Genomic DNA, 72,089 nt, shown 5'->3' with positions numbered 1-72,089 from the left:
CTGACACTCTACAGTTATTAAACGAGATGAAAATCATGCCGGTCCTCTCCTGCCTACAAGACAGAACCGATTTCAGATGCCCCTGGAAGAAAGGCCATATAACCAAAGGAAAGCAGAGAGAAGAAGCCACCTGTTGCTACTCTGAGATGCTCAGGCAGGTTCTCCAGCTCTTCAGGCCACAGGCCACAAGAGATGCCTGGCCAGAGAGGACTCTCGGGCGGCTTCTCACCAGCCTGTTGAGTGGCCTGGAGGCTCTGGAGGGGACAGCGGAGCAAACACCTCCCTGTCTGACCACTTTGGCCATGGCCATCCGCACCTACTTCTTAGGAATCTCACGCTATCTGGAGAAAAAGGGATACAGCCCTTGCTCCTGGGAGATTGTCAGAGCAGAAATGCAAGTGGCCCTTTCCACATTCCCGGTGCCTGCAGAGAGAACCTCCAGGAAGAGAAGAAGCTCCATGCAGGAATCCCCTCTGAGGTGACAGCATGTTCAGGGCCTCAGGTCAGAGCACACACTACACCAGATGCAAGAAGACTTAATCGAAAGAGTTGGTGACATCATACACCGTTTGAAAAGGGTCTCGTACATCATGCTCTTAGAGTAAAAGAATGGAAGGGTGTGTGTGCCGTATCCTATCTGACCACTAATAAACTGATGATTCCAAACTGTCTGGACAGGTTTCAATTCCTGGGGGGACTTAGACAAGGGCCACGGGTGCGGTAAGAGGAACCATTGTGGGGAAAGTATTTTCCCAGGTGGCAGGAATTGAAGCCATTTCTTGATGGGTGTGAGAGTTCTAACTTCCTTCTGTTAACTAAGAACTCAAGACTCTCAGTCTGGAATCAGAAGGCTACCTCATCCTTGGGCATGGAAAGGGCCCTAGGAAGGGATGGCTAAGGACTTGGATGAATGCCGCCAGGGCCCTCCCTCAAGTCCCTGGCCTTCCTTGTCTCCGTGACTTTGCACACAAGACATCAACTGTGTCCCCACTGTGGGCAAGATGGGTGGCCATCTGTTGCAGAGGATCGAGCATCCTGTGATTCACCAAGGATGGTGCACCATGACCATGTGACCGGTCTCTCCCAAGACTACAGGAGACCACCATCAACGCTGCTCGGTTTAGGCAGCCTGCAACTGCTCTCACAGGACAGTGCCTTGCTCTAACCAGCTCAAAGCAAGCCACTGAGGGACACGAGGCAGGAAGAGTCACGTGTCAGCAGAAAGACCCTCCCTGGTGACCTCATTGTGGCCTTGCTACTTTGCATGGTGATCAGCCATAGCTCTTGTGTCTTCCCTTCCAATTATCCGTTTATCTTGTGGACACCCTCAGAGTACAGGAAACATCAACCTGGGCCTACTTTGAACATTGAGAGTTACACGACATGTCACCTATTCATGTTCACAGTCTCTCGGTGACTTTCAAGAACTAGTGTAATGGACAGACCAAGGAAGGGTCACAGTGTAGAGTAGGACACATTGGGAGAGACAGACAGGGAGAGAGAGAGAGAGAGAGAGAGAGAGAGAGAGAGGTGAAGTGTGTGTGTGTGTATTTTGTGTGTGTGTTGTGTGTTTGTGGTGGAAGGTACTCCTGACAGGCTGGTGGGGAAGAACTGATTTCCGGTTTCTCTAGAGTGCTTCACAAAAAACATCCATCAAACTCAGCAGGCTCCAGAAAGTGAAAGAGCATAGAAACAGCAGTATGTGGAGCTAAACACCAGTATGAGGAGCCAAACGCTACCATTTGGAAGTCATTTAGACAGCAGACTAAAAGTTTCAAAATACAATGAGAGTAGAAATGCATGTAGCATAGAGAGAAAAAAAAAACCAACCTTGAAAAGCATAGATTTCCGGTAAAAGCAACAGTCGGTGAAAGCATAATAATCCTTGGAGTGGGAGAACCTTGCCTTTAGTTCCAGAGGCTCAGAGGATCTAACAAGTCCCAGAGAAGGGGCACCACAGTGAAGCACTCTGAAGCAGAACAAGAGGATTTCCGACAGGAAATGCCATTGCCATGAGTGTGGGGTTGAAGCAAAGAAAGACAGGATTGCCATCCTCCTGGTTGAAGTCGCACTTGGTGCCCTTCAGCAGAGTTCCCCCGCGCAGGGGTCAAGCCTCTACATCTGTCCTCTCTGAGCAGCACTTGCTGTCTGGGGCCAGCCGTTCTGGTCTGTCCAGCTTCTCCTTCCTTTTTCCAATTCCTGCCCTCCCAAGGCCAACTAGAAGGCTACTGCAACCAACACACACCACTCTGAGATTCAGACCAGAGGAAAACATACCAAAGTATAGCTCTCTGGATTTGGTGCGCCCACATTCTCCCTGCAATGGGTCCTCTGTCCAATCAAGTCTGTCTAGACCTAGGTTCCAGGCGGCGGTCGGTCGAATCGGCCGGCAGAGCGCAGGCAGAACCAGGTCGGCCTTCTGGCTCTTTCCTGGGTGGCGCATGCTCTCAGGGAAAGGACTCAGTCAGAGTGAGCCCTGGCCCCAGTGCAGTCAATCAGCTCCCTGAGCCTGCTGAGAAGAAGTGCCCTATTAAAGTGGCAAAATCATCTGGCTCAATGGGTCTGAATCCTTGCTTCACGCGCGCGCCCTCTGCCGGCCAGCTCCAGAATATTACGTTTCGACGTGGTGCCTGTGCTTCTGCTTTTGATGGGGGTGATGCTGGGCTGCAGCACAGCTTGCTAACTTGACTGGGGTGCATCTTGGAGAATCGATTCGCAGCGCGATAACTTAACTCTACAGTCGCTACGAGAGATAAAATTCAAGCCGGGTCTCTCGTGCCTGCAAGACAGAACCAGAGCAAGAGGATTTCCCGACAGGAAATGCCATTGCCATGAGTGTGGGGTTGAAGCAAAGACAGGATGGCCATCCTCCTGGTTGAAGTCCCACTTAATGCTGTTGGTTGAGCACGGCCACCGCGCAGGGGGGTCAAGCCTCGACACATGTCCTCTCTGGGCTCCTCTTCCTCTCTGTGGCCAGCAGCTCTGGTCTTTCCAGCTTCTACTTCCCCATTTCCCATTCCAGCCCGCCCAAGGCGAGCTAGAAGGCTACCGCGCCCCACACACACCATCAGAGTCGGATAGAGGAAAACATGCTAAAGTATAGCTCTCTGGATTTGGAGCCCCCACATTCTCCCTGCCATGGATCCTCTGTCCAATCAAGTCTGTCTAGACTTAGGTTCCAGGCAGCAGTCGACCAATTCGGCAGAGCACAGGCAGAACCAGGCCGGCAATAAGCACTCCTGGGTGGAGTGCACTCTCAGCAAAAGGCCTCAGAGTGAGCCCAGACCCTAGTATAGCCAACCAGCTCCCTGAGCCTGCTCAGAAGAGCACTACTTTTTTATTTATTTTTTTTATTGCTTTATAAAGAAGACCATTTCAAATGCCCACTTTCTCATTTCCCTCCCGATGAGTCACTTTCCCTCGCCTCCTCCCCCTGCAGTCCTAAGGGAGCGCACTGGAATTTTTCTCTACTACATTGTGACTTGCTTCTAGGACAATTAGTAGATTTTGGGGGTATTACTAAGGAGCTATTTTGAAACTCTGAAACTTACTACTCCGTTAAGGAGGTATTATTACTAGTTTATCCTTCGGTAGCGAGAGTATTTTAAAAAGCACAACATTTTGGTTCAAGTTCACTCACTATTAAAGCAGCAGCAAATCTCCTGGCTCAATGAGTCTAAAGCCTTGCTTTAAGTGTGAGCTCTCTTTGGACATCTCTGTAATCGTTACATTTTAGGATGGTGCCTGTGCTTCTGCTCTTGATGAGCATAAACCTGGGCTGCAGCACAGCTTGCTCACTTGACTGGAGTGCATTTTGGAGAATCAATTCCCAGCGCACTGACACTCTACAGTTATTAAACGAGATGAAAATCATGCCGGTCCTCTCCTGCCTACAAGACAGAACCGATTTCAGATGCCCCTGGAAGAAAGGCCATATAACCAAAGGAAAGCAGAGAGAAGAAGCCACCTGTTGCTACTCTGAGATGCTCAGGCAGGTTCTCCAGCTCTTCAGGCCACAGGCCACAAGAGATGCCTGGCCAGAGAGGACTCTCGGGCGGCTTCTCACCAGCCTGTTGAGTGGCCTGGAGGCTCTGGAGGGGACAGCGGAGCAAACACCTCCCTGTCTGACCACTTTGGCCATGGCCATCCGCACCTACTTCTTAGGAATCTCACGCTATCTGGAGAAAAAGGAATACAGCCCTTGCTCCTGGGAGATTGTCAGAGCAGAAATGCAAGTGGCCCTTTCCACATTCCCGGTGCCTGCAGAGAGAACCTCCAGGAAGAGAAGAAGCTCCATGCAGGAATCCCCTCTGAGGTGACAGCATGTTCAGGGCCTCAGGTCAGAGCACACACTACACCAGATGCAAGAAGACTTAATCGAAAGAGTTGGTGACATCATACACCGTTTGAAAAGGGTCTCGTACATCATGCTCTTAGAGTAAAAGAATGGAAGGGTGTGTGTGCCGTATCCTATCTGACCACTAAAAAATTGATGATTCCAAACTGTCTGGACAGGTTTCAATTCCTGGGGGGACTTAGACAAGGGCCACGGGTGCGGTAAGAGGAACCATTGTGGGGAAAGTATTTTCCCAGGTGGCAGGAATTGAAGCCATTTCTTGATGGGTGTGAGGGTTCTAACTTCCTTCTGTTAACTAGGATCTCAAGACTCTCAGTCTGGAATCAGAAGGCTACCTCATCCTTGGGCATGGAAAGGGCCCTAGGAAGGGATGGCTAAGGACTTGGATGAATGCCGCCAGGGCCCTCCCGCAAGTCCCTGGCCTTCCTTGTCTCCGTGACTTTGCACACAAGACATCAACTGTGTCCCCACTGTGGGCAAGATGGGTGGCCATCTGTTGCAGAGGATCGAGCATCCTGTGATTCACCAAGGATGGTGCACCATGACCATGTGACCGGTCTCTCCCAAGACTACAGGAGACCACCATCAACGCTGCTCGGTTTAGGCAGCCTGCAACTGCTCTCACAGGACAGTGCCTTGCTCTAACCAGCTCAAAGCAAGCCACTGAGGGACACGAGGCAGGAAGAGTCACGTGTCAGCAGAAAGACCCTCCCTGGTGACCTCATTGTGGCCTTGCTACTTTGCACGGTGATCAGCCATAGCTCTTGTGTCTTCCCTTCCAATTATCCGTTTTTCTTGTGGACACCCTCAGAGTACGGGAAACATCAACCTGGGCCTACTTTCAACATTGAGAGTTACACGACATGTCACCTATTCATGTTCACAGTCTCTCGGTGACTTTCAAGAACTAGTGTAATGGACAGACCAAGGAAGGGTCACAGTGTAGAGTAGAACACATTGGGAGAGACAGACAGGGAGAGAGAGAGAGAGAGAGAGAGAGAGAGAGAGAGAGAGAGAGGTGAAGTGTGTGTGTGTGTGTATTTTGTGTGTGTGTTGTGTGTTTGTGGTGGAAGGTACTCCTGACAGGCTGGTGGGGAAGAACTGATTTCCGGTTTCTCTAGAGTGCTTCACAAAAAACATCCATCAAACTCAGCAGGCTCCAGAAAGTGAAAGAGCATAGAAACAGCAGTATGTGGAGCTAAACACCAGTATGAGGAGCCAAACGCTACCATTTGGAAGTCATTTAGACAGCAGACTAAAAGTTTCAAAATACAATGAGAGTAGAAATGCATGTAGCATAGAGAGAAAAAAAAAAAACAACCTTGAAAAGCATAGATTTCCGGTAAAAGCAACAGTCGGTGAAAGCATAATAATCCTTGGAGTGGGAGAACCTTGCCTTTAGTTCCAGAGGCTCAGAGGATCTAACAAGTCCCAGAGAAGGGGCACCACAGTGAAGCACTCTGAAGCAGAACAAGAGGATTTCCGACAGGAAATGCCATTGCCATGAGTGTGGGGTTGAAGCAAAGAAAGACAGGATTGCCATCCTCCTGGTTGAAGTCGCACTTGGTGCCCTTCAGCAGAGTTCCCCCGCGCAGGGGTCAAGCCTCTACATCTGTCCTCTCTGAGCAGCACTTGCTGTCTGGGGCCAGCCGTTCTGGTCTGTCCAGCTTCTCCTTCCTTTTTCCAATTCCTGCCCTCCCAAGGCCAACTAGAAGGCTACTGCAACCAACACACACCACTCTGAGATTCAGACCAGAGGAAAACATACCAAAGTATAGCTCTCTGGATTTGGTGCGCCCACATTCTCCCTGCAATGGGTCCTCTGTCCAATCAAGTCTGTCTAGACCTAGGTTCCAGGCGGCGGTCGGTCGAATCGGCCGGCAGAGCGCAGGCAGAACCAGGTCGGCCTTCTGGCTCTTTCCTGGGTGGCGCATGCTCTCAGGGAAAGGACTCAGTCAGAGTGAGCCCTGGCCCCAGTGCAGTCAATCAGCTCCCTGAGCCTGCTGAGAAGAAGTGCCCTATTAAAGTGGCAAAATCATCTGGCTCAATGGGTCTGAATCCTTGCTTCACGCGCGCGCCCTCTGCCGGCCAGCTCCAGAATATTACGTTTCGACGTGGTGCCTGTGCTTCTGCTTTTGATGGGGGTGATGCTGGGCTGCAGCACAGCTTGCTAACTTGACTGGGGTGCATCTTGGAGAATCGATTCGCAGCGCGATAACTTAACTCTACAGTCGCTACGAGAGATAAAATTCAAGCCGGGTCTCTCGTGCCTGCAAGACAGAACCAGAGCAAGAGGATTTCCCGACAGGAAATGCCATTGCCATGAGTGTGGGGTTGAAGCAAAGACAGGATGGCCATCCTCCTGGTTGAAGTCCCACTTAATGCTGTTGGTTGAGCACGGCCACCGCGCAGGGGGGTCAAGCCTCGACACATGTCCTCTCTGGGCTCCTCTTCCTCTCTGTGGCCAGCAGCTCTGGTCTTTCCAGCTTCTACTTCCCCATTTCCCATTCCAGCCCGCCCAAGGCGAGCTAGAAGGCTACCGCGCCCCACACACACCATCAGAGTCGGATAGAGGAAAACATGCTAAAGTATAGCTCTCTGGATTTGGAGCCCCCACATTCTCCCTGCCATGGATCCTCTGTCCAATCAAGTCTGTCTAGACTTAGGTTCCAGGCAGCAGTCGACCAATTCGGCAGAGCACAGGCAGAACCAGGCCGGCAATAAGCACTCCTGGGTGGAGTGCACTCTCAGCAAAAGGCCTCAGAGTGAGCCCAGACCCTAGTATAGCCAACCAGCTCCCTGAGCCTGCTCAGAAGAGCACTACTTTTTTATTTATTTTTTTTATTGCTTTATAAAGAAGACCATTTCAAATGCCCACTTTCTCATTTCCCTCCCGATGAGTCACTTTCCCTCGCCTCCTCCCCCTGCAGTCCTAAGGGAGCGCACTGGAATTTTTCTCTACTACATTGTGACTTGCTTCTAGGACAATTAGTAGATTTTGGGGGTATTACTAAGGAGCTATTTTGAAACTCTGAAACTTACTACTCCGTTAAGGAGGTATTATTACTAGTTTATCCTTCGGTAGCGAGAGTATTTTAAAAAGCACAACATTTTGGTTCAAGTTCACTCACTATTAAAGCAGCAGCAAATCTCCTGGCTCAATGAGTCTAAAGCCTTGCTTTAAGTGTGAGCTCTCTTTGGACATCTCTGTAATCGTTACATTTTAGGATGGTGCCTGTGCTTCTGCTCTTGATGAGCATAAACCTGGGCTGCAGCACAGCTTGCTCACTTGACTGGAGTGCATTTTGGAGAATCAATTCCCAGCGCACTGACACTCTACAGTTATTAAACGAGATGAAAATCATGCCGGTCCTCTCCTGCCTACAAGACAGAACCGATTTCAGATGCCCCTGGAAGAAAGGCCATATAACCAAAGGAAAGCAGAGAGAAGAAGCCACCTGTTGCTACTCTGAGATGCTCAGGCAGGTTCTCCAGCTCTTCAGGCCACAGGCCACAAGAGATGCCTGGCCAGAGAGGACTCTCGGGCGGCTTCTCACCAGCCTGTTGAGTGGCCTGGAGGCTCTGGAGGGGACAGCGGAGCAAACACCTCCCTGTCTGACCACTTTGGCCATGGCCATCCGCACCTACTTCTTAGGAATCTCACGCTATCTGGAGAAAAAGGAATACAGCCCTTGCTCCTGGGAGATTGTCAGAGCAGAAATGCAAGTGGCCCTTTCCACATTCCCGGTGCCTGCAGAGAGAACCTCCAGGAAGAGAAGAAGCTCCATGCAGGAATCCCCTCTGAGGTGACAGCATGTTCAGGGCCTCAGGTCAGAGCACACACTACACCAGATGCAAGAAGACTTAATCGAAAGAGTTGGTGACATCATACACCGTTTGAAAAGGGTCTCGTACATCATGCTCTTAGAGTAAAAGAATGGAAGGGTGTGTGTGCCGTATCCTATCTGACCACTAAAAAATTGATGATTCCAAACTGTCTGGACAGGTTTCAATTCCTGGGGGGACTTAGACAAGGGCCACGGGTGCGGTAAGAGGAACCATTGTGGGGAAAGTATTTTCCCAGGTGGCAGGAATTGAAGCCATTTCTTGATGGGTGTGAGGGTTCTAACTTCCTTCTGTTAACTAGGATCTCAAGACTCTCAGTCTGGAATCAGAAGGCTACCTCATCCTTGGGCATGGAAAGGGCCCTAGGAAGGGATGGCTAAGGACTTGGATGAATGCCGCCAGGGCCCTCCCGCAAGTCCCTGGCCTTCCTTGTCTCCGTGACTTTGCACACAAGACATCAACTGTGTCCCCACTGTGGGCAAGATGGGTGGCCATCTGTTGCAGAGGATCGAGCATCCTGTGATTCACCAAGGATGGTGCACCATGACCATGTGACCGGTCTCTCCCAAGACTACAGGAGACCACCATCAACGCTGCTCGGTTTAGGCAGCCTGCAACTGCTCTCACAGGACAGTGCCTTGCTCTAACCAGCTCAAAGCAAGCCACTGAGGGACACGAGGCAGGAAGAGTCACGTGTCAGCAGAAAGACCCTCCCTGGTGACCTCATTGTGGCCTTGCTACTTTGCACGGTGATCAGCCATAGCTCTTGTGTCTTCCCTTCCAATTATCCGTTTTTCTTGTGGACACCCTCAGAGTACGGGAAACATCAACCTGGGCCTACTTTCAACATTGAGAGTTACACGACATGTCACCTATTCATGTTCACAGTCTCTCGGTGACTTTCAAGAACTAGTGTAATGGACAGACCAAGGAAGGGTCACAGTGTAGAGTAGAACACATTGGGAGAGACAGACAGGGAGAGAGAGAGAGAGAGAGAGAGAGAGAGAGAGAGAGGTGAAGTGTGTGTGTGTGTGTATTTTGTGTGTGTGTTGTGTGTTTGTGGTGGAAGGTACTCCTGACAGGCTGGTGGGGAAGAACTGATTTCCGGTTTCTCTAGAGTGCTTCACAAAAAACATCCATCAAACTCAGCAGGCTCCAGAAAGTGAAAGAGCATAGAAACAGCAGTATGTGGAGCTAAACACCAGTATGAGGAGCCAAACGCTACCATTTGGAAGTCATTTAGACAGCAGACTAAAAGTTTCAAAATACAATGAGAGTAGAAATGCATGTAGCATAGAGAGAAAAAAAAAAAACAACCTTGAAAAGCATAGATTTCCGGTAAAAGCAACAGTCGGTGAAAGCATAATAATCCTTGGAGTGGGAGAACCTTGCCTTTAGTTCCAGAGGCTCAGAGGATCTAACAAGTCCCAGAGAAGGGGCACCACAGTGAAGCACTCTGAAGCAGAACAAGAGGATTTCCGACAGGAAATGCCATTGCCATGAGTGTGGGGTTGAAGCAAAGAAAGACAGGATTGCCATCCTCCTGGTTGAAGTCGCACTTGGTGCCCTTCAGCAGAGTTCCCCCGCGCAGGGGTCAAGCCTCTACATCTGTCCTCTCTGAGCAGCACTTGCTGTCTGGGGCCAGCCGTTCTGGTCTGTCCAGCTTCTCCTTCCTTTTTCCAATTCCTGCCCTCCCAAGGCCAACTAGAAGGCTACTGCAACCAACACACACCACTCTGAGATTCAGACCAGAGGAAAACATACCAAAGTATAGCTCTCTGGATTTGGTGCGCCCACATTCTCCCTGCAATGGGTCCTCTGTCCAATCAAGTCTGTCTAGACCTAGGTTCCAGGCGGCGGTCGGTCGAATCGGCCGGCAGAGCGCAGGCAGAACCAGGTCGGCCTTCTGGCTCTTTCCTGGGTGGCGCATGCTCTCAGGGAAAGGACTCAGTCAGAGTGAGCCCTGGCCCCAGTGCAGTCAATCAGCTCCCTGAGCCTGCTGAGAAGAAGTGCCCTATTAAAGTGGCAAAATCATCTGGCTCAATGGGTCTGAATCCTTGCTTCACGCGCGCGCCCTCTGCCGGCCAGCTCCAGAATATTACGTTTCGACGTGGTGCCTGTGCTTCTGCTTTTGATGGGGGTGATGCTGGGCTGCAGCACAGCTTGCTAACTTGACTGGGGTGCATCTTGGAGAATCGATTCGCAGCGCGATAACTTAACTCTACAGTCGCTACGAGAGATAAAATTCAAGCCGGGTCTCTCGTGCCTGCAAGACAGAACCAGAGCAAGAGGATTTCCCGACAGGAAATGCCATTGCCATGAGTGTGGGGTTGAAGCAAAGACAGGATGGCCATCCTCCTGGTTGAAGTCCCACTTAATGCTGTTGGTTGAGCACGGCCACCGCGCAGGGGGGTCAAGCCTCGACACATGTCCTCTCTGGGCTCCTCTTCCTCTCTGTGGCCAGCAGCTCTGGTCTTTCCAGCTTCTACTTCCCCATTTCCCATTCCAGCCCGCCCAAGGCGAGCTAGAAGGCTACCGCGCCCCCCACACACCATCAGAGTTGGATAGAGGAAAACATGCTAAAGTATAACTCTCTGGATTTGGAGCCCCCACATTCTCCCTGCCATGGATCCTCTGTCCAATCAAGTCTGTCTAGACTTAGGTTCCAGGCAGCAGTCGACCAAATCGGCAGAGCACAGGCAGAACCAGGCCGGCAATAAGGCTCCTTCCTGGGTGGAGTGCACTCTCAGCAAAAGGCCTCAGAGTGAGCCCAGACCCTAGTATAGCCAACCAGCTCCCTGAGCCTGCTCAGAAGAGCACTGCTTTTTTATTTATTTTTTTATTGCTTTATAAAGAAGACCATTTCAAATGCCCACTTTCTCATTTCCCTCCCGATGAGTCACTTTCCCTCGCCTCCTCCCCCTGCAGTCCTAAGGGAGCGCACTGGAATTTTTCTCTACTACATTGTGACTTGCTTCTGGGACAATTAGTAGATTTTGGGGGTATTACTAAGGAGCTATTTTGAAACTCTGAAACTTACTACTCCGTTAAGGAGGTATTATTACTAGTTTATCCTTCGGTAGCGAGAGTATTTTAAAAAGCACAACATTTTGGTCCAAGTTCACTCACTATTAAAGCAGCAGCAAATCTCCTGGCTCAATGAGTCTAAAGCCTTGCTTTAAGTGTGAGCTCTCTTTGGACATCTCTGTAATCGTTACATTTTAGGATGGTGCCTGTGCTTCTGCTCTTGATGAGCATAAACCTGGGCTGCAGCACAGCTTGCTCACTTGACTGGAGTGCATTTTGGAGAATCAATTCCCAGCGCACTGACACTCTACAGTTATTAAACGAGATGAAAATCATGCCGGTCCTCTCCTGCCTACAAGACAGAACCGATTTCAGATGCCCCTGGAAGAAAGGCCATATAACCAAAGGAAAGCAGAGAGAAGAAGCCACCTGTTGCTACTCTGAGATGCTCAGGCAGGTTCTCCAGCTCTTCAGGCCACAGGCTACAAGAGATGCCTGGCCAGAGAGGACTCTCGGGCGGCTTCTCACCAGCCTGTTGAGTGGCCTGGAGGCTCTGGAGGGGACAGCGGAGCAAACACCTCCCTGTCTGACCACTTTGGCCATGGCCATCCGCACCTACTTCTTAGGAATCTCACGCTATCTGGAGAAAAAGGGATACAGCCCTTGCTCCTGGGAGATTGTCAGAGCAGAAATGCAAGTGGCCCTTTCCACATTCCCGGTGCCTGCAGAGAGAACCTCCAGGAAGAGAAGAAGCTCCATGCAGGAATCCCCTCTGAGGTGACAGCATGTTCAGGGCCTCAGGTCAGAGCACACACTACACCAGATGCAAGAAGACTTAATCGAAAGAGTTGGTGACATCATACACCGTTTGAAAAGGGTCTCGTACATCATGCTCTTAGAGTAAAAGAATGGAAGGGTGTGTGTGCCGTATCCTATCTGACCACTAATAAACTGATGATTCCAAACTGTCTGGACAGGTTTCAATTCCTGGGGGGACTTAGACAAGGGCCACGGGTGCGGTAAGAGGAACCATTGTGGGGAAAGTATTTTCCCAGGTGGCAGGAATTGAAGCCATTTCTTGATGGGTGTGAGGGTTCTAACTTCCTTCTGTTAACTAGGATCTCAAGACTCTCAGTCTGGAATCAGAAGGCTACCTCATCCTTGGGCATGGAAAGGGCCCTAGGAAGGGATGGCTAAGGACTTGGATGAATGCCGCCAGGGCCCTCCCGCAAGTCCCTGGCCTTCCTTGTCTCCGTGACTTTGCACACAAGACATCAACTGTGTCCCCACTGTGGGCAAGATGGGTGGCCATCTGTTGCAGAGGATCGAGCATCCTGTGATTCACCAAGGATGGTGCACCATGACCATGTGACCGGACTCTCCCAAGACTACAGGAGACCAACATCAACGCTGCTCTGTTCAGGCAGCCTGCACCTGCTCTCACAGGACAGTGCCTTGCTCTAACCAGCCCAAAGCAAGACACTGAGGGACACGAGGCAGGAAGAGTCACGTGTCAGCAGAAAGACCCTCCCTGGTGACCTCATTGTGGCCTTGCTACTTTGCATGGTGATCAGCCATAGCTCTTGTGTCTTCCCTTCCAATTATCCGTTTATCTTGTGGACACCCTCAGAGTACGGGAAACATCAACCTGGGCCTACTTTCAACATTGAGAGTTACACGACATGTCACCTATTCATGTTCACAGTCTCTCGGTGACTTTCAAGAACTAGTGTAATGGACAGACCAAGGAAGGGTCACAGTGTAGAGTAGAACACATTGGGAGAGACAGACAGGGAGAGAGAGAGAGAGAGAGAGAGAGAGAGAGAGAGAGAGAGGTGAAGTGTGTGTGTGTGTGTGTATTTTGTGTGTGTGTTGTGTGTTTGTGGTGGAAGGTACTCCTGACAGGCTGGTGGGGAAGAACTGATTTCCGGTTTCTCTAGAGTGCTTCACAAAAAACATCCATCAAACTCAGCAGGCTCCAGAAAGTGAAAGAGCATAGAAACAGCAGTATGTGGAGCTAAACACCAGTATGAGGAGCCAAACGCTACCATTTGGAAGTCATTTAGACAGCAGACTAAAAGTTTCAAAATACAATGAGAGTAGAAATGCATGTAGCATAGAGAGAAAAAAAACCAACCTTGAAAAGCATAGATTTCCGGTAAAAGCAACAGTTGGTGAAAGCATAATAATCCTTGGAGTGGGAGAACCTTGCCTTTAGTTCCAGAGGCTCAGAGGATCTAACAAGTCCCAGAGAAGGGGCACCACAGTGAAGCACTCTGAAGCAGAACAAGAGGATTTCCGACAGGAAATGCCATTGCCATGAGTGTGGGGTTGAAGCAAAGAAAGACAGGATTGCCATCCTCCTGGTTGAAGTCGCACTTGGTGCCCTTCAGCAGAGTTCCCCCGCGCAGGGGTCAAGCCTCTACATCTGTCCTCTCTGAGCAGCACTTGCTGTCTGGGGCCAGCCGTTCTGGTCTGTCCAGCTTCTCCTTCCTTTTTCCAATTCCTGCCCTCCCAAGGCCAACTAGAAGGCTACTGCAACCAACACACACCACTCTGAGATTCAGACCAGAGGAAAACATACCAAAGTATAGCTCTCTGGATTTGGTGCGCCCACATTCTCCCTGCAATGGGTCCTCTGTCCAATCAAGTCTGTCTAGACCTAGGTTCCAGGCGGCGGTCGGTCGAATCGGCCGGCAGAGCGCAGGCAGAACCAGGTCGGCCTTCTGGCTCTTTCCTGGGTGGCGCATGCTCTCAGGGAAAGGACTCAGTCAGAGTGAGCCCTGGCCCCAGTGCAGTCAATCAGCTCCCTGAGCCTGCTGAGAAGAAGTGCCCTATTAAAGTGGCAAAATCATCTGGCTCAATGGGTCTGAATCCTTGCTTCACGCGCGCGCCCTCTGCCGGCCAGCTCCAGAATATTACGTTTCGACGTGGTGCCTGTGCTTCTGCTTTTGATGGGGGTGATGCTGGGCTGCAGCACAGCTTGCTAACTTGACTGGGGTGCATCTTGGAGAATCGATTCGCAGCGCGATAACTTAACTCTACAGTCGCTACGAGAGATAAAATTCAAGCCGGGTCTCTCGTGCCTGCAAGACAGAACCAGAGCAAGAGGATTTCCCGACAGGAAATGCCATTGCCATGAGTGTGGGGTTGAAGCAAAGACAGGATGGCCATCCTCCTGGTTGAAGTCCCACTTAATGCTGTTGGTTGAGCACGGCCACCGCGCAGGGGGGTCAAGCCTCGACACATGTCCTCTCTGGGCTCCTCTTCCTCTCTGTGGCCAGCAGCTCTGGTCTTTCCAGCTTCTACTTCCCCATTTCCCATTCCAGCCCGCCCAAGGCGAGCTAGAAGGCTACCGCGCCCCCCACACACCATCAGAGTTGGATAGAGGAAAACATGCTAAAGTATAACTCTCTGGATTTGGAGCCCCCACATTCTCCCTGCCATGGATCCTCTGTCCAATCAAGTCTGTCTAGACTTAGGTTCCAGGCAGCAGTCGACCAAATCGGCAGAGCACAGGCAGAACCAGGCCGGCAATAAGGCTCCTTCCTGGGTGGAGTGCACTCTCAGCAAAAGGCCTCAGAGTGAGCCCAGACCCTAGTATAGCCAACCAGCTCCCTGAGCCTGCTCAGAAGAGCACTGCTTTTTTATTTATTTTTTTATTGCTTTATAAAGAAGACCATTTCAAATGCCCACTTTCTCATTTCCCTCCCGATGAGTCACTTTCCCTCGCCTCCTCCCCCTGCAGTCCTAAGGGAGCGCACTGGAATTTTTCTCTACTACATTGTGACTTGCTTCTGGGACAATTAGTAGATTTTGGGGGTATTACTAAGGAGCTATTTTGAAACTCTGAAACTTACTACTCCGTTAAGGAGGTATTATTACTAGTTTATCCTTCGGTAGCGAGAGTATTTTAAAAAGCACAACATTTTGGTCCAAGTTCACTCACTATTAAAGCAGCAGCAAATCTCCTGGCTCAATGAGTCTAAAGCCTTGCTTTAAGTGTGAGCTCTCTTTGGACATCTCTGTAATCGTTACATTTTAGGATGGTGCCTGTGCTTCTGCTCTTGATGAGCATAAACCTGGGCTGCAGCACAGCTTGCTCACTTGACTGGAGTGCATTTTGGAGAATCAATTCCCAGCGCACTGACACTCTACAGTTATTAAACGAGATGAAAATCATGCCGGTCCTCTCCTGCCTACAAGACAGAACCGATTTCAGATGCCCCTGGAAGAAAGGCCATATAACCAAAGGAAAGCAGAGAGAAGAAGCCACCTGTTGCTACTCTGAGATGCTCAGGCAGGTTCTCCAGCTCTTCAGGCCACAGGCTACAAGAGATGCCTGGCCAGAGAGGACTCTCGGGCGGCTTCTCACCAGCCTGTTGAGTGGCCTGGAGGCTCTGGAGGGGACAGCGGAGCAAACACCTCCCTGTCTGACCACTTTGGCCATGGCCATCCGCACCTACTTCTTAGGAATCTCACGCTATCTGGAGAAAAAGGGATACAGCCCTTGCTCCTGGGAGATTGTCAGAGCAGAAATGCAAGTGGCCCTTTCCACATTCCCGGTGCCTGCAGAGAGAACCTCCAGGAAGAGAAGAAGCTCCATGCAGGAATCCCCTCTGAGGTGACAGCATGTTCAGGGCCTCAGGTCAGAGCACACACTACACCAGATGCAAGAAGACTTAATCGAAAGAGTTGGTGACATCATACACCGTTTGAAAAGGGTCTCGTACATCATGCTCTTAGAGTAAAAGAATGGAAGGGTGTGTGTGCCGTATCCTATCTGACCACTAATAAACTGATGATTCCAAACTGTCTGGACAGGTTTCAATTCCTGGGGGGACTTAGACAAGGGCCACGGGTGCGGTAAGAGGAACCATTGTGGGGAAAGTATTTTCCCAGGTGGCAGGAATTGAAGCCATTTCTTGATGGGTGTGAGGGTTCTAACTTCCTTCTGTTAACTAGGATCTCAAGACTCTCAGTCTGGAATCAGAAGGCTACCTCATCCTTGGGCATGGAAAGGGCCCTAGGAAGGGATGGCTAAGGACTTGGATGAATGCCGCCAGGGCCCTCCCGCAAGTCCCTGGCCTTCCTTGTCTCCGTGACTTTGCACACAAGACATCAACTGTGTCCCCACTGTGGGCAAGATGGGTGGCCATCTGTTGCAGAGGATCGAGCATCCTGTGATTCACCAAGGATGGTGCACCATGACCATGTGACCGGACTCTCCCAAGACTACAGGAGACCAACATCAACGCTGCTCTGTTCAGGCAGCCTGCACCTGCTCTCACAGGACAGTGCCTTGCTCTAACCAGCCCAAAGCAAGACACTGAGGGACACGAGGCAGGAAGAGTCACGTGTCAGCAGAAAGACCCTCCCTGGTGACCTCATTGTGGCCTTGCTACTTTGCATGGTGATCAGCCATAGCTCTTGTGTCTTCCCTTCCAATTATCCGTTTATCTTGTGGACACCCTCAGAGTACGGGAAACATCAACCTGGGCCTACTTTCAACATTGAGAGTTACACGACATGTCACCTATTCATGTTCACAGTCTCTCGGTGACTTTCAAGAACTAGTGTAATGGACAGACCAAGGAAGGGTCACAGTGTAGAGTAGAACACATTGGGAGAGACAGACAGGGAGAGAGAGAGAGAGAGAGAGAGAGAGAGAGAGAGAGAGAGGTGAAGTGTGTGTGTGTGTGTGTATTTTGTGTGTGTGTTGTGTGTTTGTGGTGGAAGGTACTCCTGACAGGCTGGTGGGGAAGAACTGATTTCCGGTTTCTCTAGAGTGCTTCACAAAAAACATCCATCAAACTCAGCAGGCTCCAGAAAGTGAAAGAGCATAGAAACAGCAGTATGTGGAGCTAAACACCAGTATGAGGAGCCAAACGCTACCATTTGGAAGTCATTTAGACAGCAGACTAAAAGTTTCAAAATACAATGAGAGTAGAAATGCATGTAGCATAGAGAGAAAAAAAACCAACCTTGAAAAGCATAGATTTCCGGTAAAAGCAACAGTTGGTGAAAGCATAATAATCCTTGGAGTGGGAGAACCTTGCCTTTAGTTCCAGAGGCTCAGAGGATCTAACAAGTCCCAGAGAAGGGGCACCACAGTGAAGCACTCTGAAGCAGAACAAGAGGATTTCCGACAGGAAATGCCATTGCCATGAGTGTGGGGTTGAAGCAAAGAAAGACAGGATTGCCATCCTCCTGGTTGAAGTCGCACTTGGTGCCCTTCAGCAGAGTTCCCCCGCGCAGGGGTCAAGCCTCTACATCTGTCCTCTCTGAGCAGCACTTGCTGTCTGGGGCCAGCCGTTCTGGTCTGTCCAGCTTCTCCTTCCTTTTTCCAATTCCTGCCCTCCCAAGGCCAACTAGAAGGCTACTGCAACCAACACACACCACTCTGAGATTCAGACCAGAGGAAAACATACCAAAGTATAGCTCTCTGGATTTGGTGCGCCCACATTCTCCCTGCAATGGGTCCTCTGTCCAATCAAGTCTGTCTAGACCTAGGTTCCAGGCGGCGGTCGGTCGAATCGGCCGGCAGAGCGCAGGCAGAACCAGGTCGGCCTTCTGGCTCTTTCCTGGGTGGCGCATGCTCTCAGGGAAAGGACTCAGTCAGAGTGAGCCCTGGCCCCAGTGCAGTCAATCAGCTCCCTGAGCCTGCTGAGAAGAAGTGCCCTATTAAAGTGGCAAAATCATCTGGCTCAATGGGTCTGAATCCTTGCTTCACGCGCGCGCCCTCTGCCGGCCAGCTCCAGAATATTACGTTTCGACGTGGTGCCTGTGCTTCTGCTTTTGATGGGGGTGATGCTGGGCTGCAGCACAGCTTGCTAACTTGACTGGGGTGCATCTTGGAGAATCGATTCGCAGCGCGATAACTTAACTCTACAGTCGCTACGAGAGATAAAATTCAAGCCGGGTCTCTCGTGCCTGCAAGACAGAACCAGAGCAAGAGGATTTCCCGACAGGAAATGCCATTGCCATGAGTGTGGGGTTGAAGCAAAGACAGGATGGCCATCCTCCTGGTTGAAGTCCCACTTAATGCTGTTGGTTGAGCACGGCCACCGCGCAGGGGGGTCAAGCCTCGACACATGTCCTCTCTGGGCTCCTCTTCCTCTCTGTGGCCAGCAGCTCTGGTCTTTCCAGCTTCTACTTCCCCATTTCCCATTCCAGCCCGCCCAAGGCGAGCTAGAAGGCTACCGCGCCCCCCACACACCATCAGAGTTGGATAGAGGAAAACATGCTAAAGTATAACTCTCTGGATTTGGAGCCCCCACATTCTCCCTGCCATGGATCCTCTGTCCAATCAAGTCTGTCTAGACTTAGGTTCCAGGCAGCAGTCGACCAAATCGGCAGAGCACAGGCAGAACCAGGCCGGCAATAAGGCTCCTTCCTGGGTGGAGTGCACTCTCAGCAAAAGGCCTCAGAGTGAGCCCAGACCCTAGTATAGCCAACCAGCTCCCTGAGCCTGCTCAGAAGAGCACTGCTTTTTTATTTATTTTTTTATTGCTTTATAAAGAAGACCATTTCAAATGCCCACTTTCTCATTTCCCTCCCGATGAGTCACTTTCCCTCGCCTCCTCCCCCTGCAGTCCTAAGGGAGCGCACTGGAATTTTTCTCTACTACATTGTGACTTGCTTCTGGGACAATTAGTAGATTTTGGGGGTATTACTAAGGAGCTATTTTGAAACTCTGAAACTTACTACTCCGTTAAGGAGGTATTATTACTAGTTTATCCTTCGGTAGCGAGAGTATTTTAAAAAGCACAACATTTTGGTCCAAGTTCACTCACTATTAAAGCAGCAGCAAATCTCCTGGCTCAATGAGTCTAAAGCCTTGCTTTAAGTGTGAGCTCTCTTTGGACATCTCTGTAATCGTTACATTTTAGGATGGTGCCTGTGCTTCTGCTCTTGATGAGCATAAACCTGGGCTGCAGCACAGCTTGCTCACTTGACTGGAGTGCATTTTGGAGAATCAATTCCCAGCGCACTGACACTCTACAGTTATTAAACGAGATGAAAATCATGCCGGTCCTCTCCTGCCTACAAGACAGAACCGATTTCAGATGCCCCTGGAAGAAAGGCCATATAACCAAAGGAAAGCAGAGAGAAGAAGCCACCTGTTGCTACTCTGAGATGCTCAGGCAGGTTCTCCAGCTCTTCAGGCCACAGGCTACAAGAGATGCCTGGCCAGAGAGGACTCTCGGGCGGCTTCTCACCAGCCTGTTGAGTGGCCTGGAGGCTCTGGAGGGGACAGCGGAGCAAACACCTCCCTGTCTGACCACTTTGGCCATGGCCATCCGCACCTACTTCTTAGGAATCTCACGCTATCTGGAGAAAAAGGGATACAGCCCTTGCTCCTGGGAGATTGTCAGAGCAGAAATGCAAGTGGCCCTTTCCACATTCCCGGTGCCTGCAGAGAGAACCTCCAGGAAGAGAAGAAGCTCCATGCAGGAATCCCCTCTGAGGTGACAGCATGTTCAGGGCCTCAGGTCAGAGCACACACTACACCAGATGCAAGAAGACTTAATCGAAAGAGTTGGTGACATCATACACCGTTTGAAAAGGGTCTCGTACATCATGCTCTTAGAGTAAAAGAATGGAAGGGTGTGTGTGCCGTATCCTATCTGACCACTAATAAACTGATGATTCCAAACTGTCTGGACAGGTTTCAATTCCTGGGGGGACTTAGACAAGGGCCACGGGTGCGGTAAGAGGAACCATTGTGGGGAAAGTATTTTCCCAGGTGGCAGGAATTGAAGCCATTTCTTGATGGGTGTGAGGGTTCTAACTTCCTTCTGTTAACTAGGATCTCAAGACTCTCAGTCTGGAATCAGAAGGCTACCTCATCCTTGGGCATGGAAAGGGCCCTAGGAAGGGATGGCTAAGGACTTGGATGAATGCCGCCAGGGCCCTCCCGCAAGTCCCTGGCCTTCCTTGTCTCCGTGACTTTGCACACAAGACATCAACTGTGTCCCCACTGTGGGCAAGATGGGTGGCCATCTGTTGCAGAGGATCGAGCATCCTGTGATTCACCAAGGATGGTGCACCATGACCATGTGACCGGACTCTCCCAAGACTACAGGAGACCAACATCAACGCTGCTCTGTTCAGGCAGCCTGCACCTGCTCTCACAGGACAGTGCCTTGCTCTAACCAGCCCAAAGCAAGACACTGAGGGACACGAGGCAGGAAGAGTCACGTGTCAGCAGAAAGACCCTCCCTGGTGACCTCATTGTGGCCTTGCTACTTTGCATGGTGATCAGCCATAGCTCTTGTGTCTTCCCTTCCAATTATCCGTTTATCTTGTGGACACCCTCAGAGTACGGGAAACATCAACCTGGGCCTACTTTCAACATTGAGAGTTACACGACATGTCACCTATTCATGTTCACAGTCTCTCGGTGACTTTCAAGAACTAGTGTAATGGACAGACCAAGGAAGGGTCACAGTGTAGAGTAGAACACATTGGGAGAGACAGACAGGGAGAGAGAGAGAGAGAGAGAGAGAGAGAGAGAGAAAGAGGTGAAGTGTGTGTGTGTGTGTGTATTTTGTGTGTGTGTTGTGTGTTTGTGGTGGAAGGTACTCCTGACAGGCTGGTGGGGAAGAACTGATTTCCGGTTTCTCTAGAGTGCTTCACAAAAAACATCCATCAAACTCAGCAGGCTCCAGAAAGTGAAAGAGCATAGAAACAGCAGTATGTGGAGCTAAACACCAGTATGAGGAGCCAAACGCTACCATTTGGAAGTCATTTAGACAGCAGACTAAAAGTTTCAAAATACAATGAGAGTAGAAATGCATGTAGCATAGAGAGAAAAAAAACCAACCTTGAAAAGCATAGATTTCCGGTAAAAGCAACAGTTGGTGAAAGCATAATAATCCTTGGAGTGGGAGAACCTTGCCTTTAGTTCCAGAGGCTCAGAGGATCTAACAAGTCCCAGAGAAGGGGCACCACAGTGAAGCACTCTGAAGCAGAACAAGAGGATTTCCGACAGGAAATGCCATTGCCATGAGTGTGGGGTTGAAGCAAAGAAAGACAGGATTGCCATCCTCCTGGTTGAAGTCGCACTTGGTGCCCTTCAGCAGAGTTCCCCCGCGCAGGGGTCAAGCCTCTACATCTGTCCTCTCTGAGCAGCACTTGCTGTCTGGGGCCAGCCGTTCTGGTCTGTCCAGCTTCTCCTTCCTTTTTCCAATTCCTGCCCTCCCAAGGCCAACTAGAAGGCTACTGCAACCAACACACACCACTCTGAGATTCAGACCAGAGGAAAACATACCAAAGTATAGCTCTCTGGATTTGGTGCGCCCACATTCTCCCTGCAATGGGTCCTCTGTCCAATCAAGTCTGTCTAGACCTAGGTTCCAGGCGGCGGTCGGTCGAATCGGCCGGCAGAGCGCAGGCAGAACCAGGTCGGCCTTCTGGCTCTTTCCTGGGTGGCGCATGCTCTCAGGGAAAGGACTCAGTCAGAGTGAGCCCTGGCCCCAGTGCAGTCAATCAGCTCCCTGAGCCTGCTGAGAAGAAGTGCCCTATTAAAGTGGCAAAATCATCTGGCTCAATGGGTCTGAATCCTTGCTTCACGCGCGCGCCCTCTGCCGGCCAGCTCCAGAATATTACGTTTCGACGTGGTGCCTGTGCTTCTGCTTTTGATGGGGGTGATGCTGGGCTGCAGCACAGCTTGCTAACTTGACTGGGGTGCATCTTGGAGAATCGATTCGCAGCGCGATAACTTAACTCTACAGTCGCTACGAGAGATAAAATTCAAGCCGGGTCTCTCGTGCCTGCAAGACAGAACCAGAGCAAGAGGATTTCCCGACAGGAAATGCCATTGCCATGAGTGTGGGGTTGAAGCAAAGACAGGATGGCCATCCTCCTGGTTGAAGTCCCACTTAATGCTGTTGGTTGAGCACGGCCACCGCGCAGGGGGGTCAAGCCTCGACACATGTCCTCTCTGGGCTCCTCTTCCTCTCTGTGGCCAGCAGCTCTGGTCTTTCCAGCTTCTACTTCCCCATTTCCCATTCCAGCCCGCCCAAGGCGAGCTAGAAGGCTACCGCGCCCCCCACACACCATCAGAGTTGGATAGAGGAAAACATGCTAAAGTATAACTCTCTGGATTTGGAGCCCCCACATTCTCCCTGCCATGGATCCTCTGTCCAATCAAGTCTGTCTAGACTTAGGTTCCAGGCAGCAGTCGACCAAATCGGCAGAGCACAGGCAGAACCAGGCCGGCAATAAGGCTCCTTCCTGGGTGGAGTGCACTCTCAGCAAAAGGCCTCAGAGTGAGCCCAGACCCTAGTATAGCCAACCAGCTCCCTGAGCCTGCTCAGAAGAGCACTGCTTTTTTATTTATTTTTTTATTGCTTTATAAAGAAGACCATTTCAAATGCCCACTTTCTCATTTCCCTCCCGATGAGTCACTTTCCCTCGCCTCCTCCCCCTGCAGTCCTAAGGGAGCGCACTGGAATTTTTCTCTACTACATTGTGACTTGCTTCTGGGACAATTAGTAGATTTTGGGGGTATTACTAAGGAGCTATTTTGAAACTCTGAAACTTACTACTCCGTTAAGGAGGTATTATTACTAGTTTATCCTTCGGTAGCGAGAGTATTTTAAAAAGCACAACATTTTGGTCCAAGTTCACTCACTATTAAAGCAGCAGCAAATCTCCTGGCTCAATGAGTCTAAAGCCTTGCTTTAAGTGTGAGCTCTCTTTGGACATCTCTGTAATCGTTACATTTTAGGATGGTGCCTGTGCTTCTGCTCTTGATGAGCATAAACCTGGGCTGCAGCACAGCTTGCTCACTTGACTGGAGTGCATTTTGGAGAATCAATTCCCAGCGCACTGACACTCTACAGTTATTAAACGAGATGAAAATCATGCCGGTCCTCTCCTGCCTACAAGACAGAACCGATTTCAGATGCCCCTGGAAGAAAGGCCATATAACCAAAGGAAAGCAGAGAGAAGAAGCCACCTGTTGCTACTCTGAGATGCTCAGGCAGGTTCTCCAGCTCTTCAGGCCACAGGCTACAAGAGATGCCTGGCCAGAGAGGACTCTCGGGCGGCTTCTCACCAGCCTGTTGAGTGGCCTGGAGGCTCTGGAGGGGACAGCGGAGCAAACACCTCCCTGTCTGACCACTTTGGCCATGGCCATCCGCACCTACTTCTTAGGAATCTCACGCTATCTGGAGAAAAAGGGATACAGCCCTTGCTCCTGGGAGATTGTCAGAGCAGAAATGCAAGTGGCCCTTTCCACATTCCCGGTGCCTGCAGAGAGAACCTCCAGGAAGAGAAGAAGCTCCATGCAGGAATCCCCTCTGAGGTGACAGCATGTTCAGGGCCTCAGGTCAGAGCACACACTACACCAGATGCAAGAAGACTTAATCGAAAGAGTTGGTGACATCATACACCGTTTGAAAAGGGTCTCGTACATCATGCTCTTAGAGTAAAAGAATGGAAGGGTGTGTGTGCCGTATCCTATCTGACCACTAATAAACTGATGATTCCAAACTGTCTGGACAGGTTTCAATTCCTGGGGGGACTTAGACAAGGGCCACGGGTGCGGTAAGAGGAACCATTGTGGGGAAAGTATTTTCCCAGGTGGCAGGAATTGAAGCCATTTCTTGATGGGTGTGAGGGTTCTAACTTCCTTCTGTTAACTAGGATCTCAAGACTCTCAGTCTGGAATCAGAAGGCTACCTCATCCTTGGGCATGGAAAGGGCCCTAGGAAGGGATGGCTAAGGACTTGGATGAATGCCGCCAGGGCCCTCCCGCAAGTCCCTGGCCTTCCTTGTCTCCGTGACTTTGCACACAAGACATCAACTGTGTCCCCACTGTGGGCAAGATGGGTGGCCATCTGTTGCAGAGGATCGAGCATCCTGTGATTCACCAAGGATGGTGCACCATGACCATGTGACCGGACTCTCCCAAGACTACAGGAGACCAACATCAACGCTGCTCTGTTCAGGCAGCCTGCACCTGCTCTCACAGGACAGTGCCTTGCTCTAACCAGCCCAAAGCAAGACACTGAGGGACACGAGGCAGGAAGAGTCACGTGTCAGCAGAAAGACCCTCCCTGGTGACCTCATTGTGGCCTTGCTACTTTGCATGGTGATCAGCCATAGCTCTTGTGTCTTCCCTTCCAATTATCCGTTTATCTTGTGGACACCCTCAGAGTACGGGAAACATCAACCTGGGCCTACTTTCAACATTGAGAGTTACACGACATGTCACCTATTCATGTTCACAGTCTCTCGGTGACTTTCAAGAACTAGTGTAATGGACAGACCAAGGAAGGGTCACAGTGTAGAGTAGAACACATTGGGAGAGACAGACAGGGAGAGAGAGAGAGAGAGAGAGAGAGAGAGAGAGGTGAAGTGTGTGTGTGTGTGTGTATTTTGTGTGTGTGTTGTGTGTTTGTGGTGGAAGGTACTCCTGACAGGCTGGTGGGGAAGAACTGATTTCCGGTTTCTCTAGAGTGCTTCACAAAAAACATCCATCAAACTCAGCAGGCTCCAGAAAGTGAAAGAGCATAGAAACAGCAGTATGTGGAGCTAAACACCAGTATGAGGAGCCAAACGCTACCATTTGGAAGTCATTTAGACAGCAGACTAAAAGTTTCAAAATACAATGAGAGTAGAAATGCATGTAGCATAGAGAGAAAAAAAACCAACCTTGAAAAGCATAGATTTCCGGTAAAAGCAACAGTTGGTGAAAGCATAATAATCCTTGGAGTGGGAGAACCTTGCCTTTAGTTCCAGAGGCTCAGAGGATCTAACAAGTCCCAGAGAAGGGGCACCACAGTGAAGCACTCTGAAGCAGAACAAGAGGATTTCCGACAGGAAATGCCATTGCCATGAGTGTGGGGTTGAAGCAAAGAAAGACAGGATTGCCATCCTCCTGGTTGAAGTCGCACTTGGTGCCCTTCAGCAGAGTTCCCCCGCGCAGGGGTCAAGCCTCTACATCTGTCCTCTCTGAGCAGCACTTGCTGTCTGGGGCCAGCCGTTCTGGTCTGTCCAGCTTCTCCTTCCTTTTTCCAATTCCTGCCCTCCCAAGGCCAACTAGAAGGCTACTGCAACCAACACACACCACTCTGAGATTCAGACCAGAGGAAAACATACCAAAGTATAGCTCTCTGGATTTGGTGCGCCCACATTCTCCCTGCAATGGGTCCTCTGTCCAATCAAGTCTGTCTAGACCTAGGTTCCAGGCGGCGGTCGGTCGAATCGGCCGGCAGAGCGCAGGCAGAACCAGGTCGGCCTTCTGGCTCTTTCCTGGGTGGCGCATGCTCTCAGGGAAAGGACTCAGTCAGAGTGAGCCCTGGCCCCAGTGCAGTCAATCAGCTCCCTGAGCCTGCTGAGAAGAAGTGCCCTATTAAAGTGGCAAAATCATCTGGCTCAATGGGTCTGAATCCTTGCTTCACGCGCGCGCCCTCTGCCGGCCAACTCCAGAATATTACGTTTCGACGTGGTGCCTGTGCTTCTGCTTTTGATGGGGGTGATGCTGGGCTGCAGCACAGCTTGCTAACTTGACTGGGGTGCATCTTGGAGAATCGATTCGCAGCGCGATAACTTAACTCTACAGTCGCTACGAGAGATAAAATTCAAGCCGGGTCTCTCGTGCCTGCAAGACAGAACCAGAGCAAGAGGATTTCCCGACAGGAAATGCCATTGCCATGAGTGTGGGGTTGAAGCAAAGACAGGATGGCCATCCTCCTGGTTGAAGTCCCACTTAATGCTGTTGGTTGAGCACGGCCACCGCGCAGGGGGGTCAAGCCTCGACACATGTCCTCTCTGGGCTCCTCTTCCTCTCTGTGGCCAGCAGCTCTGGTCTTTCCAGCTTCTACTTCCCCTTTTCCCATTCCAGCCCGCCCAAGGCGAGCTAGAAGGCTACCGCGCCCCCCACACACCATCAGAGTCGGATAGAGGAAAACATGCTAAAGTATAGCTCTCTGGATTTGGAGCCCCCACATTCTCCCTGCCATGGATCCTCTGTCCAATCAAGTCTGTCTAGACTTAGGTTCCAGGCAGCAGTCGACCAATTCGGCAGAGCACAGGCAGAACCAGGCCGGCAATAAGGCTCCTTCCTGGGTGGAGTGCACTCTCAGCAAAAGGCCTCAGAGTGAGCCCAGACCCTAGTATAGCCAACCAGCTCCCTGAGCCTGCTCAGAAGAGCACTGCTTTTTTATTTATTTTTTTATTGCTTTATAAAGAAGACCATTTCAAATGCCCACTTTCTCATTTCCCTCCCGATGAGTCACTTTCCCTCGCCTCCTCCCCCTGCAGTCCTAAGGGAGCGCACTGGAATTTTTCTCTACTACATTGTGACTTGCTTCTGGGACAATTAGTAGATTTTGGGGGTATTACTAAGGAGCTATTTTGAAACTCTGAAACTTACTACTCCGTTAAGGAGGTATTATTACTAGTTTATCCTTCGGTAGCGAGAGTATTTTAAAAAGCACAACATTTTGGTCCAAGTTCACTCACTATTAAAGCAGCAGCAAATCTCCTGGCTCAATGAGTCTAAAGCCTTGCTTTAAGTGTGAGCTCTCTTTGGACATCTCTGTAATCGTTACATTTTAGGATGGTGCCTGTGCTTCTGCTCTTGATGAGCATAAACCTGGGCTGCAGCACAGCTTGCTCACTTGACTGGAGTGCATTTTGGAGAATCAATTCCCAGCGCACTGACACTCTACAGTTATTAAACGAGATGAAAATCATGCCGGTCCTCTCCTGCCTACAAGACAGAACCGATTTCAGATGCCCCTGGAAGAAAGGCCATATAACCAAAGGAAAGCAGAGAGAAGAAGCCACCTGTTGCTACTCTGAGATGCTCAGGCAGGTTCTCCAGCTCTTCAGGCCACAGGCTACAAGAGATGCCTGGCCAGAGAGGACTCTCGGGCGGCTTCTCACCAGCCTGTTGAGTGGCCTGGAGGCTCTGGAGGGGACAGCGGAGCAAACACCTCCCTGTCTGACCACTTTGGCCATGGCCATCCGCACCTACTTCTTAGGAATCTCACGCTATCTGGAGAAAAAGGGATACAGCCCTTGCTCCTGGGAGATTGTCAGAGCAGAAATGCAAGTGGCCCTTTCCACATTCCCGGTGCCTGCAGAGAGAACCTCCAGGAAGAGAAGAAGCTCCATGCAGGAATCCCCTCTGAGGTGACAGCATGTTCAGGGCCTCAGGTCAGAGCACACACTACACCAGATGCAAGAAGACTTAATCGAAAGAGTTGGTGACATCATACACCGTTTGAAAAGGGTCTCGTACATCATGCTCTTAGAGTAAAAGAATGGAAGGGTGTGTGTGCCGTATCCTATCTGACCACTAATAAACTGATGATTCCAAACTGTCTGGACAGGTTTCAATTCCTGGGGGGACTTAGACAAGGGCCACGGGTGCGGTAAGAGGAACCATTGTGGGGAAAGTATTTTCCCAGGTGGCAGGAATTGAAGCCATTTCTTGATGGGTGTGAGGGTTCTAACTTCCTTCTGTTAACTAGGATCTCAAGACTCTCAGTCTGGAATCAGAAGGCTACCTCATCCTTGGGCATGGAAAGGGCCCTAGGAAGGGATGGCTAAGGACTTGGATGAATGCCGCCAGGGCCCTCCCGCAAGTCCCTGGCCTTCCTTGTCTCCGTGACTTTGCACACAAGACATCAACTGTGTCCCCACTGTGGGCAAGATGGGTGGCCATCTGTTGCAGAGGATCGAGCATCCTGTGATTCACCAAGGATGGTGCACCATGACCATGTGACCGGACTCTCCCAAGACTACAGGAGACCAACATCAACGCTGCTCTGTTCAGGCAGCCTGCACCTGCTCTCACAGGACAGTGCCTTGCTCTAACCAGCCCAAAGCAAGACACTGAGGGACACGAGGCAGGAAGAGTCACGTGTCAGCAGAAAGACCCTCCCTGGTGACCTCATTGTGGCCTTGCTACTTTGCACGGTGATCAGCCATAGCTCTTGTGTCTTCCCTTCCAATTATCCGTTTATCTTGTGGACACCCTCAGAGTACGGGAAACATCAACCTGGGCCTACTTTCAACATTGAGAGTTACACGACATGTCACCTATTCATGTTCACAGTCTCTCGGTGACTTTCAAGAACTAGTGTAATGGACAGACCAAGGAAGGGTCACAGTGTAGAGTAGAACACATTGGGAGAGACAGACAGGGAGAGAGAGAGAGAGAGAGAGAGAGAGAGAGAGGTGAAGTGTGTGTGTGTGTGTGTATTTTGTGTGTGTGTTGTGTGTTTGTGGTGGAAGGTACTCCTGACAGGCTGGTGGGGAAGAACTGATTTCCGGTTTCTCTAGAGTGCTTCACAAAAAACATCCATCAAACTCAGCAGGCTCCAGAAAGTGAAAGAGCATAGAAACAGCAGTATGTGGAGCTAAACACCAGTATGAGGAGCCAAACGCTACCATTTGGAAGTCATTTAGACAGCAGACTAAAAGTTTCAAAATACAATGAGAGTAGAAATGCATGTAGCATAGAGAGAAAAAAAAAACCAACCTTGAAAAGCATAGATTTCCGGTAAAAGCAACAGTCGGTGAAAGCATAATAATCCTTGGAGTGGGAGAACCTTGCCTTTAGTTCCAGAGGCTCAGAGGATCTAACAAGTCCCAGAGAAGGGGCACCACAGTGAAGCACTCTGAAGCAGAACAAGAGGATTTCCGACAGGAAATGCCATTGCCATGAGTGTGGGGTTGAAGCAAAGAAAGACAGGATTGCCATCCTCCTGGTTGAAGTCGCACTTGGTGCCCTTCAGCAGAGTTCCCCCGCGCAGGGGTCAAGCCTCTACATCTGTCCTCTCTGAGCAGCACTTGCTGTCTGGGGCCAGCCGTTCTGGTCTGTCCAGCTTCTCCTTCCTTTTTCCAATTCCTGCCCTCCCAAGGCCAACTAGAAGGCTACTGCAACCAACACACACCACTCTGAGATTCAGACCAGAGGAAAACATACCAAAGTATAGCTCTCTGGATTTGGTGCGCCCACATTCTCCCTGCAATGGGTCCTCTGTCCAATCAAGTCTGTCTAGACCTAGGTTCCAGGCGGCGGTCGGTCGAATCGGCCGGCAGAGCGCAGGCAGAACCAGGTCGGCCTTCTGGCTCTTTCCTGGGTGGCGCATGCTCTCAGGGAAAGGACTCAGTCAGAGTGAGCCCTGGCCCCAGTGCAGTCAATCAGCTCCCTGAGCCTGCTGAGAAGAAGTGCCCTATTAAAGTGGCAAAATCATCTGGCTCAATGGGTCTGAATCCTTGCTTCACGCGCGCGCCCTCTGCCGGCCAACTCCAGAATATTACGTTTCGACGTGGTGCCTGTGCTTCTGCTTTTGATGGGGGTGATGCTGGGCTGCAGCACAGCTTGCTAACTTGACTGGGGTGCATCTTGGAGAATCGATTCGCAGCGCGATAACTTAACTCTACAGTCGCTACGAGAGATAAAATTCAAGCCGGGTCTCTCGTGCCTGCAAGACAGAACCAGAGCAAGAGGATTTCCCGACAGGAAATGCCATTGCCATGAGTGTGGGGTTGAAGCAAAGACAGGATGGCCATCCTCCTGGTTGAAGTCCCACTTAATGCTGTTGGTTGAGCACGGCCACCGCGCAGGGGGGTCAAGCCTCGACACATGTCCTCTCTGGGCTCCTCTTCCTCTCTGTGGCCAGCAGCTCTGGTCTTTCCAGCTTCTACTTCCCCTTTTCCCATTCCAGCCCGCCCAAGGCGAGCTAGAAGGCTACCGCGCCCCCCACACACCATCAGAGTCGGATAGAGGAAAACATGCTAAAGTATAGCTCTCTGGATTTGGAGCCCCCACATTCTCCCTGCCATGGATCCTCTGTCCAATCAAGTCTGTCTAGACTTAGGTTCCAGGCAGCAGTCGACCAATTCGGCAGAGCACAGGCAGAACCAGGCCGGCAATAAGGCTCCTTCCTGGGTGGAGTGCACTCTCAGCAAAAGGCCTCAGAGTGAGCCCAGACCCTAGTATAGCCAACCAGCTCCCTGAGCCTGCTCAGAAGAGCACTGCTTTTTTATTTATTTTTTTATTGCTTTATAAAGAAGACCATTTCAAATGCCCACTTTCTCATTTCCCTCCCGATGAGTCACTTTCCCTCGCCTCCTCCCCCTGCAGTCCTAAGGGAGCGCACTGGAATTTTTCTCTACTACATTGTGACTTGCTTCTGGGACAATTAGTAGATTTTGGGGGTATTACTAAGGAGCTATTTTGAAACTCTGAAACTTACTACTCCGTTAAGGAGGTATTATTACTAGTTTATCCTTCGGTAGCGAGAGTATTTTAAAAAGCACAACATTTTGGTCCAAGTTCACTCACTATTAAAGCAGCAGCAAATCTCCTGGCTCAATGAGTCTAAAGCCTTGCTTTAAGTGTGAGCTCTCTTTGGACATCTCTGTAATCGTTACATTTTAGGATGGTGCCTGTGCTTCTGCTCTTGATGAGCATAAACCTGGGCTGCAGCACAGCTTGCTCACTTGACTGGAGTGCATTTTGGAGAATCAATTCCCAGCGCACTGACACTCTACAGTTATTAAACGAGATGAAAATCATGCCGGTCCTCTCCTGCCTACAAGACAGAACCGATTTCAGATGCCCCTGGAAGAAAGGCCATATAACCAAAGGAAAGCAGAGAGAAGAAGCCACCTGTTGCTACTCTGAGATGCTCAGGCAGGTTCTCCAGCTCTTCAGGCCACAGGCCACAAGAGATGCCTGGCCAGAGAGGACTCTCGGGCGGCTTCTCACCAGCCTGTTGAGTGGCCTGGAGGCTCTGGAGGGGACAGCGGAGCAAACACCTCCCTGTCTGACCACTTTGGCCATGGCCATCCGCACCTACTTCTTAGGAATCTCACGCTATCTGGAGAAAAAGGGATACAGCCCTTGCTCCTGGGAGATTGTCAGAGCAGAAATGCAAGTGGCCCTTTCCACATTCCCGGTGCCTGCAGAGAGAACCTCCAGGAAGAGAAGAAGCTCCATGCAGGAATCCCCTCTGAGGTGACAGCATGTTCAGGGCCTCAGGTCAGAGCACACACTACACCAGATGCAAGAAGACTTAATCGAAAGAGTTGGTGACATCATACACCGTTTGAAAAGGGTCTCGTACATCATGCTCTTAGAGTAAAAGAATGGAAGGGTGTGTGTGCCGTATCCTATCTGACCACTAATAAACTGATGATTCCAAACTGTCTGGACAGGTTTCAATTCCTGGGGGGACTTAGACAAGGGCCACGGGTGCGGTAAGAGGAACCATTGTGGGGAAAGTATTTTCCCAGGTGGCAGGAATTGAAGCCATTTCTTGATGGGTGTGAGGGTTCTAACTTCCTTCTGTTAACTAGGATCTCAAGACTCTCAGTCTGGAATCAGAAGGCTACCTCATCCTTGGGCATGGAAAGGGCCCTAGGAAGGGATGGCTAAGGACTTGGATGAATGCCGCCAGGGCCCTCCCGCAAGTCCCTGGCCTTCCTTGTCTCCGTGACTTTGCACACAAGACATCAACTGTGTCCCCACTGTGGGCAAGATGGGTGGCCATCTGTTGCAGAGGATCGAGCATCCTGTGATTCACCAAGGATGGTGCACCATGACCATGTGACCGGACTCTCCCAAGACTACAGGAGACCAACATCAACGCTGCTCTGTTCAGGCAGCCTGCACCTGCTCTCACAGGACAGTGCCTTGCTCTAACCAGCCCAAAGCAAGACACTGAGGGACACGAGGCAGGAAGAGTCACGTGTCAGCAGAAAGACCCTCCCTGGTGACCTCATTGTGGCCTTGCTACTTTGCACGGTGATCAGCCATAGCTCTTGTGTCTTCCCTTCCAATTATCCGTTTATCTTGTGGACACCCTCAGAGTACGGGAAACATCAACCTGGGCCTACTTTCAACATTGAGAGTTACACGACATGTCACCTATTCATGTTCACAGTCTCTCGGTGACTTTCAAGAACTAGTGTAATGGACAGACCAAGGAAGGGTCACAGTGTAGAGTAGAACACATTGGGAGAGACAGACAGGGAGAGAGAGAGAGAGAGGTGAAGTGTGTGTGTGTGTGTGTATTTTGTGTGTGTGTTGTGTGTTTGTGGTGGAAGGTACTCCTGACAGGCTGGTGGGGAAGAACTGATTTCCGGTTTCTCTAGAGTGCTTCACAAAAAACATCCATCAAACTCAGCAGGCTCCAGAAAGTGAAAGAGCATAGAAACAGCAGTATGTGGAGCTAAACACCAGTATGAGGAGCCAAACGCTACCATTTGGAAGTCATTTAGACAGCAGACTAAAAGTTTCAAAATACAATGAGAGTAGAAATGCATGTAGCATAGAGAGAGAAAAAAAACCAACCTTGAAAAGCATAGATTTCCGGTAAAAGCAACAGTCGGTGAAAGCATAATAATCCTTGGAGTGGGAGAACCTTGCCTTTAGTTCCAGAGGCTCAGAGGATCTAACAAGTCCCAGAGAAGGGGCACCACAGTGAAGCACTCTGAAGCAGAACAAGAGGATTTCCGACAGGAAATGCCATTGCCATGAGTGTGGGGTTGAAGCAAAGAAAGACAGGATTGCCATCCTCCTGGTTGAAGTCGCACTTGGTGCCCTTCAGCAGAGTTCCCCCGCGCAGGGGTCAAGCCTCTACATCTGTCCTCTCTGAGCAGCACTTGCTGTCTGGGGCCAGCCGTTCTGGTCTGTCCAGCTTCTCCTTCCTTTTTCCAATTCCTGCCCTCCCAAGGCCAACTAGAAGGCTACTGCAACCAACACACACCACTCTGAGATTCAGACCAGAGGAAAACATACCAAAGTATAGCTCTCTGGATTTGGTGCGCCCACATTCTCCCTGCAATGGGTCCTCTGTCCAATCAAGTCTGTCTAGACCTAGGTTCCAGGCGGCGGTCGGTCGAATCGGCCGGCAGAGCGCAGGCAGAACCAGGTCGGCCTTCTGGCTCTTTCCTGGGTGGCGCATGCTCTCAGGGAAAGGACTCAGTCAGAGTGAGCCCTGGCCCCAGTGCAGTCAATCAGCTCCCTGAGCCTGCTGAGAAGAAGTGCCCTATTAAAGTGGCAAAATCATCTGGCTCAATGGGTCTGAATCCTTGCTTCACGCGCGCGCCCTCTGCCGGCCAACTCCAGAATATTACGTTTCGACGTGGTGCCTGTGCTTCTGCTTTTGATGGGGGTGATGCTGGGCTGCAGCACAGCTTGCTAACTTGACTGGGGTGCATCTTGGAGAATCGATTCGCAGCGCGATAACTTAACTCTACAGTCGCTACGAGAGATAAAATTCAAGCCGGGTCTCTCGTGCCTGCAAGACAGAACCAGAGCAAGAGGATTTCCCGACAGGAAATGCCATTGCCATGAGTGTGGGGTTGAAGCAAAGACAGGATGGCCATCCTCCTGGTTGAAGTCCCACTTAATGCTGTTGGTTGAGCACGGCCACCGCGCAGGGGGGTCAAGCCTCGACACATGTCCTCTCTGGGCTCCTCTTCCTCTCTGTGGCCAGCAGCTCTGGTCTTTCCAGCTTCTACTTCCCCTTTTCCCATTCCAGCCCGCCCAAGGCGAGCTAGAAGGCTACCGCGCCCCCCACACACCATCAGAGTCGGATAGAGGAAAACATGCTAAAGTATAGCTCTCTGGATTTGGAGCCCCCACATTCTCCCTGCCATGGATCCTCTGTCCAATCAAGTCTGTCTAGACTTAGGTTCCAGGCAGCAGTCGACCAATTCGGCAGAGCACAGGCAGAACCAGGCCGGCAATAAGGCTCCTTCCTGGGTGGAGTGCACTCTCAGCAAAAGGCCTCAGAGTGAGCCCAGACCCTAGTATAGCCAACCAGCTCCCTGAGCCTGCTCAGAAGAGCACTGCTTTTTTATTTATTTTTTTATTGCTTTATAAAGAAGACCATTTCAAATGCCCACTTTCTCATTTCCCTCCCGATGAGTCACTTTCCCTCGCCTCCTCCCCCTGCAGTCCTAAGGGAGCGCACTGGAATTTTTCTCTACTACATTGTGACTTGCTTCTGGGACAATTAGTAGATTTTGGGGGTATTACTAAGGAGCTATTTTGAAACTCTGAAACTTACTACTCCGTTAAGGAGGTATTATTACTAGTTTATCCTTCGGTAGCGAGAGTATTTTAAAAAGCACAACATTTTGGTCCAAGTTCACTCACTATTAAAGCAGCAGCAAATCTCCTGGCTCAATGAGTCTAAAGCCTTGCTTTAAGTGTGAGCTCTCTTTGGACATCTCTGTAATCGTTACATTTTAGGATGGTGCCTGTGCTTCTGCTCTTGATGAGCATAAACCTGGGCTGCAGCACAGCTTGCTCACTTGACTGGAGTGCATTTTGGAGAATCAATTCCCAGCGCACTGACACTCTACAGTTATTAAACGAGATGAAAATCATGCCGGTCCTCTCCTGCCTACAAGACAGAACCGATTTCAGATGCCCCTGGAAGAAAGGCCATATAACCAAAGGAAAGCAGAGAGAAGAAGCCACCTGTTGCTACTCTGAGATGCTCAGGCAGGTTCTCCAGCTCTTCAGGCCACAGGCTACAAGAGATGCCTGGCCAGAGAGGACTCTCGGGCGGCTTCTCACCAGCCTGTTGAGTGGCCTGGAGGCTCTGGAGGGGACAGCGGAGCAAACACCTCCCTGTCTGACCACTTTGGCCATGGCCATCCGCACCTACTTCTTAGGAATCTCACGCTATCTGGAGAAAAAGGGATACAGCCCTTGCTCCTGGGAGATTGTCAGAGCAGAAATGCAAGTGGCCCTTTCCACATTCCCGGTGCCTGCAGAGAGAACCTCCAGGAAGAGAAGAAGCTCCATGCAGGAATCCCCTCTGAGGTGACAGCATGTTCAGGGCCTCAGGTCAGAGCACACACTACACCAGATGCAAGAAGACTTAATCGAAAGAGTTGGTGACATCATACACCGTTTGAAAAGGGTCTCGTACATCATGCTCTTAGAGTAAAAGAATGGAAGGGTGTGTGTGCCGTATCCTATCTGACCACTAATAAACTGATGATTCCAAACTGTCTGGACAGGTTTCAATTCCTGGGGGGACTTAGACAAGGGCCACGGGTGCGGTAAGAGGAACCATTGTGGGGAAAGTATTTTCCCAGGTGGCAGGAATTGAAGCCATTTCTTGATGGGTGTGAGGGTTCTAACTTCCTTCTGTTAACTAGGATCTCAAGACTCTCAGTCTGGAATCAGAAGGCTACCTCATCCTTGGGCATGGAAAGGGCCCTAGGAAGGGATGGCTAAGGACTTGGATGAATGCCGCCAGGGCCCTCCCGCAAGTCCCTGGCCTTCCTTGTCTCCGTGACTTTGCACACAAGACATCAACTGTGTCCCCACTGTGGGCAAGATGGGTGGCCATCTGTTGCAGAGGATCGAGCATCCTGTGATTCACCAAGGATGGTGCACCATGACCATGTGACCGGACTCTCCCAAGACTACAGGAGACCAACATCAACGCTGCTCTGTTCAGGCAGCCTGCACCTGCTCTCACAGGACAGTGCCTTGCTCTAACCAGCCCAAAGCAAGACACTGAGGGACACGAGGCAGGAAGAGTCACGTGTCAGCAGAAAGACCCTCCCTGGTGACCTCATTGTGGCCTTGCTACTTTGCACGGTGATCAGCCATAGCTCTTGTGTCTTCCCTTCCAATTATCCGTTTATCTTGTGGACACCCTCAGAGTACGGGAAACATCAACCTGGGCCTACTTTCAACATTGAGAGTTACACGACATGTCACCTATTCATGTTCACAGTCTCTCGGTGACTTTCAAGAACTAGTGTAATGGACAGACCAAGGAAGGGTCACAGTGTAGAGTAGAACACATTGGGAGAGACAGACAGGGAGAGAGAGAGAGAGAGGTGAAGTGTGTGTGTGTGTGTGTATTTTGTGTGTGTGTTGTGTGTTTGTGGTGGAAGGTACTCCTGACAGGCTGGTGGGGAAGAACTGATTTCCGGTTTCTCTAGAGTGCTTCACAAAAAACATCCATCAAACTCAGCAGGCTCCAGAAAGTGAAAGAGCATAGAAACAGCAGTATGTGGAGCTAAACACCAGTATGAGGAGCCAAACGCTACCATTTGGAAGTCATTTAGACAGCAGACTAAAAGTTTCAAAATACAATGAGAGTAGAAATGCATGTAGCATAGAGAGAGAAAAAAAACCAACCTTGAAAAGCATAGATTTCCGGTAAAAGCAACAGTCGGTGAAAGCATAATAATCCTTGGAGTGGGAGAACCTTGCCTTTAGTTCCAGAGGCTCAGAGGATCTAACAAGTCCCAGAGAAGGGGCACCACAGTGAAGCACTCTGAAGCAGAACAAGAGGATTTCCGACAGGAAATGCCATTGCCATGAGTGTGGGGTTGAAGCAAAGAAAGACAGGATTGCCATCCTCCTGGTTGAAGTCGCACTTGGTGCCCTTCAGCAGAGTTCCCCCGCGCAGGGGTCAAGCCTCTACATCTGTCCTCTCTGAGCAGCACTTGCTGTCTGGGGCCAGCCGTTCTGGTCTGTCCAGCTTCTCCTTCCTTTTTCCAATTCCTGCCCTCCCAAGGCCAACTAGAAGGCTACTGCAACCAACACACACCACTCTGAGATTCAGACCAGAGGAAAACATACCAAAGTATAGCTCTCTGGATTTGGTGCGCCCACATTCTCCCTGCAATGGGTCCTCTGTCCAATCAAGTCTGTCTAGACCTAGGTTCCAGGCGGCGGTCGGTCGAATCGGCCGGCAGAGCGCAGGCAGAACCAGGTCGGCCTTCTGGCTCTTTCCTGGGTGGCGCATGCTCTCAGGGAAAGGACTCAGTCAGAGTGAGCCCTGGCCCCAGTGCAGTCAATCAGCTCCCTGAGCCTGCTGAGAAGAAGTGCCCTATTAAAGTGGCAAAATCATCTGGCTCAATGGGTCTGAATCCTTGCTTCACGCGCGCGCCCTCTGCCGGCCAACTCCAGAATATTACGTTTCGACGTGGTGCCTGTGCTTCTGCTTTTGATGGGGGTGATGCTGGGCTGCAGCACAGCTTGCTAACTTGACTGGGGTGCATCTTGGAGAATCGATTCGCAGCGCGATAACTTAACTCTACAGTCGCTACGAGAGATAAAATTCAAGCCGGGTCTCTCGTGCCTGCAAGACAGAACCAGAGCAAGAGGATTTCCCGACAGGAAATGCCATTGCCATGAGTGTGGGGTTGAAGCAAAGACAGGATGGCCATCCTCCTGGTTGAAGTCCCACTTAATGCTGTTGGTTGAGCACGGCCACCGCGCAGGGGGGTCAAGCCTCGACACATGTCCTCTCTGGGCTCCTCTTCCTCTCTGTGGCCAGCAGCTCTGGTCTTTCCAGCTTCTACTTCCCCTTTTCCCATTCCAGCCCGCCCAAGGCGAGCTAGAAGGCTACCGCGCCCCCCACACACCATCAGAGTCGGATAGAGGAAAACATGCTAAAGTATAGCTCTCTGGATTTGGAGCCCCCACATTCTCCCTGCCATGGATCCTCTGTCCAATCAAGTCTGTCTAGACTTAGGTTCCAGGCAGCAGTCGACCAATTCGGCAGAGCACAGGCAGAACCAGGCCGGCAATAAGGCTCCTTCCTGGGTGGAGTGCACTCTCAGCAAAAGGCCTCAGAGTGAGCCCAGACCCTAGTATAGCCAACCAGCTCCCTGAGCCTGCTCAGAAGAGCACTGCTTTTTTATTTATTTTTTTATTGCTTTATAAAGAAGACCATTTCAAATGCCCACTTTCTCATTTCCCTCCCGATGAGTCACTTTCCCTCGCCTCCTCCCCCTGCAGTCCTAAGGGAGCGCACTGGAATTTTTCTCTACTACATTGTGACTTGCTTCTGGGACAATTAGTAGATTTTGGGGGTATTACTAAGGAGCTATTTTGAAACTCTGAAACTTACTACTCCGTTAAGGAGGTATTATTACTAGTTTATCCTTCGGTAGCGAGAGTATTTTAAAAAGCACAACATTTTGGTCCAAGTTCACTCACTATTAAAGCAGCAGCAAATCTCCTGGCTCAATGAGTCTAAAGCCTTGCTTTAAGTGTGAGCTCTCTTTGGACATCTCTGTAATCGTTACATTTTAGGATGGTGCCTGTGCTTCTGCTCTTGATGAGCATAAACCTGGGCTGCAGCACAGCTTGCTCACTTGACTGGAGTGCATTTTGGAGAATCAATTCCCAGCGCACTGACACTCTACAGTTATTAAACGAGATGAAAATCATGCCGGTCCTCTCCTGCCTACAAGACAGAACCGATTTCAGATGCCCCTGGAAGAAAGGCCATATAACCAAAGGAAAGCAGAGAGAAGAAGCCACCTGTTGCTACTCTGAGATGCTCAGGCAGGTTCTCCAGCTCTTCAGGCCACAGGCCACAAGAGATGCCTGGCCAGAGAGGACTCTCGGGCGGCTTCTCACCAGCCTGTTGAGTGGCCTGGAGGCTCTGGAGGGGACAGCGGAGCAAACACCTCCCTGTCTGACCACTTTGGCCATGGCCATCCGCACCTACTTCTTAGGAATCTCACGCTATCTGGAGAAAAAGGGATACAGCCCTTGCTCCTGGGAGATTGTCAGAGCAGAAATGCAAGTGGCCCTTTCCACATTCCCGGTGCCTGCAGAGAGAACCTCCAGGAAGAGAAGAAGCTCCATGCAGGAATCCCCTCTGAGGTGACAGCATGTTCAGGGTCTCAGGTCAGAGCACACACTACACCAGATGCAAGAAGACTTAATCGAAAGAGTTGGTGACATCATACACCGTTTGAAAAGGGTCTCGTACATCATGCTCTTAGAGTAAAAGAATGGAAGGGTGTGTGTGCCGTATCCTATCTGACCACTAATAAACTGATGATTCCAAACTGTCTGGACAGGTTTCAATTCCTGGGGGGACTTAGACAAGGGCCACGGGTGCGGTAAGAGGAACCATTGTGGGGAAAGTATTTTCCCAGGTGGCAGGAATTGAAGCCATTTCTTGATGGGTGTGAGGGTTCTAACTTCCTTCTGTTAACTAGGATCTCAAGACTCTCAGTCTGGAATCAGAAGGCTACCTCATCCTTGGGCATGGAAAGGGCCCTAGGAAGGGATGGCTAAGGACTTGGATGAATGCCGCCAGGGCCCTCCCGCAAGTCCCTGGCCTTCCTTGTCTCCGTGACTTTGCACACAAGACATCAACTGTGTCCCCACTGTGGGCAAGATGGGTGGCCATCTGTTGCAGAGGATCGAGCATCCTGTGATTCACCAAGGATGGTGCACCATGACCATGTGACCGGACTCTCCCAAGACTACAGGAGACCAACATCAACGCTGCTCTGTTCAGGCAGCCTGCACCTGCTCTCACAGGACAGTGCCTTGCTCTAACCAGCCCAAAGCAAGACACTGAGGGACACGAGGCAGGAAGAGTCACGTGTCAGCAGAAAGACCCTCCCTGGTGACCTCATTGTGGCCTTGCTACTTTGCACGGTGATCAGCCATAGCTCTTGTGTCTTCCCTTCCAATTATCCGTTTATCTTGTGGACACCCTCAGAGTACGGGAAACATCAACCTGGGCCTACTTTCAACATTGAGAGTTACACGACATGTCACCTATTCATGTTCACAGTCTCTCGGTGACTTTCAAGAACTAGTGTAATGGACAGACCAAGGAAGGGTCACAGTGTAGAGTAGAACACATTGGGAGAGACAGACAGGGAGAGAGAGAGAGAGAGAGAGAGAGAGAGAGAGAGAGAGAGGTGAAGTGTGTGTGTGTGTGTGTATTTTGTGTGTGTGTTGTGTGTTTGTGGTGGAAGGTACTCCTGACAGGCTGGTGGGGAAGAACTGATTTCCGGTTTCTCTAGAGTGCTTCACAAAAAACATCCATCAAACTCAGCAGGCTCCAGAAAGTGAAAGAGCATAGAAACAGCAGTATGTGGAGCTAAACACCAGTATGAGGAGCCAAACGCTACCATTTGGAAGTCATTTAGACAGCAGACTAAAAGTTTCAAAATACAATGAGAGTAGAAATGCATGTAGCATAGAGAGAGAAAAAAAACCAACCTTGAAAAGCATAGATTTCCGGTAAAAGCAACAGTCGGTGAAAGCATAATAATCCTTGGAGTGGGAGAACCTTGCCTTTAGTTCCAGAGGCTCAGAGGATCTAACAAGTCCCAGAGAAGGGGCACCACAGTGAAGCACTCTGAAGCAGAACAAGAGGATTTCCGACAGGAAATGCCATTGCCATGAGTGTGGGGTTGAAGCAAAGAAAGACAGGATTGCCATCCTCCTGGTTGAAGTCGCACTTGGTGCCCTTCAGCAGAGTTCCCCCGCGCAGGGGTCAAGCCTCTACATCTGTCCTCTCTGAGCAGCACTTGCTGTCTGGGGCCAGCCGTTCTGGTCTGTCCAGCTTCTCCTTCCTTTTTCCAATTCCTGCCCTCCCAAGGCCAACTAGAAGGCTACTGCAACCAACACACACCACTCTGAGATTCAGACCAGAGGAAAACATACCAAAGTATAGCTCTCTGGATTTGGTGCGCCCACATTCTCCCTGCAATGGGTCCTCTGTCCAATCAAGTCTGTCTAGACCTAGGTTCCAGGCGGCGGTCGGTCGAATCGGCCGGCAGAGCGCAGGCAGAACCAGGTCGGCCTTCTGGCTCTTTCCTGGGTGGCGCATGCTCTCAGGGAAAGGACTCAGTCAGAGTGAGCCCTGGCCCCAGTGCAGTCAATCAGCTCCCTGAGCCTGCTGAGAAGAAGTGCCCTATTAAAGTGGCAAAATCATCTGGCTCAAGGTCTGAATCCTTGCTTCACGCGCGCGCCCTCTGCCGGCCAGCTCCAGAATATTACGTTTCGACGTGGTGCCTGTGCTTCTGCTTTTGATGGGGGTGATGCTGGGCTGCAGCACAGCTTGCTAACTTGACTGGGGTGCATCTTGGAGAATCGATTCGCAGCGCGATAACTTAACTCTACAGTCGCTACGAGAGATAAAATTCAAGCCGGGTCTCTCGTGCCTGCAAGACAGAACCAGAGCAAGAGGATTTCCCGACAGGAAATGCCATTGCCATGAGTGTGGGGTTGAAGCAAAGACAGGATGGCCATCCTCCTGGTTGAAGTCCCACTTAATGCTGTTGGTTGAGCACGGCCACCGCGCAGGGGGGTCAAGCCTCGACACATGTCCTCTCTGGGCTCCTCTTCCTCTCTGTGGCCAGCAGCTCTGGTCTTTCCAGCTTCTACTTCCCCATTTCCCATTCCAGCCCGCCCAAGGCGAGCTAGAAGGCTACCGCGCCCCCCACACACCATCAGAGTCGGATAGAGGAAAACATGCTAAAGTATAACTCTCTGGATTTGGAGCCCCCACATTCTCCCTGCCATGGATCCTCTGTCCAATCAAGTCTGTCTAGACTTAGGTTCCAGGCAGCAGTCGACCAAATCGGCAGAGCACAGGCAGAACCAGGCCGGCAATAAGGCTCCTTCCTGGGTGGAGTGCACTCTCAGCAAAAGGCCTCAGAGTGAGCCCAGACCCTAGTATAGCCAACCAGCTCCCTGAGCCTGCTCAGAAGAGCACTACTTTTTTATTTATTTTTTTATTGCTTTATAAAGAAGACCATTTCAAATGCCCACTTTCTCATTTCCCTCCCGATGAGTCACTTTCCCTCGCCTCCTCCCCCTGCAGTCCTAAGGGAGCGCACTGGAATTTTTCTCTACTACATTGTGACTTGCTTCTGGGACAATTAGTAGATTTTGGGGGTATTACTAAGGAGCTATTTTGAAACTCTGAAACTTACTACTCCGTTAAGGAGGTATTATTACTAGTTTATCCTTCGGTAGCGAGAGTATTTTAAAAAGCACAACATTTTGGTTCAAGTTCACTCACTATTAAAGCAGCAGCAAATCTCCTGGCTCAATGAGTCTAAAGCCTTGCTTTAAGTGTGAGCTCTCTTTGGACATCTCTGTAATCGTTACATTTTAGGATGGTGCCTGTGCTTCTGCTCTTGATGAGCATAAACCTGGGCTGCAGCACAGCTTGCTCACTTGACTGGAGTGCATTTTGGAGAATCAATTCCCAGCGCACTGACACTCTACAGTTATTAAACGAGATGAAAATCATGCCGGTCCTCTCCTGCCTACAAGACAGAACCGATTTCAGATGCCCCTGGAAGAAAGGCCATATAACCAAAGGAAAGCAGAGAGAAGAAGCCACCTGTTGCTACTCTGAGATGCTCAGGCAGGTTCTCCAGCTCTTCAGGCCACAGGCCACAAGAGATGCCTGGCCAGAGAGGACTCTCGGGCGGCTTCTCACCAGCCTGTTGAGTGGCCTGGAGGCTCTGGAGGGGACAGCGGAGCAAACACCTCCCTGTCTGACCACTTTGGCCATGGCCATCCGCACCTACTTCTTAGGAATCTCACGCTATCTGGAGAAAAAGGGATACAGCCCTTGCTCCTGGGAGATTGTCAGAGCAGAAATGCAAGTGGCCCTTTCCACATTCCCGGTGCCTGCAGAGAGAACCTCCAGGAAGAGAAGAAGCTCCATGCAGGAATCCCCTCTGAGGTGACAGCATGTTCAGGGCCTCAGGTCAGAGCACACACTACACCAGATGCAAGAAGACTTAATCGAAAGAGTTGGTGACATCATACACCGTTTGAAAAGGGTCTCGTACATCATGCTCTTAGAGTAAAAGAATGGAAGGGTGTGTGTGCCGTATCCTATCTGACCACTAATAAACTGATGATTCCAAACTGTCTGGACAGGTTTCAATTCCTGGGGGGACTTAGACAAGGGCCACGGGTGCGGTAAGAGGAACCATTGTGGGGAAAGTATTTTCCCAGGTGGCAGGAATTGAAGCCATTTCTTGATGGGTGTGAGGGTTCTAACTTCCTTCTGTTAACTAGGATCTCAAGACTCTCAGTCTGGAATCAGAAGGCTACCTCATCCTTGGGCATGGAAAGGGCCCTAGGAAGGGATGGCTAAGGACTTGGATGAATGCCGCCAGGGCCCTCCCGCAAGTCCCTGGCCTTCCTTGTCTCCGTGACTTTGCACACAAGACATCAACTGTGTCCCCACTGTGGGCAAGATGGGTGGCCATCTGTTGCAGAGGATCGAGCATCCTGTGATTCACCAAGGATGGTGCACCATGACCATGTGACCGGACTCTCCCAAGACTACAGGAGACCAACATCAACGCTGCTCTGTTCAGGCAGCCTGCACCTGCTCTCACAGGACAGTGCCTTGCTCTAATCAGCCCAAAGGATGACACTGGGTCACATGACACAGGTCGAGTTAAGTGTGTGAATTGAAAGACCCTCTCTGGTCACTCTCTCTGTTGCCCTGCTACCTTGTTCGGTAGTCAGCCATGTTTCTTGTGCTTTCCCTTTTGCTTATTTTTTGGACCCCCTTAGAGTATGAGAAACAACCACCTGGGACTACTTTTAACATTGAAAGTTACACAACGTGTCTCCTATTCCGGTTCACAGCCTCTTGTCAACTTTTAAGAAGCAATGTGATGGACAGACCCAGGAAAGTTCACAGTGTGGAGAGGACCAATGATAGAGAGAGAGAGAGAGAGAGAGAGAGAGAGAAAGAGAGAGAGACAGACAGAGAGAGAGAGAGAGAGAGAGAGAGAGAGAGAAAGAGAGAGAGACAGAGAGAGAGACAGAGAGAGAGACAGAGAGATACTGGGAGAGAGACAGAGAGACAGAGAGAGACAGAGACAGAGAGAGACAGAGACAGAGGTGGTGTGTGTGTGCGTGGTGTGTGTGTGTGTGTGTGTGTGTGTGTGTGTGTGTGTGTGTTGGAGGGCATGTAAGGGTATCCATAAAAGATGACACAATATTCTGGGAAGTGACAGAATGCATGACCATTCAAGTCCTTGTTGGTGCCAGAGTGACCTGGACACCACATAGCCCACCAGGATTTTTGCCATATTCACTGGACCCCTCTCCTCACAGCCAGGACTGTGATGCCCAGGGACAGCACAGTGCATGGCGAAAGTTTGTGCCATATTACCTGGGCCCTCCTCTGCATACTGCTTTCTTGGGTCTGCTGCTGGTGCCTTCTAAGTAGCACATGAATGCCTCAGAATTTCATAAGAAACATCATGTCAATTGCAAAGATTAAAAGAAATAATTTTCTATTACATGGCAACAAGCTATTGGAATATAAAGAGATGTCCTATTTGTTCATTCTATATTCAAAGACCACTACCTGCGGGGATTAACCCAAAGGGTACTCAAAGGAATGAAATCTGGCAGATGGATGTCTTCCACTTTGCAGATTTTTAAAAATTAAAATATATACACCCAAACCATTGATACTTTATTCAGGTTTTCAATGTACAACTGCTTTGATCTCAGAAAGGCTGAATCAGTAATCATGCATTTATTAGAAGTCTGGGCCATCATGGATATACCTGCACAACTAAAGATAGGTAACAGTCCAGCATACGTCTCTAAGAAAATGAAACAGTTTTCCTTATTACAATATAAAGCATATTACAGGTATACCAGACAATCCTATAAGTCAAGCAGTTATAGAAAGATTGAATTGAGCTACAACGGATATGTTTAAAAAATTACAGAAAGGGATTAAAAATATACCCAGAGATCAATTACATATTGTTTTATTAATCTTGAATTTTCTTAATACTAATGAGAAAGAAACAACAGCATCAGAGATACATTGGATAATAGAAAAGTCTTCTAAATTACATCAGCTGGTGCATTTCAAGGATGTGTTGACTTCAGAATGGAAAGCAGGATATGTGCTATGTTGGGGAAAGGGTTTTGCTCTTATTTGCACAGGAGAAGAAAAGTTATGAATATCATCAAAATTAATAATGATTTCATTTGAAAAAGAGAAATTTCTTTAGAAATAGAAATGACAGCTCATCCACAGAGGTTACAACCATACAGGTGGTATGGAAACCTCATAAGAGTTGTCGCAGGGTTCACCTTTTGTCTTTGCAGGAAAATACTCATTTTCAAAAAGTCAAGAGACCTTGGACATCTAGATGCCTAAAGAGGAAAAGATAATTATCCAGATAGGATCACCAAGCAAAGAGAATTATGACTTATGAGGACAGGTTATCTGAGGTTAAGAATCTCTGAACATAAATTAGAATAATAGTCATGACACACTTAAAAATCATAACTGGCTTTGGAGTTGGACAATGGCTCTGTCCTTTTCTAAACCAAGTATGTTGTTAAAAGAAAAAATCAGAGCTTCTGTCTCATGTCAGGAGCCATCTGGTATGGGACAGAAAGAAGAAAGAATTTAGAAAAAAAATTTACTTTTCTTTTTTTTTTTCATTTTTGTTTTTTGTTTTTCGAGACAGGGTTTCTCTGTAGCTTTGGAGCCTGCCCTGGAACTCTAAAATTTACTTTTCTTAATACCTATGTTTATCATATCTTTCAGTGAATATATATCTGTATAAATAATGTTTAGGTTTTCCACAATGAACAGTGAATTTTCCTGCAGTAATCTTTGAAGTTCCCAGGAAATAGATGGGACCTCACAACAACAACTCCACCTGGTTGCTATGACATCTTGATATTAGTAGTGCTACTTTAATACTTTTTGAGGGAAACAGCTGCTCAAGATGGTTCCTACATGGTTAGTTGAAATTGTGCACCTTTTTACAATGTTTTGGCCAGAACTTCAAATAGGAACTTCAGAAAAACCCTACTGAATACACAGAGACTATTTGCAATTATACCAGAAAGTAATCTTGAAACCTAACCAATCTTTTTACTCTCATAGGACTCCATAGAAAGAACATTGCCCTCATGACTGCCGGAAGTAATTCTCAAAGATGACGTTCCCTCTCCCAACAAAGTTTGTCTTCACGGTTAGGGACATCAATTAGTGGTTGATTATAATTGGTATAGGTTTGGGGATTGAGGTAGAAATTGTGTAGGCTCAGGAATCTCTTTGAAAAAAAGAGGAAAATTGAATGGGATAATAGGTAGTAGATTGGTGCGAGTTTGCTCACCCTAATAATAATAGTGAGTAATATAGTGGGTACTTGTGAGCTATTATTTGTAGGCAATTTACGCTGTTATAGATTCTTGTATATTGGTAGAAACCTAAATTATATTGAATATGTTCCTATTTTTGACTACAATATTGGTATACCTAGGCAAAGTTATTGTGTCATAGTGTATGCATGCATGTTTCTACCTCTGTTTAATACATTTTGCATATTGATACAATTTTAGGATATATTTATCATATTGCATTATACATTTCTACCTCTGATCAAGATACTTACACATTCTTTACATTTTGAGGTCATTGTCCTCAATTGCTGCACAGTTGTTTAAAGATTGTTTAATATTCCAATATAAAGTCTTAGTCTTTAAGTTATATAGGTATTAAAAGTTATAGGTCAATAGTGATCCTTGTTTGTCATACTTATAGTTAGACTAATCAGATTCCTTATATACATAGAAATTGTATTCTGCATTGACAGGTAATCTTCAACCACTTCAAAGAGCTGTAGAATATGGCATTTAAATAAGTTAGGGGTCTGTTGACCTGAGACATGATTGCTCCTGGAAGCCCTGATCTATTTCTGAGAGAAAGTTGAGCACCAAACACACTCCACTTGCAACTTGTTTTCTTCTTGGCAAAACTGGCCTTTGGTCAAGGAACTACCCATGCCGCAACCACTGACAAAATGCGTGATGTCTGGACAGGACACGCCGGATACAAGAGAAAAGACTGTTAAATCCTGCCAAGACAGGGTAAGGCAGTTCTGAAAAAAATTCTGCCTTGGAAAATGGTCTGTTAGTTACTCTAGGCCTTAGCCAAAGTTAATTGCTCCAATGTTGCAAATGAGACTTTGGGTGATTGCCCAGGTATCCAATTGTCTCCGTCAGTTTTTGCACATTCTAGAAGCTGCTTGATTGCACTTTCTGCTTACTCAAATAATATTATTTCCCTTCTCTGATCTTCAGTGAGGTTGAAGACTAAATAGTTATAGTTAATTTCCTCTCATGACTTAGCCAAGTAATTTATAATACAAGATTAGACTCCTTAGGATAGGATAATGATTGAAACATTTATCACATGTTTCTTGGTTGATATGGTTTATGCTGATTGTAATTAAATTTTTAATACTTGAAATTTGTTCTTATTGTATATAATTTTGTATTAGGCTTAGAACTCTCTTATTTAAACAAAAGGGGGAGGTGCTGTAGGTAATCCTTCAGTCAGTAACCTTTAAGTTACCTGCCCACTTGAGTGTGGTCTCTTACACTATAAATGCTTATGTAGATCATGGGCCCACTCTCTCTTCCAGTTTCTGGATTCAGTTGCTGTTTTCCTGATCAATCAGAGGACTGTGATCTGTGAGTCCATCCCTAAATAAATAACCTTTTCTTGTACTCGGTTATGAGCTAGTGTGGAATTTCTTTTCGCGTTCATCTTCAAATTTGGTGGTTTCAATATGCAAGACAACTCTTTCTGCATATTGAGAATCAGTAACTAAATCGAGAGATTCTTTAAAATCCCTTAGTGCCATGAATACAGCATATAGCTCTGCCTTTTGGACAGAACTACAAGGGCTTTGTTCCACCTTACTTAAATCTTCTGATTTGTAATCTGCCTTTCCTGATTTATTTTCATCAGTATAAAATGTATGAGCTCTAGTTATTGGTGTGTCATATACAGTTTGGGGAAGGATCCAAGTATTTTTCTTTATAAGGTTAATTTGATCACTTTTGGGATAATTGCTATTCATCTCTCCTAAAAATTAGCACAAGCTCTTTGTCATGGTTCATTGTCTTCACATAATTTTTTAATTTCATCAGTAGTAAAAGGCACTATATCAGTTGGAACTATACCTGATAGTTGATGAAGTCTCAATTTTCCTTTTATAATTGATTTCAGAGACCTTTTCCATATAAGTTTTTGATTTTTTTACTTGCTTTATGTGGTATAATGATCCATTCTAGGATAATATGTTTACTCTGCATTAAAATTCCTTTAGGTGAAATTCTGCAAGGCAATATGATAAGAATGCAATCAAGATTTGGATTCACCCAATCCACATGTGTTTCCTGTAATTTCTTTTTAGCCACAGTTAATTCTTTCTCAACTTCAGCTGTTAATTCCCTGGGACTACTTAAGTCTTTGTCACCATCTAAGATTGTGCTTAGATGAATTACTATAGGTGTTATCCCAACAGCTAGTCATTGACTGGAAATGTCTCCTAACAATCTTTGAAAGTCATTAAGAGTCTACAATAAGTCTCTCCTAATTTGTGCCTTTTGTGTTCTAATTTTCTGTAAACTTATTTTATAACTTATATAATTGACCAAATCTTCTCTCTGTATTTTTCAGGAGTATTTGTAATCCTCATTTAGGCAAAACTTTGTTTACTTTTTCAAAAATTATTTCTAAAGTATCTGCATTTGAATCAGATAACAAAATTTTCCATGTAATGGTAGATTATACGCTTGGGACATTGCTTATGTATTATTTCCAATGACTGACTGACAAAGTATTGGAACACGGTGGAGCTATTGAGCATTACTCGTGGTAGGACGGTCCACTCGTATCTCCTAGTAGGCTGAAAATTATTGTAAGTAGATACTGTGAAGGCAATTTTTTTCTCTGTCCTTTTCTTATAAAGATATAGTGAAGAAATAATCATTTTTATCAATAACTCTAAGAGGGCATCCTTTTGGTAACAGAGAAGGCACAGGAATTCCAGATTGTAGAGAGCCCATAGGTTGAATTACCTTATTGTCAGCTTTTAGATATGTCACCATTCTCCATTTACCAGATTTCTTTTTAACAACAAATACTGGAGAATTCCAAAGGCTGGTTGATTCTTCAGTATGGTAAGCATCTACTTGCTCCTGTGTCAGCTTTTCAAAAGCATGCAGTTTGTATTCTGTTAAAGACCAATATGTTGAACTCATATTGGTTTCTCAGTTGACCATTTAATGGCAGGGACATTAGCACCCCTGAAGATTTGCTAGTTGCTTTGTGTTCTTGTACAGCCTGAATGGCTGATGACCTTTGTTTATAATACCTAATAATATCCTTCCTAGAAACATGAGTTTTGGGGACTGCAGGAATGTTAATTTGGGTATTGCTCTAACAGGTCATAATCCCATAAATTCACTGCAATATTAGCTACCTATGGCCTCAGCCTTTCTTTCCATCCTTCTGTCCCTATGCATTCAACCCATCTCATGCTTTGTTTCACTTGTGATAGGGTTTCAATTCCTAGAAACTGAACATCTGTCTCTTGAAGAGGCCAATTTGGATGCCAAGATTCTGGAGTAATGATACTCACATCCATACTTGCTTCTAGTAATCTCTCAATTACAATGTTATTTATACATACTCTTAACTTTGATCTTTGATTATTTATAGAAGTCTGACAAAATATACATTTCCTATTTCCTACTGAAGTTTTTGATTCATGCTCCATTTCTATTCCATTGTCCAGAACAGTATGCTTTTTTACAATAGGCACTGGTTTTTAAAATTTTCCTGGTGAGACATGTTCTTTACAGTTACTGGGGATGACTGAACCATGTTTGACATGGGGGTCTGCAAGAGCTCTTCCCCAAGGAGTTTACCAATGGCATTGGGTTGCCTTGTCTGTCTTTTGTCAGTCTACATTCATTGGTTCAGTGTTGGCCTTTTCCACACCTCCTACATATTCCAGAAGGCTGAGACTGCCTATTCTTGTCATTCCCAGAGGAGGCATTATTACTAGGAATTCCTTGTTGACAAACCATTTTCAGGTACCCTATTCTACCATTAAAACATTGGCATTTTGATGTTTCCTCATCCCTTTGGAAATTGCTTCTTTTTCCCAAGCCTTAGTATTATAGTAAATGTCTCAGTGTTCATTGTACTCAGGATCCATTCATCCATTGCTGCTGATATAACTTTCAAAGGCCCCAGTATCTTTTTGCATTCTAAGTTGGCATTTTCAAAAGCCAGAGATTCAATAAGTAAACATCTAGCTTCTAGGTCTGTTACTCCTACTTTATACAGCCTTAGTTCATCTTTGTAAAAAAAAAAAGTCATTAAAGGGTTCTCTCTGGCCCTGTTTAACCCTGATAGATGATTCGATTCTCTTTCATATTTCCTGAATCCTGTCCCAAGCATTTATAGTCACTGTGTCACTGTGCTACATAAGGTGTGTTTGTCATAGAGAGCCTGGTCCTGAGGATCAGAGGAATGGCCCTTGCCAAGAATTTGATCTTTGGAAGCCTCAAATCCATTTGTGTTTCCCTTTTCTAAAATTTTTGTTTCTTCTCTTTAGTAGCATTTTCATATCAGCTGGGGTCCATTTTCTATTACCACTGATATTAATTGAAGCCAATCATGTCAGGTAGCCTTATTGATTGATTTCCCTAACAAATGGTGAATGCAGGGCATAAGATACTATTGCTTGCTTACTTTCTTTTAGATCACTCATACCTTTAGGTTGCTGTGTATATTTTTTGACCACCTTAGGGTATTTTGTGCTAGATGGCTTCTCAGAGGATATTGCCGGATAGGCAGCTAAAACTCTGCATAAGTCATCCTGGACTCTTGCATGTACTGATAAGTCTGAATCCTGTCCTTGTACCCTTTCTCCCTGCTTATCAGTTTTGATAATTTCCTCAACCTTTTCAAATCTCTTTCCCACTGACTTTTGTAAAGTCTGAATCTCCTGTCCAGTGTTCTGTTCTAATGCCCTGACTGAGGATTTCAAGGTATAAAATTTGTCCATTAAAGATAACGTCTCATCTTAGGACATAATTTTGATGGCATGCATATTACCTTCTTGAAGAGATACCTTACCCATTAATGTATCATAACTTTTCAGCAGATTCTGAATATTAAATTCAGCAGCACAAATTTTCAGATAATGTCTCAGCACCCTTCAACATGAATTGGATTTTATCTGTCAAATTAATGTTATCCTTTTCAATAGTATTAATTTTTTTTCAACTAGCTGTTCATTATTAGTCTGTAAAGACTGTAGAATTTGTAAAAATGCCTCATTCTTGGCTCTGTTATCAAACCATTTTCTTTATGGTATAATATGAAAAACAAAACTAATTCCAAAATCAAATAAATGGATGCATAAGGAAAATCACATAAGCCTTGCAGAATATCATCCACAGCGTAAGCAAAATAGTTATTAAGTTCCTGAATGGTAATAATCTCTACAAACATATCTTTCAAATTTATTAATTTATTACCACCGTTAGCTTTCAGCAAGTTGTTGTAGGTGCAATAATCTGTATTGACCAGCAGGTATTGTGGTTGGAGCCCTGTGGAGGGGAGACACAACCAGTGGCAGCATGGGGCGCTTTGTGCTGTTTTGGTTCCTTTTGGTAGCTCCACTGTGGCTATCGGGGGTTTGACAAGAAAGCCATTTAGTAGGTAAAGTCAAGTCAAATGTTGGGGAATCAAAAACCTTCCGGGTGATGGAACTTTTGGGTTCTTTTTGGCTTATCCCCATAGGTATGGATTTACTATTCACATGAGTGCCTGATAAAGTTACAAAATAATCCCATACTAGCTCAGAATTGTGTGTAACAAAAGATTATTTATTTAGGGGTAGACTCACAGTTCACAGTCCTCTGCATGAACAGGGAACAGGAACCAAATCCAGAAGCCAGAGAAGAGAGAGAGTAAGCATGGCTCTCTATCAGCATTCATAATATAAGAGGCCATGCCCAAGTAGGCTGGTATCTTAAACACTACTACTGACTGAAGGAATTCCTACAGCACTCAGGCTATACTAAAAATGGTTTTAGGTGAAAACTTCAAAATAATCTAATTTTTACTGATTATATTTTTTAGTTTAACCCTTTCTTGGCCTCCAAGAGAATTTGAGAAACAAGCAATTAATTTTTGTATTCTTGGATCACCATATGATCCAGAAGAAATATATATATATATATATTTATATATTTTGGTTTTTTGAGACAGGGTTTCTCTGTGGTTTTGGAGCCTGTCCTGGAACTAGCTCTTGTAGACCAGGCTGGTCTCGAACTCACAGATATCCACCTGCCTCTGCCTCCCGAGTGCTGGGATTAAAGGTGTACGCCACCACCGCCCGGCTCAGAAGAAATATTTTTAAAAACTTCCTTGATTCCAATTTAGTCCTATTTTCCTTCCTAATCCAACCTAAGCATGTATATGTTGTTATTCTTAAAAGTTTTATATGTTTCACAAAAATATAAATTTTAAAAATGAATTTTTAGTAATCACAAATAGAAAGGAATCTGGGTGGTTTGGGCTTTCAGTGCCTAATAGGCCTGAAATGAGAAAAAAATCTCCATTTTTTTTATTTAAAGGACAATATAAACATTTTTATTTTGCTAATACTGCAAATACAGGAGAAGGCATTTATCTATAACTCTCAGTACAGACAATTCATACAGTTAGCTATCAACATTATCAAAGATCTGAGAAGAAATTAGAATAAGAAGTGTAATCTAAATGACCTTGGTACCAATCATTAAACCCTTTAAATGCCATATTCTGCAGATCTCTGAGAATGTTGAGGGCCATCTATTAAATCTAGCTGATTTTAACACTTTACTTATTATTAGTCGTTTATTTTAGACTTGACCTTGACAGCATATACAGAAGGCTGAATAAAGCTTTTGTTTGCAAGGGAATACATTTATACTTAGCCTGACTGAAAGCATAATTTTGAGCACATTAAAAAGTCTTATCATTTTTAAGGTTGAATGTCTTAAATATCTTTAACATTCCCAAGTTAGTAGCTTTTTGTAAGATTATGATTTTACAGTTTCATCCCTATTAAGTTTGAACCTTAAACATTTGAATGAAATATCTCTTAACATAAAAATAAAACTTTAAATCAAACATAGAATATAGTTCAAAGGTAGTGCTGTTTTGATGACTACGTTTTTCTTTTCTCCTTTGTCTGCCTGTGAATTCATAATGAACTCCCACAAACATGAACTTACCCATACCTACTCTTCTTTTAAACTACCTAGCTACACATTGCCTGTTGTTGTTGTTGTTGTTGTTGTTGTTGTTGAAGTTGGTGACTCACAGTAAATCATTAGTCGTATCCACCCAACAGTAACGTGAAGCAGGTCTCACAGAAGGTGCCTCATGAAGCAGAGAAGGCAGCTTACTAATGTTAATTCTTCCTCTTATAACTCAACATCTAATGTGTCAGACTCTACCTGTGCTACTGAGTCTGCGTCCATTTTGAACTGTCTCGGCTGAGAGTTCTGAGCACGATTAATAAAAACTCAAGAGACAGATACTGGGGTTCACCTGAAGGCCAGAAAAACAAAGCAGCAAGCCTCTGGCTCTTACCTCGATCTCAGCTCGAAAATAGTGATCCTGCCTCCAGGAATTTTAGACTGAGACTGAGAGCTGCCTCCTCCTCTTTTGTAATCTTCTCCAGTTTTGGGATTAAAGGCATGCACCACCACCACCTGGTTCGTATAGCAAGCTAATGTGGCTACTGGGATTAAATAAAGCTGTGTGTCATTGCTGCCTGGTCTGTAAGTCTGGCCAGTGTGACTGTTTTACTTCTCTGATCTTCAGGCAAGCTTTGTTTATTAAAATACAAATAAAATGCCACTATTGAAAGCTGTGCTATAATGATTTCTATGTGCCTCTTGTTCAAGAGAGAGGAAGTTAGGCAAACCTGGAGACAGGCTTTATTATGTTAGTTTAGACTTTGGCATGTCTCAGGTAAGAAAAAAAATCCTGGAAGAAACTTATGCCAGGATAGGGATGATCCCCTTTTTTTGTCTTTACATCTTGGAAAGAGAAAATGTTCAGTAATTCAAGTCATCATAGTTTTATGTGGACAAAAGTGTCCTTTGTTTCCAGTGTTCTCAGAGGGCAGGAGAAGAATTTGACATATTAATTCCTCTGGACTCTGCAGGTCTCGTGTGGGGAGGGAGGACCTTGCAAGGTCTAGATGTGACAATGCAAGGGGAGCCTCCTGTTGGCTGTGCATTGCAGGGTACTAAGCAGAGGTTGTTTGCATTCCTTTCTTCTAGAAGCTCTCTTCCCTCGACCTTATCACCCAGGGAGCATCCTACCTCTTTGAAGGAATGAACTTGCTTTGGTGCCAGCCTCACTGGGGCCTTAGAGAAAACACAGACAAGGGTCAGGCAGCACTAGAGACTATTGGGATAGCCTGCTGACATCTGTAGACTGTATAGAACACTCAGGCACCACGGTGATCTGCTGCACATTGTAACTAAGGAGCTGCTGTGAGGAGGACGGGGACTTTCACTTCCCTTGGGACCAGTCTGGTGTCTGCCTGTGGTCAGAGAATATTTGTTGAAGAAACGAAGATTATGTTGTTGAGGAGTCTGCCATCTGCCTAATGGGTTTCCCTCAAATGCCTCGATGCCTCTTCTCTTAACCGTTTAATTTTAATTCCCTTTGTTCAAATTTATTCAGGGTTTTGAGAAACCATGCATGAACTTAGATGTCCTTATTATTTCGAACATGAAGAAAATATCATTTCATTGACTTCCCTTTCTGTCTTTTCTCTTGGTCTTCTGGAATATACATAATTTAAATATTGTTCAGGAAATGATCTCCCTTGTCCCCTCAGGTTAGAAATTCTTCTGTATTTTCCTTTGTCTCATCTGTTACTAAGGCCTTCGACTAGACACTGTTTGACTCAAGAAGTGCTTTAACTGCAGTATTTCTATTTTAGCCTTTCTCATAACCTGCATTTCTTCAACAAATATTTCATTCACGCTGGGTATTGCTTCCCTAACTTTGTCTTCCATGTTTGTGTATTCTCCTATATCTTATGGTGTTGCATTCGAATATTTATTTGTAGTCCTTTTTTCAGGAACTCAACAATATTCTTCCAGACAAGGGAATAAACACCCTACTACCTAGGGATACTATGCCCTGTACTGGCTAGATTTATGACAACTTAACAGAAACCATAGTCATCTGAGAGGAAGAAACCTCGAGTGAGAGGAACTTCCTCCATAAGATCAGGTCATGGGCCAGCCTATAGAGCATCTTCTTAACTAGTGATGGATTGTGGGAGTGTCTAGCCCATTGTGGGTGGTGTCATCCCTGGGCTGGTGGTCCTGCGTTCTATGAGAAAGCAGGCTGAGCAGGTCATGGGGAGCAAGCCAGTAAGCAGCACTCCTCATGGCCTCTGTATCAGCTCCTGCCTCCATGTTTGTGTTCCTGTCCTGGCTTCCTTCAGTGATGGACTACAATGTAGAAATGTAAGCCCAGTGAACCCTCTCCTTCCCAAGGTGCTTTTTGGTCATAGTGTTTCATCACAGCAATAGAAATCCCAACTAAGACAGCACCCAAAAGCTAGTCTCAGAAACAGAGAAATAGAATTTTCTAAGACAAACTTGAGCTAACAGAATTTATCTACACTAAATCAGTCTTAAATTTTGTTTTCTTTTGCTTTTCTAATATACAGCCCTGGCTGTCCTGGGACTTTTTATGTACCGAGGTTGGCTTCTAACTCACAGAGAGAGAGAGAGATCGTTCCAAGTGCTGGGATAGAAGGTCTGCACCACCACCCTGAACCTAAAGTAAGTTCTTAAGGGATTTATCCACCTGGTAGTAAAAGGATGATGGCTACCATCATGAAAACACTCAATGAAGTAAAAAAGAAAAATATTGGCCAAGAAATATGCAAATGAAAAAGAAAACGTATTTATCACTTTAGAAAAACCATAAGCACGCAACTATAAATTCTAAGGATGATGAAAAGGAAGACATGATTTGTAGGACAACCAGGAATCAATATTTATCTCTGTCTGCCTTTGTGAACCACTGTCCCACAAACAATCACAGATCAGGTAATGCCATTTGTTGAGCCACGATGGCAGTTCATAAAGAACTTTGGCTAAAAGATCCACCCCACCTGGTAGAAAGAAGAAGATTGCCAGGGCCCCAGCAATAGAGTTTTCTATCATGGGATGCACTGGCTTCCATGTGAAGCAGATCCATGTCCCAATAAATAGCATTGATACGGTGGCTGAATAGTTTCTCACCTTGGGAACAAGAGGACAGTTGAGGGTGAGAAGTCCGTCCAGGAAAAATCTGCCTACGTGTTTTTTGGTTTTCTTTCCTTTCCCTCCTTCTAACATGTTTTCTATTTTTAAGTTAAAATGATTTTGAAAAAATAATTTCCATAAAAATATTTAAAATGTAGGTGTTCATCCTCACTTATGAATAACAACCTTCAAAACAAGTGTGTTGAATCCTCCAAGTAGAAGGTACAGAGTTGAGTGGATGAATTAAAAACCACGTGCTGCCGAGGTGGCTCAGCTGGGGAAGTGTTTGCCATGCAACCGCGAATACCCATGTCTGACATCAGCTATTATGAAGGCTGGGCACTGGAGGTCGCTGATGGTCATCCCAGCACTGGTCACTTCAGATCCGGTGATTTTCTGACCAGTCTGTTTAGCCAAACCGGCAAGGCCCTTAAGCTGAAACGAAAAGGTGGTGGGGGATGTGTTTAAGGAAGATGTCTGATATCAACCGTCACATACACACATATAAACTGCACATGATTCCCTGATGCTACCCGTCTTTTAATTCTTTAACTGCTGCCTTTTCATTCTCCCAGGATGATTTGCCCTTTGAGGGAGGAGACAGAGAAACAATGCCTGGACTCTCATGTAAGGTTCTCCATCCACCAGGGAGTGTTAATAGCTCCATTACCACAGCTGACCACCTCTGTATTACTCTGCCCTAGTGCATAGCTGCAGGAGCAAAACCCAAGATGGCACCATGTTGAGTTCTGAAGAGAAAGCAACCACACAAGGGGCCAGCCTCACTTTGAGTAGCCAGCCAGTCAACAGACTAGATGGCTTACATAGTCTATATACCACCCCTCTCTCCTCTCTTTTTCTCTTCTTTCTCCTCCCCTCCCTACTTTCCCTGTTTTATTTTCTTCTTTAGAAGAAGGCAGGCTGGCTTGGTTTGCTGCAGGATGTTTAGCCTCTTCAGAGCTAGGCTGCATTTTAAGAATATATATCTTCCTCTCTCCTTTTGCAGTAGGACTTCATTAAGATTGCCTCATCTTCTCCTTTACCACCACTGTTATGGAAATTCTAACCAGGAAGATTCAAGCTGGCACTTGGAGAAAGGGAGAAACTCAAGGAGGAACCCAGCCGTGCTTTGTAAAGGTCCAGCAGTCCCCAACAGTTTCCCACAGCTTTGACAAGTTAGGCAACAGTGGGACCATCTCAATGTACTCTCATGCCCACCAAAAGAATTGCTTCTTTTTAAACCACAGTTAGATAGATGTTTGCAGAAACAAGCAGCTGCAGGCCGTAATGAAAACTTACAAACATTTGGAGATAGTAATGAAAAACATTCTTTTCTTAGCAAATAGGGTCTGGAATGTGACCTTCGACCACATAACTGTGATAATCATTCCTTAAGGTAGTTTCTTGCTTTGTCATCTGAACCCCACCCCCACCCCTGACTCCTCAGAGAGCAATAAGGACACAGACTCTGTCACATGGGTCCGCTTCCACTCAGACCGCACTCTTTCCCATGCTTTCTGTCTCTGGTGCTGGGGCTTGCAGTCTTCTCAGAGCCTAGGACAAGCTATTGTTTGTTGTACATGTGTCTATGGCATTAATAACTCTCCTAATAAACTTCTGACCCCCAACAGTTCATCTCAGAGGCCCCCTTGAACACCACAGCCAGGCCTGATGGAGTCTCGAAAATCAAACCAAGCAAAAGAGACAAACAATGAAGTTGAGTTGACCCGGGCCTTTGTCATCTCAGCTGCTGTTCTACCAAGCCCCCGCCACATCCCCTCTCTCGTGGTAAACCCCATGGCTGTTTCAGGTCTCACTTCCTTTATGATAAGCCTATATCTCATCTCCACTCTCTCTAAAGCATTGACTTTGTATATCTGACCTTTTTATCTCTGTTCAAAGAGTCTCAAGGGGCTCCTGAGATGATCAAGCTAATACTTTAAATTATTTAGACTAGTGGATGGACATATTTAGCTTAAACTAATTTCCTCCACTTTCCTTTTTAAAAATACCAGCACTGTTTTCCAGATTAGGAGTAGATTATCATGGGATCTTCTAAATCCCTTTCTCCAAATTCTAAGCTTCTTGGCAAGGCCGTGTGTTCGGTGCCTGAGTTAGTCACTGGGTAGAGTCCTCAGGGGAGGCATTATCCTAACTGGGTTAGTGTTCTACTGACCTGGGTCAGATGACCAGGCTCCTGCGTGTCAGTTGGTTTGGCTCCTTCCTTCAGCAAAACCAGTCACATCTGGTTCAAATTAAAGGTCTTCCAGGCTGAGGGCTGGTCACTGAGTCAGAGGCGGCTCTACGTGGCCCTCCCAGAAACAGCCACCTTGGCACCTTCGTGTTTCACATTCTCCCCCCCACCCCCTTTGTGCATCTCACAGTGCTCTCCCCACCCCCACAGCAATGGTTGTTTAAAATACTCTGCCATTTTCTTCAGGGGAAAGTCACTTCCCAGTTTCATTTTCTTGATATTTGGACTTAAATTTGTTTTCTCTTTGCCCACAATCTACTAGAGGTTTTCTTTCTATGAAAGCTGAAAAAAAAAATTGCCTTGAAAATTATAAAGAAAAACGGCCCAATCCTTTGCCGCTCATTCTCTCCCTTTAACCTTGGGATGATACAGGATCTGTTTCAAGAGCAGCAAGACCGGCCTTACTAAAGGACCACCGTGGGGAAATAACCCACAAAACTATTTCGTTACTGTTATTTAAATTTAAAATAAAAAAAGAGACACGAATGAAGGAAAAAGTCAGCCTCGCTTTCATCTATTCAATCATTCATTCATGCTTGCTTTTTTCCAGTTAGTCTGGGTGCCCTTTGTAGTTACCATGAGTTACAGATAGACAAACAAAGAGAACCAATCATCTGGAACTGATGAACAACTAAAGGCCCCTGGTTTCTCTAACAGAAACTAAGTCTTCAAAAGGGATGTTTCGAAACTTCTTGGAACTTTTGTTTCCAGCATTTTAATTTAACTTACCAATCTCAGCCAGACACAAACTAGCCAGAGTCAAGTTAAATCCAGTGATTTTTGAAGCAAATAAACCCCAAGCTTACTAAGCACAAGAACTGATTATATGAGGACAAGATGCTTTAAATTCCCTTGTCCTTATCCTACACCAATACACTTTTGTCATATGAACTTCTCATGAGAGACACTGTCACCTACTTGCCCAACTCACAAACTAAAGTGATGAGAGTGTTCAGTCATTTACTAAAAGAATCCAACCACAAAAGCTATGCGTGGCAAAGCAAAAATTGGCTATTGAATGCAGCGTTTGTAAAGGGGTGATCCCTTTACCTCCTCAGACAAAACAAAGGTCCACTGTCGCCATCTGAAGGCTGTTGACATCTTTGACAGCCAGATGTCAAAGATGAGAAGGTTACCACGAGGGCCATAGTCCTCCAGGCAAGCACTATAGGGTTAGAGAGCGCTTTTTTTTTTTCCCCCAACAGAGAAACAAGTCCCTTTAAGTAAAGCTGAGAGAATTACTAGATGTAATAAGCGCCTTGGGGGAAGGGACTTTACTGGAGAGCAGGGATGACTGCGTAAGTAGGCTCTCAACAGCCGCAAGCATTTAAAAAGGATGTGGGTTGGTTCTAGGATTGTTGGGACAGGAGGAATAGCATAGTAGACAGCAGTAAGAAAATGGTAGCCAGAGGGCAGTGTTTTAATCCCAGCCTTGTGGCTCCCTTGAACTACAGCCATATCGCCTCGAATGAATGAGTATAAGGTAAGAACCAACAGAGACGTCCCTTCTCCAGTAGCCAGCAGGCTCTGTTGTGAAGGAAACAGTGAACAAAATTTCCATTCTAAGGAATTTTCTTGACACGGGTGGTATGTTAAATTCCTACACATTTGGGACGCTGAGGTGAGAGGATTCCTGCATGTTCTAGGCCAACTGGAGACGCTGAGTGAGATCTTGATTTAAAAAAAAACAAAACAACAACAACAACAAAAGAAAGAACCCACTCAACAACAGTATAAATCTCCAAACAAATACAGAAACCCCTAAGGGAAGAATTTCTAGGTAAAAATGGAGGTGAGAATAAGGACACAAGACACATGTGGTGTGTGAAAGTGTACTTGAGGCCACACACACTGGCCTCAAGCTCGGTATACTTCTCATTGATGGATACCCATTTGAATTGACATAACAGAAATTTACTGGGAATATTAACTTTAATCATATAATCCTGAATGGATGTCATTGTCAGCCATAGGGAAAAAAATTAAAAAATCACAAATGAAAGCAAAATTTAGAAAATGTTCAGAAAATGTAAGTTTTGTGCTTCCTGTTTGAGAGCCATTATGCATAGGCTGTCTTCACAGAACAGAATCCAAAGTTTACCCACCCCCACCCCAACACACACACCTCCTGCCAGTTAACCAGGCCAGCAGCGTCCTTTCCCAGGGCCCTCGTGCTCCCTCTCCTGGCCGCCCTGGTGATGTGCAGTTATGCCCTGTTAGCTGTGGCCCGCCTCAGAACTCAAGTATGCTGAGTCAGAAGACATTTGTGCTCCTGGGCTAAAAGAATTTCCCGTTTCTAGTATCTGAAAGAAAGGACTTCCGATCCCTCAAACAGTGAGCGACAGCTGGATTCAGAAGTCCCTTGGTGGGAGGAGGAACAAACTCCTGCATATTGCCTTCCGACTGCCATATGTGTGCCACGATACATGAGTTCACACATTTACATACGTAAACAAAGAAACGTAACAAAAATTAAGAATGAAAGGTGGGGCTGCTGGAGAAGAAAGTGTGTTAACGTCTCCTGCATGTTATTTTTCTGCCTTTCCTACATGCGCTCTGTAGCGAGTCGTCTACAAGCTGAGGGGTTTCAGCAAACTGAAATGTCCGTCTGCTGAGTGTCAAAGGCGGCTCCGCTTATTAGAAAATGCCCATCTCGATCTGGAACTGCGTGGAAGCGTGGCACAGACCTGGGAAGAGGACAGCACGCCATTCCTCTGCCAGAGCGATCTACATGGTGCGCACGACTCTCCCACGCGCGGAGAAATCCACACCGCTGGTCCTGGCGCGGCACGCGAGCCTCTCCTCTCCACCAACTCTCCTCCCGACTGACTCCACTTATTCCCCTGCCGCAGGGTTTCCCCGCCTCCGCGTCCAGCCCATCCGCGCAGGCGGTTGTCTTCCCTTGTGATTCTGACTTCGAGTTTCTATAAAGAGTGACAAGACACAGGAAGAAAGCGAAGGCTTCGCGGAGCCTCGGTGAGCAGGTTTGTGCTTCTTTGTGGTTGTGTGCCTCGGGAGCAATATTCCGGGAGCTGGAGGAAAGCCCCACTCCAGGGACGTCACCGAAGCAGAAAGCGAAAGCAAACCGCGCCTTCGCTGAGCCGTTTAGTGAGCGGCGCGTGGGAGCGCGCCCCCTGGCGGCTCCTCTTATCCACGTCCGATGAGGCCGCTGAGGCAACTATCAGTCGGGCTCCAAAAGGCACAAGTACTGCTATAAACGATGAATGTACATTCTACAATACATAAGAATTAAACTCGGATGGTACATATGGTGCTGTTAGAAGGGCTCGGGAGTATCCGTGCATCACTCCTATTTAACGCATATGTGTTACGTACTTATGTGTTGGTTAGATTTTGTCAACTCACTACAATCTAGAGCGACCTGGGAAGACTGAACCTTAACCGAGGAATTGACTTCCATCAGATTGCCCTGTGGGCTTGTCTGTCAAGCATTTTTTCTAAATGCTAAATGATGCAGGAGAGCCTAGACCATGACGGGCAGTGTCATCCTTAGGAAGGTGGGCCTGGGCTACATAGGAAATGTAGTTAAGTGTGAGCCTGGGAGAAAGCCAGTAAACAGCGTTCCTCTATGGCCACATCCCTGGTTCAGTTCCCACCTCTGTGTGTTCCTGTCTTGAGTTCCTGCCTTGGCTTCCCTGGTGATGGACTGTCAACCTAGAAGCCTAAGAAACCCTTTCTTCCTCCAAGTTGCTCTTGGTTGGTGTTTCAACACAGTAACACAGAAGGAAGCTATAATAGAGTATCTTTTCCATGCACTCCCCGAATGGAAGATCATAATATTTGAAAGGTATAATAGAACATAAAATATCTACATATCTTGTGTGTTTATGCACATACACACATATGAAATATACACGTAGGTATAATCATACTGATTTTGGTGACACTTTACATTTCTAATGTGAAAAGGTTTTCCTGGCTGGTTCTGTATTGTCTCATTGATCAGCACATCTCTGTACCACTCGCAATCCTCAATGGGAGTCAGTCCACAGTACCTCCTCCTGGCGCAGGTTCTGCTACAGTTCTGGAGTTCACATACCTCGCTCACACGCCATCTGTTGAGAAAGAAGGTGAGGAGAGACTCGGACCTCTGCTATGGAGTGGTTGCAAGGATCGCCATGCTGTGACAGCTGAAGGCAGCTGCATGTGACTGGTTGCAGCTAGCTGTCTTCAGGCGATGACACCCTGGACCAATAGGCAGAGCCACACACAGGACCCAACAGGCACAGAGAACTACATGGTAGAGTTGCAGCACTAACTTGTATCTATACACAATACACACATGTACATGCACATATGCATGCATGTGCATGTGCCCACACACACACACACACACACACACACACACACACACACAGAGAGAGAGAGACAGAGAGAGAGACAGAGAGAGAGAGAGAGAGAGAGAGAGAGAGAGAGAGACAGAGAGAGAGAGAGAGGAGAGGAGAGAGAGGAGCTCACTGCACTGTGCTTTGCACTTTGAAATTTGAATTCTTCTGAGGCAAACTACACCAGGTGCTTGCTACATATTTTCTCAGTAAGTGAAAGGGAGTTAAAGAGGCAGAAGCATGTCAGAACCTGAAATGTAAGAAAGCAGGCAAGTTCAGTAGGGCATGGTAGCCCACACTCTCAATCCCACCACTCAGGAGGTAGGTAGAGGCAGGCAGATCTCTTGAGAGTCAGAGGCCTTGTCTACATGGCAAAGTTCAAGGCCAACCAGGGCTACAGACTTTGTCTCAAAAGAAAGGAGGGGGATTTGGTAAACATAGATCTAGTGGGTATTATATCATGGTCTGCCCCCAAGATGCTGGTCACTCTGAGGGAACAGATCTCATAACCTGAAGAAACTAGGCCTTACTACTCTATATCTCTCTCTGGGACAGAGAGCTAAGAATCCATCTTTGCTGTGGCCTAAAAGTGATTAATTTTGGAACCTGGTTCCTCCATGTTCTTCGTTATGCATGCTATGTTTGACAAACTAGCATGACATGAAATGTCTCTCACATCCCCTAAAAGGACATAAAAGTCAGATATTTTCCATTGTGGAATTTCATTGGATGGTCCTCTGGGCTTCTCTCTCCCTTCTGTCCTCCACCCCTCACCCTGTCATTCCTCTCATTAGCTCTCTTTTTCTTACTATTAGATGTTAAGTGGTCCCTCTTAATAAAGCTCTCGCCTTTCCCTTTAAGCCTCCACCATGCTTGTTTCTAACATATAATATACTGTTACTTCCTGTTGCTCCCCACATCAGTGCCGGGTCACGGCCTTTGAGTCCATTCTAAGAAATCCCACCAGTGAAGGGTAATTATATATTAGATCCTTTCCCAGACTAGCCAACATCCATGTTATTGCAATTAGGAAAAAAAAAAGCAGCACGCGTGAGAAAGTCGCCATGCGACAGAACTCATGTGAGAAGGCTTTTTATTTGGGGGGAAAGGGAATGGAAAATGGGGATGGGTGAGGGGAAACCAACCTCTGGGGGCAGGAGTAGCAGAAGAGAAGAGGACAGGACAGGGGAGGACAGGAGAAGGCAGGAGAAGACAGGAGAGAAGAGAGAAGAGCGACAGAGAAAGAAAGAGAGAGATGGGAGGTGGGCAGGGCCTTTTAAAGGGGAACATAGTAAATGTGCACAGGACGTGCTCTTAATGGCTACAGCTGAGGACATTGTCTGTCAGAACCCCAAGGGCAGGTCAGTACAGATGCCTGAATACTAAAACATGTCACTCCTGTTTCTAAATCTAAAACTGAGTTCTGGGACAAACAGGATAAACAGAAATAAATGCCAAGTTTGGCACACAAATTCTGTTGGTTGGGTAGGGTTTGACTCTCCTTTTCTGTGAAGATGGTGGTAGGCTGAGAGATTATGGCCCTCTCTCCACTACTAGCTGTAGGATTAGGTAGTCTGAGAGGCAGGGTGACTGGCTGGGTCATTCATAGGTGGGATAGTTGGGAGCACATCTGGGTGAAGAGACAAAGACTCGGAAGAGAGTCTCCAGCTTCTGCATTGCTGTGATGAACTACTTTCAAGGAAGGAGGCTTCTTCCAAAGGAATCCTCCTAATGGGACTCATTCCTTGTTCTCTCCTAGTTAACAAGCCTATGCCGAATTAAGAAAAGAGAAAGAAAATTGATGCTTCACAACATACAATAAAGAGATTCTTAGGAAGGCCAAGCACTCAGGCATTCCACAAGTTGCCTCTTCAACTGAAAACCAAAGCTAGATGTCAACAACAGTGGCTTTAAAAATGAACCAAACTGTGAACCACGGTCAATGATAAGTCCAAGATATTTAACTTATCCCTCGTAACTATCCTAAGTACGACATTTATGCTTTATAGAAAATGATAATCATTTTATTTTGTAAAAATAGATGCAACTTCTTAAAAGTTATGTGTGCTATATACACACCCATGCTTCAGGAAGAGGACCCATTGCCCCAGGAGCACAGAGTCTCTGCCGTTTTCCTCTAGGGATGAAGTGGCTTCCTCATGAGTTGGTCTTGACTCCTACAAAGTATGGGTATTTCATTGCTGATGGTGATTTCTGGTGTGGGAGATCCTTCTGTCTGTGTGTTGCTTTTATTGGGTAATGAATAAAGAACTGCTTTGAGCCTATGGCAGGGAAGAACAGAACTAGGCAGGGAAAGTTAGGCTGTATGCTGGGAGAAAGAAGGGTGGAGGCAGAGAGATGCCATGGAGCAGCTGCCAGAGTCAGACATGCCCAAACTTTGCCGGTAAGCCACTGCCACGTGGCAATATACAGATTAATGCAGATGGGTTAAATTAATATATAAGAGTTAGCCAATAAGAAGCTAGAGCTAATAGGCCAAGCAGTGATTTAAATAATACAGTTTCTGTGTGATTATTTCAGGACTAAGCTAGCCAGGTGGCCGGGAACCAACAAGAAACCTCCCATTACAGATTTCTTCAACTTCGTTTTTGGTTCTTTTGAGACAGGCTTTCACTATGTAGCCCAAGATGACTGCAATTCAAAATCCTCCTGCACTGGCTCCCCTGGTGCTGGGATTCCAGGAGCATGTCACCATGCTCGTCAGGAGAGCAGCTGCTGTTGAATGCTAGAAGGTGTAGGTATGTGGAAAAGGCATGCAGAAACAGTAGTGGAAGCTGATGCGTATCATAAGAAAGGATTTGTGTGGGACTTGTAGAGTGTAGATTCTCTGAGAGTTTTAAAACTTAGCATTCACAACGAATTAGAGCATTTTCCCTGATGACTACATTGTAATTTAGAGAATATTTTGATTACATTAAGCACTGAATATACTATACCTGGTGTTGTAGTTAGTATTTTTTCAACTCAACACAAGTCAAAGTCATCTTGGAAGATGTGACCCTCAGTTGAGAAAATGCTTCCATCATATTTACTTGTGGGCGAGTCTTCACAGGATCTTATTGATTGATGATTGATATGGATGTGGCTGGTGCACTGTGAGCATGCCATGGTTATATAAGAAAGCAAACTGAGGGGGGACTGGAGATATGGCTTGCTGATCTTGCAGAGGATTTGGGTTTCATTCCCAGAACCTATGTGGCAGCTCATAACTGTGAAGAGAGCTGATGCCCTCTTTCCTCTTCTGATGTCTGAAAGTGCTAGGTATACATATGGTGAACATTCGTACCTACAGGCAAAACACTTACACATAAAATAAAAATAGATATATCTTTTAATAAAGCAAGCAAGCAAGCAGGCTGAGCATGCCATGGACAGCAAGTAAGCAGCATTCCTCATGGTCTCTGCTTCAGTTCCTGCCTCCAGGTTCCTGTCTTGACTTCCCCTTCACAATGCTGTGTCCTGCAAGATGAAACATTTTTCTTCTTAAGTTGCTTTTAGCCAGTGTTTTAAAACCAAATTAGGACACTTGATTAAAAAGACAAAGCAGATGAGTCGTCAGTAATTAGAGCATACCTTTTAAGCCCCCTTGCTCCCATCATTCAAGCAGTTCGCTAGTTCTTGACTGATACAAATCAAAGAATAAGCCTCTACTTTAATGACAGCAGATCTGAGGGATCAGGCCAGTAAAGAGTTAGGCAGGCTTTTGTTGATGCACGCTAGCAACGGGGACTGTGTGCATTGACAAAACAAAACCAGGTATCCGAGAGCTTCTCCCACTCTACATGCATTCTCTCTGACACTGCTTGTTGCCTAACCTGGATCCTCTGGTTACAGCCCTAACAAACCCAAGGAAACTTGCAGGACCACACGCTGCGCTCCAGAAGGCACCATGAAATAGCACACACGTTTACAGCTACATCCATCCTAGAAGAAGGGAGGAGTGGCCAGGTTAGGAAAACACCCTGCAGAGGAAAATGCTGGAGAACGGGTAAGCGCAGGGCTAATGCGGCTAGCTTGTTCGGTGGCCAATAGAATCTTGACTGAAACATGTGTGGCAGTGTGAAATCTTGAGTCAGCTAAATCGGGAAGCCATTCTGTGTCTTTCACAGCCCTTGTTTGTGCAGATGCTGACAAAGAACACTGAACAAGGAGAAAGGTGCTTTGTATAATATATATACAAAATTTATAACCTAAAAATGTCATTTGATGTCTGAATAGCCCTTAAGATTTGAAAATAAGGTTTTGCACTTTGAAAATGACTGGGGTGAAGCATTATTGGATATGAATGTTTAAAATCAGGTTGAAATATTCCAGGCATTTTGAAAGCTTTTAAAATGCCTTTAATTGAAATAGGAATGTGTCACTTCCTCCTCTTCCCTCCTTCCTCTAGCCCCTCTGGGTATCCTCCCTCCAGTCCCTCCATGCCCCCTTCAAGTTAATAGTATCTTTTCAAATTATTGTTGTATGCATATATATTTATGTGTATGTATGAGCAAATATATAAATACAACCTGCTGAGTCCGTTTTGGTGGTCTGTGTGTATATAGTTTCCGCGATGACCGCTCTGCATTGGACCACCAATACGGGGCTCATTCTCGGGTAAGGCTGACTCTCCCTCTCCCAGCCATTGCTAGTTGCTGTAGCTCTTTGTCTAGGGGTGGGACTCCGCAACATTTCCTCCCTTCCCCTTTAATTCGTCCATTGCCACTACCATTGTTCTGGTCTTCTCTTATGCAGCCTTTTGTAGGAAAGGCTATTTCGTAGCAGACCTAATCACATTCTGACTCCTACAATCTTTCCGCCCCCCTCTCCCTGGAGTTCCCCGCATCACGGATCCTGGCGCTGTGGTAAGAAGGAAATGTATCTGTTGGAGCCGGTTCTTCCACAACTCTTTCCTATCTGTATTGTGTGCAGTTGTGGTTCTCTGTGCTGGCCTCCGTTTGCTGTAAAGACAGGCTTCTTTGATGAGCGGCAGTGACTCGGTGACTACACTTATCCCGGAAAAGCAGCATGCGCACCTTTTGGGTGACGTAATGGGCTTAACAATGTAAATCCAAGGTAGTACAATGTTCAAATATTTTCTGCTCTTATTACTTGACCAAGGTATGCAGATGAAGATTTAATGCTGTTTTTGTTTTGCTCATTGGCTTTAAGGGGAAATTTTCTCTAATGCCCTAGTTTGAGGCAAGTGTGACTTTAATCAACACTTGGGAGGCAACGACAGGTAAGGGGTGTGTGAGTTCAAAACTATCATGGTCTACAAAACTACTTCCAGGCCAGACAAGGCTACACAGTGCGATTCTAGAGGAAGGGCAGAGAGGGAGAGAAGGAGAGACAGAAACAGGAAGGGAGGGAGTGAGGTTGATTCAAGCGGGTGACTACATCTTTGGGCTGGAACCCATCTGATGGGGATTTGTATTTTAACCAGTAGAGGGCAGAGTAACATCAGTCACTAGAATGTGTTTGCTCAGAGGCAACTTGCGTGGCTCAGAAACAACAGTTCTAAGTAGGTATCTATGTGTCTAGTCCCTCTGACTAATTAACATAAACCCAGATTATATTCATCTTTAATGAGTATAGTTAAGGTCTCAGGCATTTAAATACCCCTCACTCTTTAATAGGACGTACGATAAAGTTACGTTTTAAAACGCAAGCTGAAAAAAACTTCTTCGAAAGCAATGCTACCAGCTAGTCTAGCTAGAAGAGATCTGAGGTTAAATGCACTGTTTGAAGCTTATCTTTTTAGTAGCCACCTACTCTGGGTTACTACATGTATTTTATTGTTTAAACCAAAAGACAGTTTGTTGTTTATTGAGAAACCAGGCTAGTGTGGGTAGTCAGTCAGTTCACAGCCTCTATGAAAAGATCTCTGCTTACTGAATTGTGGGGACTCCTCGTGAGTCACAGATCAGGTGAACACGTGCACAGTCTGTTCTCTGCTTCATGTTTTCCGTCGCTCAACTTGTTTTTCCGCTTTCCCTTCAATAACAAACTATATTAGTACCATTCTTCCCGCTTTGCTTGTTTTTAAAAATTGAATGCACTAATGCAGATCTTTTGAATTATAATGATTATTTCAAAGTTTTTTTCAATTTTCAAAGAAAGAGATACCTGCTACATTTTCATTGATATTTTTTGAAAAATGAATTCTTTGATAATTTGAACTTCTGAAACCATTGTTAGTTGTTTTTTTTTTTTTTTTTAAATCTGCCAGAGGCTTATGTTTTTCCTTGGGTCTGCAGGTCACTGAGTTGTCATTGGCCAGGACATGAAGAAGATGGCTGCTGTCTGTCCTGGTCTGTATCCCTAGGAACATAACCAGAAGCAAGTGAGCAGACTCCCCAGGAAGTTATTTTTGTAGCAAGAAGGAAGATTCATAGTCAGCTTTATTTTATTTTTTTAATTTTTATTGAGCTCTCTACTTCCCATGTAGATTAGATCTATGTAAGTCTCTCTTAGGGTCCTCATGTCTAAGTTCTCTGTGATTGTGATTTGTGGGCTGGCTTTCTTTGCTTTATGTTTAAAAACCACCTATGAGTGAGTACATGTGATAATTGTCTTTCTGGGTCTGGGTTACCTCACTCAAAATAATGTTTTCTAGCTCCATCCATTTTCCTGCAAAATTCAAGATGTTGTTTTTTTCTGCTGTATAGTACTCCATTGTGAAAATGTACCACATTTTCCTTATCCATTCTTTGGCCGAGGGGCATTTAGGCTGTTTCCAGGTTCTGGCTATGACAAACAATGCTGCTATGAACATAGTAGAGCACATGTCCTTGTGGCATGATTGAGCATCCTTTGGATATATACCCAAAAGTGTTATTGCCGGGTCTTGAGGAAGGCTGTTTCCTAATTTTCTGAGAAATCACCACACTAACACCCAAAGGGGCTGTACCAGCTTGCATTCCCACCAGCAATACAGAAGTGTTCCCTTTACTCCACAATCTCTCCAGAATAAGTTGTCATCCATGTTTTTTGATCTTGGCCTTTCTTACAGGTATAAGATGGAATCTCAGAGTTTTTTTATTTGTATTTCTCTGATTCTTAGTCAGTTTTAACCTGAGGCAGAATAGCGAAGCAGAGGTGGAGACAAGTGTGCTGCATAAATCAGCGTCAAGAGTTTCCATTTCCCTCCTTGATTTTAAAAAGATTTATTTTTAGATGTGTATTTTGCATGTCTGTATGCATATACATCATGTTCTTGATGCCTCTGGAAGCCAGAAGAGGCTATAGAATCCATGGAACTGAAGTTACAGAGGGCTGTTAGTTGTCATGTGAGTGCTAGGAACTGACTTCAGGTCCTTTGCACAAGCAGCAAGGGAGCTAACTACTAAGTAATCTCTCCAGCCCATGTTCCCATTGTCCATGTGTTCTTCTACAGCAGCTCTCCAGCCCATGTTTTCATTGTTCTTGTGTTCTCTCATAGCTATGGTTTCTCTATTAGTATCACTTTAGAATTACCTGGAAAAAATAAAGTTTTTTTTTTTAAAAAAAAAACAAAACAAAACACAAAACCACTGATGCCCAGACTTCTACTTTATTGCTTTAAAATTAAAATATATTCTTTAATGACATCCATTGAATAGTTGAAATGAGAATTATATCAGAAAAGAGCTTGTCACTTAAATATGGTTTTTGACAGTAAAATATTAGAAAGTCATATAATTTGACATTTTGAATTAGTGTAAGACAGACTCCCGGAGAACATTGAAATGAAATAGAACAAAGCAAGCTCACCGCAGCTGGGAAAGTGTGGCTGTGCATCTCTAACCCAGAGGCGTGTTAACACAAGTATCCCCTCTCCACACAATTCAAGAATAGCTCGAACAACGACTATAATTTGGTTAAGACATTTGCAATCTAAACAGAGAGCAGTGTGAAGTTCTGCACAGCAACACTCAGCAACAGAAAAAAAAAACATTTTACTCTCAGGGGATGTGAGAGGTGAGGTAAAATGAAGGGTCAGCATGCTGACATGGGAGCATTCTAGAACATTCCTTGGGACACAGTAAGAAAGGAGTGTCTCTTTCCCGGTGAGTGCCAAGGCTCGTCCTAGCCACACAGGAAATGCTAAGCACCATCTGGCAAAGTTGATATGTTTTTTTAAAGTCCTGTGACAAAAATGATCATGGATACCTTTGTCCTATGTCTGTCCTTGTCTCTTTGGTTGTTGAGTCTAGCCTTGAAGAGCTGAGCCCAGGAAAGATGACAGCCTTCCTTATACTAGTGTATTCCTAGCTACATTCTAAAACTTAACCACAGGCAAGGGTAGATTCCTTTCCATCAATGAAGTTCTCTCACATACACCCCAACCCTATCAAAGAAGCTTCCTTTTTTTTACAGCAGAAGAAAACCATCACAGAAAGTCACAATTAGCCATAATGCAAAGAACCAACCAAGGGGTTCCCAGTCCAGCTGATACATGTATAACAGAAACCCCCCACTGAAGGCTCAGGGAACTTTGCAGAAGAGGGGGCAGAAAGGTTCTAAGTGTCAGAGGATCAAGAAGTCTGCTGTGAGATTGTGCCTTGTAGTTAGGACAAGGAAGCTACACTGGGAAATCTCAACAACATGGCTGCCTGAACCAGACCTGAACACCAATTGGAAACACCAGTAGGCATGGCAACCTAGATGGGGGAAATCTGCTTTATGAGCAATTAGCAACTGCTAATAGTGGCAGAATTAGTCTTCCCTGGGAAAGAGCCCTTTAATTGGTTCCCTAATATTGAATGGCTCTCTCTCTCTCTCTCTCTCTCTCTCTCTCTCTCTCTCTCTCTCTCTGTGTGTGTGTGTGTGTGTGTGTGTGTGTGTGTGTGTGTGTAACAACAATGGCTGGAGAAGAGGAAGTTAGGAATGGAAAATGAAGGCATGCATGGGAGGGCTAGGAGAAAGAAGGGGGAAAAGATGTAATTATATTTTAATTAAGCTAAAAAAAGAATTTCTGTCCTTGATGCTCATTAGTAAGTTTTTTTAATTTTGTCTTTTCAGTGTTCATGTACAGTAGTTTTAAAATAATAAATTATTTGACGAAAGCAACGAAGGGTAAGTGAATGAATGAAAACGCATAGAAGGTCTATTATAGCCATTCTGCATTCAGCCAGGTGCAATAGTTAAATGGTTTGGTGGCACAAGCTGTAACTCAGCTGTTCTAAATCTCAAATTCAAAGCCTTGCCTGAATTGTGGAGTGAGTTCAATATAGTGAGCTGTCATCTCAAAATGTGTACCCTGAAAACAGAAAGGAAAAAAAGGGCAAGGCACATAGAGTGCTTGAGTGA

Source organism: Microtus oregoni, unplaced genomic scaffold (assembly GCF_018167655.1).
Source record: "Microtus oregoni isolate MIOR12 unplaced genomic scaffold, Mior012 000005F_ref0000423, whole genome shotgun sequence".
Lineage (NCBI taxonomy): Eukaryota > Metazoa > Chordata > Mammalia > Rodentia > Cricetidae > Microtus > Microtus oregoni.
This window is presented reverse-complemented; position numbering follows the sequence as displayed.